Raw genomic sequence first — 72089 nt, 5'->3', positions numbered from 1 at the left:
TATTTTGAATCAGCTTCTCAACAACATTACAAACAAAAACCTGACATACCAATCATATTGGAGGAAATAGTTCGGTGATACACTCTAGCAGATGGAGATATTGTGGTATTTGAGTGTCTAAAAAGGGCCATAATGACCCTTTTGTTGATCAAATTTGTATAAACATTTCCAAACTTCCATGCGCCAGTGACTAGGATCCATCCTTTAGTTCTACAAAATGATTAAGTGAACAAGGTTCAACTGTATAATTGTCACAGTTGAAAAAGACTCCAAACTTGAAAGAAAATGGAGAAGATATGAAGGAAATATTAGAGTAACACAACACGGATAATCACAGAGTTTCTGTGAAAGTCAATGATAACTATAGTACGTGCAAAGCTAGTACAAGCAGTAATGCAAGTACTTAAAGCAGATGTAGTAGCATAGGCATTAACATTAACAAGCCTCACAGAGTAAATGATTCAAAGTGGAAAGAAATCCAGGCAATACGTGCCAAAGATGGTTTAAACATGGATAAACAAAGATAATATCATAACATCATTTGCTGACATAGGAAGATAACTGAAGAGTACAAAACTAATATCCATCTATAAATAAAAGAAAAAAAATGAAATGTCGACATCATCCATAATTATATTTCTTATCACATTACAACACTAACACTACTAAACCAGACCAACTAACAAACAAAACAAGTATACAGTCAAAAGAAATAAGTCCACTATCACTAATATCCAGACGATAAGCAGTACATTCCAATTTCCCATATTATGTCTAAGATAAGCAATGTATTCACTTCCTACCCTCGGCTCCACTCTTGGCAACATCGTTAAATGTATATCACTGGTGTTTTTATTTAGTCCAGTATCATACCTCACCCACTTTAACCATCCATGCTGCTTACATCCATAATATAGGCTTTCTGGATTCTTGATCGATCTAGAGACTAGCACCAATGCTGTTAGTCTGTAGTCCCTGCATCGTATATTTTTAAATTTGGTATGGTTGATGCTGCTGTTACTTGATGATGTCATTCGATAACAACCTAATTAGGAGAACGCCAACATAGTCTCAAATTAGATAAATTGAATCTTCAAAGGTAAAGAAAAAAGTATCATCTAATTTATTTGCAACTTATAATGATGTACCTCATTATGATAGGAAGCATGTTATACAAATTAGGTCCCTTCGGCTGCTAGTGTTCTCTTAGTTAAATGTTTACAAAATGCATCTAAAGGGAAGATTCTTTCTTTAGGTTATTGTTTGTTTAAATTTGTGCTTATGCATCAACATGTTCTCCATTTGAAGCTAAAATATAATTACATAATTGGTTGTAATGGAATAAATCTCACTTCATATTGGCACAAAGTCAAAGTGAAAATTGGCAATTGTGGATTTATCATCAAACATCACGATAGTATCACTTAAAATACATGGTTAGTTATATTATAGGAGTCAGGACCAAGAAACACCCACAATACTCATCTCCAAGTAACACAATTAACCATTGATTCCAGTTCTCTGATTCACCCTTCCATCTCCGGCCAAGGACGGCTAGCCAAGGGCACAACCAAGAGAGGGGGAGGAAGAAAGGTAGCTGGAGTTCCGGAGGGGACAGAGAAGGAACTATTAGCCACCGTCGACTTCGGGAGGGGAAGGAGATGGTGATGTTGATTTCAGCTAGAGTTTAGGTTAGGGCGTGGACTCGATCTGTAGGATCTTTGTTGAGGAAGGGCGGGACACGATTTGCATGCGGAGATAGAGCTGCAGCCCAGAGAAAGGTTTAGGGCACAGACGAGTTTAAAGAGAACTTTTTTCAAGTTGTTTCATTTTTTGCTAGAACCATCACACCTGAAAGACCAAATATCCGAAGATTCCACCGAAAGCGACTTGAACAATTCGACTAGAGATTCCACAGGACGGGGGCACGATTTGCAGGATCTTCGTTGAGGAAAGGCGGAGATGGAGCTGGAGCTCCTTGATGCCTTCAAGAGGGGACGTTGTCGACTTCGGAAGGTGATGTCAATGGCACTGCCGGCAACTTCGGAAGGTGACGTCAATGACACTGCCGGCAACTTCGGAAAGGGATGTCAATGGTGTTGTCGGTGACTTCGGAAGGGGACGTCAATGTCACTGCCAGTAACCGTTGAAAGTGTGAAGGAGAAGGCTGCAGCCCGGTGAAAGGTTTAGGGCATAAATGGGTTCAGAGAGAAATTTCAGGAGCATAAGGGGTTCGGCGAGGGATTTCTTTTGCCACTGTAATGTCACGTGTTTCTCACGAGAAATACTATTCATTTTTGTCATTACCTGTGTGGGACACTGAGACAGAGAAGTTTAGGGACAAAAGATTTGAACTCCTATCATGCAGTAGTACTACAGAGACTTTATATGATGTTCTATATCTCCATGAATCTAGAAACTTTTACTTACATTGTATTATTTGATCTACCTAGCGAATTGATAACATTCGAAATTATACAAGATTATACAATAAAGATCTTTTTTTTTTTTTACTCTCTTCAACCCTATGTCTCTTAACATAGTCTTTCCCCACTAGCAGTTTTTTTCGAAAAACTACATCTATTATGGTGTGGATGACAAGCAAGTCTATATTCCTTGATTTCAATAGAACTCCTTATCATGCAAGTACTCATCGTGGGGATGAAAATCCAACAAAACATTGTACAAAAGGTAAAACGTTCACCCTCAGCACTCTCACCAACTGATTCCATAGTTAATACAAAAGAGGTAAATCGGGAAACTACAGAAGGGGAGTCTTGGCACAACAGTAAAATTGTTACCATGTGACCAAAAGATCACGAGTTTAAATCCTAGAAACAACCTCTTGTAAAAAAAAAGAGTAAGACTGCTTATAATGAATTCTTTTCCGGGACCTCGTATAGTGGAAACTTCGTACAATGAACTATCCTTTAAAGAGTTAATTTAGGTGAAACATGCATTAATGAAGATAATAAATTATGATTAAGGGAAGAAGTGAGAGGCAAACACTGATAATAAGGCACGTGCCATGGGGCAGTAGCGGAATTGATGAACCACCAGCAACAGCATTCATGTTAATTATATGCACTTAATTATAGGCTTTTGTTGTGCATTAATTATAGGCCATTAATTAAGGATTAGTGTATAATCCAATTATTAACTTTTCGGTAAATCTGACGGGCAGAATCTAATCTGAATTTATCTAGTTTAAAATTAATTTAGTTAAAAAAATAATTAAGTTTTATTAATAAAAATTAATTAGATATCATTTTAAAATTAAATATAAAAATAAATGACAAAGAATATAATTAACTCATAAAATATAATATTATTAGGGCATCTATAACCTTGATCTTAAAAATTTTAAAAGAAAAAAGGTAATAGATAATTAATTAATTTTTCTCTCTTCCTCCGTTAGCTTACACATTACACTGAGTCGGTGCTTCTCGTTTCACTCAAAAAGTTGATTCTTTTCGGCTGCCGAACGCTTCGGTTCCTCCTCCCAATCTCCATCCATGGCGTCCGCCGACGGCATCACGTCGTCGTACGTTGGCCTCAGCCTCCGCCGGTTTCTCTTCAACCCCTCGTCCTCGTCCGAGACCTACGCCGCGGCGGCCGCCGCCGCCGACCGCAACCCCTTGATCGGCGCGACTCGCGTTCCGCAGCAGTCGCCGCCGAGAATGAAGAGAGGGATTGTGGCGTCGGCCTTCCGCGGGCTTGGATGTGCGTCGGCATCGGCATCGCGAGCTTATTCTCCGGCCGCCGCCGCCGTGAGGTCGTCGGCGGATTGGCAAGGGAGGCAGCCGTGGCAGCAGCGGCGGAAAAATAAGGACAGGAAGTGCCAGGTCGGAGGCGACGTTTGGTGCGCCCCTGGGATACCGTTCGCCGCGGAGGCGTCAGTGGACTGCGTGGTAGCTCACCAGCCGATGGTTGGAAGAGGAAAACCGGAGGCAAACGAGCGGATTAATAGAGAGGTATGCCGCTTTGGAGCGTTCTCCCTATTGATTCTTTCTAGTTCATGCCTTTTTCTGATTCTCGAAGAGTATTGAACTTCGGATCCAGAAGCTTATACATGGATTCATGGAAGCTAACAACGATTCTTCTCCTTTCTTCATATTTTTACTCTATTTTTGTTCTTCTTGATCTTAGTTTATCTTGTTCTTACTCCTAAATGAAACCTCCGATCTTTCGTTTGTTATGGCTAAAAGAAGGATCTTAGATATGTTTAGTTCAGCTAAATCTCTCGAGTCTTGTTGATTTTTTATCACAGCGAGCTTACGTTCCCAGAAGGGTCAGCCACCAAGAACAAATCTCATCCTCCATGGATTCTCCCTCAAATAATGACACATCATTCTTTGCACCTGAACTTCTGCGATCAAGGCCCCTGCACCACTTCAGAGGGCATTATCGAACTCCAGATGGACTTGAGGAGGTGATTCTGTCTGTCTTTCGATCGAACAATTAATTACTTTTCTCCATTTATTGCCTTTTTCATTCAATTGCTTAGCGGTGATAATCCAAAAACCAGTCATTTCTTCTGCAATATTGTTCCAATCATATGTTTGAGATGAGGATTATTGAATTTAGTTCTTCTTTTGGTGTGTGGAAGGCATCACTGCTAGTTTAACATTCTTGATTTTATTGGTTAATGAGTATGTTCAAAGATGACTGTTGAATTATATAGTTTGATAATTCTGATCAGTTAGAGTTGATGACATGAGGAGTAGAAGGCCAGAGAAAATGCTGTTTAACCTAATTAAAAATGATTTGAATCGAGTCAATTTACCAATTAAATTAGTGTTTATTCGTGACTCGTAACCCCAAGTAAATGCTAGGAGACTCACCTGACCAAGCACAGATGATCTTGTCTTTTTCATCTTCATTTGTTTGTCGCCTTTAGTGGTTGCTATCATTTTATAGTTTAATAAAGTTTTCGGGAGTTATGTTCTGGCTTCTAGTGTAGCTTAGTTTTTCACCTAATGACACTAGTTTGTGTCTGGACAATTTGCATTTTAAGTTTCACAATAGTATCTTGTCTCTTTGCTCTCCGTTGTCGGTTCACCCTAAGATGTAAACCGACTTTTAGTGCCTTCTTCGGGTCAGTTTGAACTTGTTTCAATAGCTCCTTCAGTTTGCCAATTTCATCTGATCATGTCTACTTCTGTTCCTATAATCTAAGATAAGTTGAACTCAAATCTTAAATTTGTGAGTTGGCATAAATATTGCTGGCAGTAGATACTACTACCTAGCCATTTCGGTTCTACTTTGTTGCGGTTTATTGTTATCGTCAAACTTATTGTCTCAACTATTTGGAGTCGGTTGCATAGTTGCATGAACTTTATCTCTTCATTGAGCCCTATGCCAATCAATATCACTAATAACATTTTAATTAAGTTATACTTTAGATAATGACTAATTTTTTTCTCTCGTCTCCTTGTGTCTTACACCTTCCACTCTAATAGATTTAACTCATCTAACTATTCAGACATTGTTTATTGAAGAAAAGGACATATAATCATCTCGAATTATGAATTCCAGTTTGTACGTCGGGTTGTCCCAACTACTAGGAGTTGATTATAGGAATTTTATCTTTCCATTAAGCTCTATGCAAAGCAATATCATTGATCTTATTTAAATAATTAAAGGCCTTAATGATATTTTTGGGTTATGTTTACTTGAGGGATTGAAATGGAATAAGAGAGAAATTTAAGTGGATTCAATTCATATTTTTCTCAAATCTGCAGATCATGATGTTCCATACCAGGGTTTTGCTAGGCGGAGGAATGGAAATGCACGACAGATTTCGCGATTGGCGGCTGGATGTCGACGATATGTCATACGAGGTGCTTAATTTTGTTTCGAGATTGATTTTCCTGGTTCTAGCACTAGTTATAACATCTTGGTTCCTTCTCCCATACAGGAACTTCTCGAGCTGGGTGACAAAATCGGCCATGTGAGCACTGGACTGAGGGAGGAGGAGATTCTACGCAGTCTCAAGAAAGGCAAGGATTCAGCCTTCGATTCTTCGGTATGGCATCACTCGACTGAAGTGGAATCAAAGTGCAGCATTTGTCAAGTAGGTGGTCGTACTCTTTTCAACTGAAGTTCTGTTTTATAAGCCCATTGCTGATTTTAGATACTACATTCTCTTTGCGATACAGGAAGAATACAGAATGAGTCGCGAGACAGGAAGGCTGGAGTGTGGCCATAGTTACCATATGCATTGTATAAAGCAATGGCTTCTGCTTAAAAATGCTTGCCCTGTCTGCAAAACTCCAGTTCTTAAAACCTAGAAGCCAAAATCCTCCCAAACCCGGTTCTTCCTTGTATAGAGGTTCAGCCGGAGGATAAACCAGTGATTTTTGTATTTGTTTTAGTTACATTTGCTAGAAGAAGATGTTGCAGGCAACTAGCCCTTGCAAAAGCATTTATTTATATCTGAAACAATTGAAATTAGCTGCTAATCAACAATATTTTCTCTCCTCTCTTGTCTTCTCCATTGCTCCCCTCTCACCACAAGTAAACAGGTCGTAACTCGGATAAAAAGTCCATTTGTTGCCTTTGTTTTTGTACTCGGATGAAATAATTTCTGGAAATGAAGGGTGTTTTTTATAAATTGTTTTTCGGTTGTGGACGATAATTAAAAACTGTAAGAACGTTTTGATTCTTTCGAATTCCTTCCCCCTTTTCCGGCGCTTTGGATCCCCCATTCCGACGCTCGATGGAGGAGCTCGCTTGAGAGTTGAGATCGACGCGTGCTTCTCGGATCTGATTCTTCCATCGAAGACGGAGTGAGGGGAGGCGTCCGCGGGTTGTCAAGATCTGGCTGTAGATCGGACGCCGGTGATCTCAGGTTAGTTGGCCCGTTTTGATCCGATGTTTAATGAGGAGAATGTTTTTTTCTTCTAGTTCGATTCAATTATTCCTCGCTTATGGTTGATTTTTTAAAATCTTTTTAGGGGGGTTTCTTCGGATTGTATTTGTATCTTGTCTTTTGATTTCTTGGCTTGGAGTAACACTCGATGATATGTAAAATTATCCAAAAGCATATCGCTAGTGGGCCTGTACTGCATCTAGCGTGTCTTTTGCTCCCAATTAAATGTATTAGAGGATTGAAATATTCTATTTGCATGAGAAGAAAAGGTCGTCAGCCTAGGTTGACAATAGTAAGTGTAAAAAGATCTTTAAAAAGTTTCATATCTGGGCTTTTTCTTGTTTTGTTGAGTGGATCTGTGAGAAATGGAGATGTAACATGTGTTGGACAACAATCCTTAACTTACGAATCCCAGTGAGATAACATTCTTAAGTTTCTCTAGTTCCTTGGAAAAGGATCCTAATGAAGGTGTTAACTTTTTCATAAAAGTGTAAGGCTTACACTCGTGATTGGATAAATTAATCACAATACGTAGTTGTGTTATACTAGGGTTGATTACCTTTTCTCTTCTTTTTCAACTTTGGCTAGCTCGGTTGGTCTGTCTCCATTTGGATGATATTGTACTTGTTTGATAAGTAGATTGAGTTTCACTTGCTTTTAGCTATATGATTTTATTGATCTCAGTTTGAGATAGCAGTGAAGTTGAGCAATCTCAAACAATTGTCATACTGCAGTGTCACTGGCTCATTTCTTATGGTGCAATAATGTATAGTCTGCTCTCTCATTATGCACAAGCTATGCTCAAGATAATATCTCATAATGTCAATATAGTTTTCATTATCATAAATAAAAAAGATAGCCTGCTAGCTTTGTGGTTATTTTTCTGTAGGTTCTGGCCTGCACATATTGTACTCTATTTGGGCCAACACATCGCCTTCTAGCTAGTCAAAGCTACACAGTGTGGTCGAGTTGATCTAAAAAGTGTGCCATATGACACCATACAGTTTAAATATGGTCCTTCATGGCTTGAAACACTTCTGATTTTGGAGCTTCAATGCGTTCCTCATTACCTGGTTCTCAAGTTAGAGTTCCTATGAGCAGTATACTACCTCATATTTAGCTAGAGGTTTTTCTTTGGGGGATGGGTATTGCACTTGGTGAACTTCCTTTTTTTTTATCTCTGGAGTGTTATGTCTTTGCTTAAAACTTTGTTTAGGTATGAATTAATGAAACATGCCATACTCGAACATCCTTCTGATTTTGTAATCTTCATAATCATAATTGGCCAGATTCCATGTCACTCTGTAATTACTGGTTACTAGCTTCAATTTCAGAAAAATATGCCAAAAGGACATGTTATTTGAAAATTACATATACTTAAAGCTTGTTAGTTTTCAATAATGAGGTCCCTTATTTGAAAATGATCCAACAGGACCTCAAACTAGTTTTTTTCCCCTTCAAATGCCACTTTCTGGACAAAACACCAAAAAAAATTCAACAAAAAATATAAATTTTGAAATTCATATGTAGTTTGTTTTATTTATTTATTTTTTTAAATAGACCTAGCTAATTTTCTATTAAAACATCTAGATTTGAGAAAAATCTAACTATGAAATCCTTAAGTTTCTGATAGAAGCCGTGGGATGTATCGCCATTGAACTGGAATATGTTTTATAATTATTCCAAACCTCAAAGAAATCTTTGGATAATGCACATGGGTAAAGGCTCTTCTAAAAGATGTAGTTACATGTCAAAAGGAAATACCATCTTAGTCTTGAGTCTCTGGTTGCTGAATAACACTCTATTTTTGAGTTTTTAATAATTCCAACTCTGAATGGGAATAAATGTTTCAGTCCACGAAGCTGAACCAACAGATCAAACCAGGGAACTATATTCTCTATTGGCTGAGACCTCAAATAAAATGGAATTTAACAACCTTCATATTTAGTTGTTTGATCACCTTGGATCCAATAGGCAATGACGATAGTGACTTTTTTGTAATATATATATATATATATATATATATATATATATTTTCTTGTTGTATATCATGAAGCTTATGTTTTCATTTCTGACCATCACGATACTGTTGGCTTAATGCTGAAACTAAAATTTACTTACAGCATTGCAGTGTCTTCCTTGCGAAGATTCTCCACCAAGATGTTTAATTTTAAAGATATATCTTAATTTGAACAGTGAATGCACCTTGTTTTTCCATCCATTGAAAAACAAGAAAAAACCTCACAAGTCTTGATTTTGCTACTAAATATTCTTGCCTGATACATGTTAATTAACTTTAGTGATTTGTCTTCCCTATTTGTTGGCTCTGTTGAATATTAAGCAACTGAGTTTTAGTATAAGAACTGTACCGACACATGAAAAGTATTGCAGCTCGCCCATCAGAAAACAAAGTAGAAACATTGGTAGAGCTTAGCAGCGTTTTCTCCTCTTATTTGAAACCAATTAAGCTCTGGCTTTTTGGGCGGTTTTGATGACTTCTTGACAATGTTACTACTAGTGTCGGTTAGTGTTATTCAACTGTCGATGTGTGTTCATTGCCTAGTAGTTTCAGGCCTGAATAATAATCAAATAGCTATTGTTTTGATTGCTATATTTCTGTTTATTGCTCACTTTTTGTGATGGTTGCAATTTTAGGGTCCTAACCAACTCTTTGATCTCGACGGTGCTGGTATAGTGTATCGACATTTTGGAATCTCATTTCGGAAGTTGTTTTTAGCAACCATGACAGTTAAGCAATAATCAAGAGCCACGTTCAGGTTACATTATTTATTCTTTTCGAAATCAATTACTGTTTGGATCCAAGAACATACCGAAATGTAGTGTCTGACTTTATCTTTGCCAATCTTTTCGGAAGATAATTTAGTGTTTTTGCTACTTTTTTCAGGCAATTTTCGTCATCTCCTTCAACTAAGAACCATTCGAATAGCTGGAGAATAAGCTAATATCGATCCCTGGTTTCCAACCTTAACATAATTCAGCATCGACCATCTCTGAGGTAATGGTCAGTTGATCCCCATTTATTGCAATCTCCATTACTTAAAAATTCAATCTTTTCCATACTTTCATGGTCAGAAACCTCAAGAAACAGCAAGATTTGGAACTGACGAGCATGGGTAAAGCACCAAAATTGAAATACAAGTCCGAGTCTAGCTAATGATTGCATTAGAAAGCAATGATTTTCACTTTAATAACATGATTTATAGTGTATGAATAGCGTGATTAATGTGCTGAAATGTGCTGTTCTACACTCCATTAACTGCTCCTTTATTGTTGTTAGTATTCTTCTTGAGATCGCCGACGTCGTCGTCGTCGTCATCGTCCATGAAGCGTTTCCAAAACCAGTGCTGCTTCCAGACGCGGTCGGCCATCTCCTCGATGGGGACGTTCTTGGTCTCGGGAAGGAAGAAGAGGACGAAGATGGACATGATGAGGACCCAGGCGGAGAAGAAGGCGAAGATGCCGTACTTGAGGTGGCAGAGCATGGAGAGGAAGGCCTGCGCGATGACGAAGGTGAAGAGGAGGTTGACGCAGACGGTGACGCTCTGCCCCGCCGACCGCGTCTCCAGCGGGAAGGTCTCGCTGGGGATGAGCCAGCCCAGGGGCCCCCAGGACCATGCGAAGGAGGAGACGAAGGTGCAGACCATGATGACGACGAAGATGGCCCAGCCGCGGCCGAGCTCGTCGGAGCTGTCCGTCACCTTCAGCCCAAGCACCACCGCGATCACCACCTGGGCGACGAACATCTGCGCGCCCGCCTCCAGCAGCAGCGCCCTCCGCCCCACCCGGTCCACCGCGTAGATGGACACCACCGTCGACAGCACGTTGACCGCCCCCGTGATGACCGCCGAGTACAGCGACGCGTCGCTCTTGAATCCCAGCGTGTTGAACAGAACCGGCGCGTAGAACATGATGGCGTTGATCCCCGTGAACTGCTGGAATATCTGGAGGAGGACGGCGATGACGAGCTGCGGGCGGCTCCGGCGGCGGAGGAGGTTGCGGAAGGGGTGCTTGACCTGGTTGGCGGCGCGGCTGGCCGCGAGGATCTCCTCGAACTCCGGGTCCACGTTGCTGGTGCCGCGAATCTTCCGGAGCACTGCCTTCCCTTCCTCCAGCCGCCCACGCTCAATCAAGCTGTTGGGCGTCTCCACCACCAGCAGCGCGCCGACCGTCAGCAGCGCCGCCGGGATGCCCGCCAACGATAACGACAGACGCCATCCCCACGGATGAATCCTGATCAACGCATCTAGTTAGCTGCTGCACACACGGAGAGACAGACAGAAAGAGAGAGAGAGAGATATGGCCGCCGGTGGCTTACTTGTCGGTTCCGTAGTTGACGAGATTGGCGAAGAGGATTCCGATGGTGATATTGAGCTGGAACAAGATGTTGAGGCCGCCGCGGATTCTGGTGGGTGCGATCTCTGAGAGAAACAGAGGAACGGCCTGGTTGGCGAAGCCAACGCCGCAGCCGAGCAGAATCCTACCGACGATCAGCATCGGCAAGTCCTGCGCCGCACCGTTGAAGACGACGCCGACGATGAAAAAGAAGCCGGCGATGAGCATGGTCGGCCGGCGCCCGAAGTTGCGCGTCGTGTAGGAGGCGAAGAAGGTGGCCGTGAGCCCGGCCAGGTACAGAGAGGAAGTGAACAGCTGCAGGCCCTGGTTGTCGTACTTGCAGTAGTTGCTATCCGTCGTCTCGTGCTTCCGACGATACACCGCCGGGAAGAACTTCTCCAGGAAGTCGTCCATCGACGTCACTCCACCTGTAAGAGAAATTAGTCAGCAACAGTTTTGCATTGAAATTTTCTTGTCATAATTAACACGCGCTTTCATTTCTCACCGGAAATTCCAACGTCGTATCCAAACATCAAACCGCCGGTGGCGGCCATGACGCAAGAAAGGATGACTACGGGCGTGATCTTGGCCTCGAAGTGGCTCCCTGCTGCCGCCCCCGACGACACCGAGAACCCCGCCGCCGGCATCCTCTCTGTCTGGGAACGACAACCGATCGACTCAAGAAGCGCGTCACCTGCTTCCTCCGGCCAGACGACGCAGTCGATTGCTCAGCTGAGAAATGAATGAAGACAGTGAGCCCGTGGAGTTGCTTGGATTTATAAAGACATGGGTTTGAATTTTCCACGGGAGTTGGGAGGGCTGCGATTCGGCCACGTGGTGAGATCAGATGACGGTCAACGGACGAGTCTGTGTCGGCTGCCCAACACTCCAGCTCCTGACGCGTGGACCCCTTGCAGCAATTTTTTATATTTTAATTTAATTATGTAAGGCGTTTTCGGATAAAATATTGGGATTTAGAACGGCAAATGAGGACACGAGCAATTAGCTTTTGGCATTAATTTCTCGTGGTCGACGTTGTACAGGGTGTTGACTGTAGTGAATTTATTTATTTATAGGGCACGTGGATTTGAAATCGATTGGATGTCATTTAAAATTTAGATTAGTATTCGTCCATGTGAAAATGATATTACTTTAAAGTATAATTATGTCATATATCACTAAATTTCTCGTGAGAATCTTTGACTAAGGTGTATATATATTAAAATTCAACTTTTGAATTTTTGAGCATAAGATATAAAATATTAGATAATTTTTAATTCAAAATTGAAATGACAATATTAATCCCATCCTAATTTAGATTTTAAAATCTATCTATTTTTTACACTCTGCATAAAAACTCAATTTTCTGCTCAATCCATACGTTAAAAAAATATTCTCACTTCTTATATGTATTTTTTTTTACTTTAGCTCTCTAATATACACCGATTATTTAATTATCTTTATTTTTTTAGATAAAAAAATTAAAATAAGATATAATTTTTCTTAAATTTAATATATTTAAATTAAAATTTAATATTTTTTAGCAAATTGAGTCCGACTCTTTTTTATAATCAACCGATTGATATATTCGATTTAGTTAAATTATAATGTATTTAGGAGAAATTATATGATTATTTTTAGACCATAATCTCTCATTATTTATATGTACAAAGAATTTATAATGAGATATAATTCTTTTTAAATTCAGTATTATTCAATTAAAATCAAATATATAAATTGATTAATTAGATAAAAAATAATTATGTTCGATTTGATAAAAAAATATACTATATTTTAATTTAAATATATTATACTTAGAAAGAATTACATCTCATTTTAAATTCATATATATATATATATATAATTTTAAAATTAAGAAAAAATTAATTTTAATGGATTCTAACCATTTAACAATCTCCAGTGTAAAATTGTTGACCGCTTGGGGCATCAGCACGGGGTGAGCGCATAAAAGGAAGAGTAGGTAGACGCAGAAGTGACCAACGCATACAAGTTACCTTCTTCCCCTGCACGTGTTCGTTTGCCACTGAGCAATGACTACATGTCATCCTTAGCCTGGAAAAATTGGACAAAAGAATAAATTTATCCTTATTCTATCAATTAACTATTCAGTTGGATGAGAACAAAAAAAGTTAAGATAAATTAAGTATATTTCTACTTGCTACATTAATTATAAGTTATTCGATTTCAATGTCAAACATGTGATGCACATAATTCATGATATATATATATATATTAATGATCCTTAAGGTGCGTTTATTTAAAAGAAGAAAATAAATTTTTAATAATATATTATTTTCATTAAATAAATAATTATTTTTTAGTTGGAACTTGGAATCAGGACGGTGGCGTTTTTTGTTCATGTTTGTTTTTTTAATAAAAAATTATAGTCACAATGATAACTCCCTTCTAATCTAATAAAAAATTTGATATACAATGGGAATGAAAGAGAATATAGAAGGGAAGGATTCTCAGTATCTCATTCGAATACTTAATTACATGTGTGCGTGACCCGCATGGATTTTAATTTTGATATCCTAAACGACGTGTGTGCGTGATCCGCATGGGTGTCTCTATGCATAAGAGGCACCTTTCATACAAAGAGACGTCCACACATTTCGCCCAAAGTAAAAAATCCTCTCTCTCTATGTGTGTGTGTGGGGGAACGACGATGGATGACATCCGATATGGATGATCTGGTGTAATTAATTTTTTTTAATTTCTCTCATATGCATGTAACAATTGTCTTCTCTCTTATTTGATTGTATGTAAAATACTGTTCGTTTCTACAAATCAGCACTAAAGTGGTGCTGACACCACCCACCTTGGTGCTGGCACCACCAAATCAGCATCATCCACCTTGGTGCTAGTTTATAGAAACCATGACCAAGTGCTGGTCTTTAAAGATGAGCACCAAACATTAGAGTTGGTACTAGTCTTTACAAATCGACACGTTGGAGTTGTTCAGCACCATGTTGGTGCTGGTTTCTACAAACAAACATTAAGGTGGTGCTGATTTCTACAAACCAACACCAAGGTGGTGCTGATTTGTAGAAACCAGCACAAGGTCTAATTTTTACAAACCAGTACCAAGGTGAATAATACTAGTTTGGTGGTGTTGGTTTGGCGATGTCAACACCACCTTGTATGCAATCAAAAGGAGAAAGAAGAGAGTTGTTGCATGCAGATGAGAGAAGGATTAAAAAATTTAGATTTTGGTCACGTTAGGTGTCCACGTCAGACGTTACCCACAGGAGCTCATATAAAGGTATGCGAACCGTATTCAACATAGTTGTGTTTTATTTAATCACATTGTAGCAGTTACGAGTCCGTAGTTGCTACAACATAGACTTAATGTCGTAGCAACTACAAACTCGTAGCTACTACAATGTGATTGAACAAATCACAACATAAACTTAATGTTGTAGGTGCTACAGACTCGTGACTGCTACAATATGATTGAACAAATCATTACCACATTGTAGATGTTATGGTTCCATAGTTGCTACAACAAACTTAGCATTATAACAACTAAGGACTCGTAGCTGCTACAATATGATTGAACAAAATCATGACCGCATTATAGCAGCTATGAGTTTGTAGCTGCTACAACATTAGCAGCTACAGACTCCTAGATGCTACAATGTGATTAAATAAATCACGACCATACATGTTGTGGTAGTTATAGTTTCATAGTTATTACAACACAAATTTAATATCTATCCCTACTACAGTAGAGAAATAATAAAAAAAAATCTACAACTGTGAAAATCACGCAGTGAGAGTTACACAACATATTAGCGCTCTCTCTTTCTCTATATATAACATTCATGTTTTAATAGTATGGTTTTATAGTTGTTATAATTCGCATTGTAGTGGTTATGAAATCATAACTGTCACAGTACAGACTTAACCTGTTCATTTAACATTAACGTTGTAATAATTATGAACATTAACATTAACGTTGTAACATTAACGTTGTAATAATAATTATAGTAACTTATTTTGTTCAATAATATTCATATTATAATAGTTATGAATTGTAACTATTGCAATACGAACGTATCATATTCATGCATCTGGTCCATCAATTCAGGATTAAACTTAAAATCACCATAAAGTTAAAATCGATCGAACAATGCACTTAAAAGTACCTATATAATTTTATAAGGAACTAGTGGGATAAGACATGCTTTTGATTTTTTTTTTTCAAATAGGAGTTCCCTCATAGTCGGCTTAAGGCATAAGTCATTAAGACCTATATCTAGGGCTCTATTATATTGAGGCCCACCAATATCTAAACTCATATATTTCGAAATTAATATTCATATTTTGATTATATATATATATAAGGGGTTGTTATCCTACACACCCCATTGTGTTGGGACTGAAATGTAGCTAGAGGGGGGGGGGGGGGTGAATAGGGATGGCAATGGGGCGGGGCGGGGGCGGGTTTGCCATCCCCACCCTATTCTTATTTTTTCGGGTTCGGGGATTCCCCGAACCCGAACCCACGGGTTCGGGGATTCCCCATCCCCGCCCCATTTCCAAATTGACTCAAACAAACCACAGACACCAGAAACAGTAGAATATTAACTCAAACAAATCACAGACACAGAAACATCAAAATGGTAGCCACTGTATCATCAATTGCAATCTATGGAGGTGAAAGTTTAACTGTCATGTATTAATACCAATATTATCATCAATATTAATATTAATATTAATACATGTAATTTGACCTGGCAATCTGGCATGAGGTATTCTAGTGTCTGTGGTTTGTTTGGGTCAATTGATAATATTAATATTAATATTAATATCAATATTAATAATATTATTATTAATAATATTTTCAAAAATTTTAATATTAATACTATTATTAATACTTTTTAAAAAAATCATATTATTATTTATTAGTATTAATAATAATAATATTCGGGGCGGGTTCGGGGATGGGGATAGTATTTCCATACCCGCCCCAAACCTGCCCCATCCCCGAAAAATCGGGGATCCCCATCCCCATTTCGGGTTTTCCTCGCGGGGCCCCAAACCCGCGGGGAAAATTGCCATCCCTAGGGGTGAATAGCTCGGCGCAATCTCGTGCTCGTCGTTGCTTGTTTATTGTGATGAAATGCAGCGGAAAATACAAAGAAACAAATACACAACGCTAACACTAGAGATTTACTTGGTATCCACCTCAAGAAGAGGCAACTAGTCCAAGGATCCACACACTCACGCACCCTCCATTATGAAAACGCTCCTTTTCGATCACTACCGAAGGCGGAGAAGCCCTACAAGCTCACAGTACAAGAAAAAAGAGAAGGGAAATACAATACAAGCAAAAGCTTATAAGATATGCACAAGAAACCCTAACCCTAGCTTCTTCCTCGCCTCTTGACTTGGATGTGCACCAGCACAAGCCTCCAAGAACCTTCAAGATCTGGCGTGAGAGCTATGGAGAAGTCGATGTGGTTGTTGTTTTTGCTGGAGAAGAAAGCCGAGAGAGTTCTATCGAGAGAAACGCTCACCAACAGCTATATCCTGCGCCAATGGTCAAATCCCAATCGATTGGATTGCTCCCAATCGATCGGGGAGGCTTTGGATCGATCGACCGATCGATCCAGAGCGCCTATGTGCTCTTGGAAATCGGCTGATCGATTCAAGGCTTATCGCGCAAAATCATAGCTCCCAATCGATCAACCGATCGATTGGAGGCTCCCAATCGATCGGCGATTCTCCCCAATCGATCCACTGATCAATTGGGAGGTTCTCCTTCCACGGGACTCACCCAATTGATCAACCGATCGATTGGGCATGAGCCAATCGATCGGTTGATCGATCCAGCCCATGTGAGACTTGCCAAATCAAGTCCAAACATCCCTCAAACCAACATCCGATCCTCCATGACCTGTTGGTACATCATGTCTAGCATTTGGTCACCCTTGACCTGCTAGGACTCCCTTACCAAGTGTCCAGTCAATCCCTTTGACTCACTTGAACTTTTCTCCTCGTGCCAAGTGTCCGGTCATACTTGACCCACTTGGACTCATCTCCACCAGATGTCCGATCAATCTTGATCCACCTGGATTTCCTGTGCCAAGTATCCGGTCAATTCCTTTGACCTACTTGGACTTCCTAACACCAGATGTCTGATCAACGTTGATCCATCTGAATTTTCCTTGCCTAGCTTCATCACCAGGATTTTCCACAACTGCCTAGCTTCACTCACTAGGACTTTCTATCTGCCTAGCTCCACTCACTAGGACTTTCCTTCTGCCTAGCTTCACTCACTAATTCTTTCACCTGGCTTCACTCACCAGGATTTTCTTCTGCCTAGCTTCACTCACTAGGTCTTTCACCTGACTTCACTTACCAGGATTTTCTGATCAAGTATCCAGTCAACCTTAACCTACTTGACTCTCCTTCACAATCTCTCCACATGAACAATCGCACATGCAATTTCCATGTGTTGTCTACATGTATTGTCAAACATCGAAACCCAAACATCAAGACTCGAGCTTGATCCAATTCAAACTCAGTCAACCATGTCAACCTTGACCTAGGGAATATTGCACCAATACATTAGTGGGTGACTGTTAGACTACTCTCATTAAGTTCGAGCCCCTAGGTAGGGTCTGAGAATCTAGACTCAGTGAGAGCCCATGATCGACCACAAACGGAGTGTGCAAGGTAACACACACATGTGTGTATATATATATAAATTTAGAAATATATGAGTTAAAATATTAAATATTTAAAATTATAGTTAAAATAAGTTTTACTCTAGATTTATTTTTATCAGTTTACTAGTCAAATTAAATTTTATAATTTTTTAGATTTGATCAATAATTTTTAATATTTTATAGATTAAAGTTGTTTTATTTGATTGTTTTTATTTTTTTACTTGTCCAAATTAGATTTGATAGATAATTTTAATTTTTTATTGTTAATGTTAGATTTGGTTGGTAATTTATTTTTCTTTTTATTAAAATTTGATCCATAATTTTTTAATTTTTATTAATAAAAATTTAATTTACTAATTAAAATTAAATTTAGTTAATAGATTAAAAATATTTTTTGGTTATACTTATCATTAGTAATTAATATATTTTTTATAAAAATATTTTTAAAAGTCAAAGGATATTTAATATTGATTTTTTTTCAGTTTCTTTCTTTCTCTCTAAATTTTATTTTTTTTAGTTTCTATCTTCTCCTTTATTATCATTTTTATACCCTTATTATTGTGTTATTGCTCATCCACGAGTTATTATGCACATATTTTTGTGTCATTGCTCTTCTACAAGTAATTATGGACACTTTTTTTTTTTAATAATTTGTCGTTAATGTTGTAAGTACTCCAAGGTAGTTTTAATGTGATCAACCAAGTTAGGTTATGTCCTATTAGTATTTAATCCTTGTGTCTAAGTATGTAGGAACTTAGGAGCACAGGAAGTCGAGCGAAAGATGCAGCTAGTGAGAAGGACGACATGGGAGAGAGCCGACGGGCTTGGTATGTTCGAGGGATGAGGTGCTGTGGAAGAGTACGCGAGCGGACGAGAAGGAGGCGCAGTGTTTCCGAGGGACGAGAAGCCGGAGTGGAAGATTGCTCGAAAGCCAGAAGTTGGGTTCGGGTAAGCTCTATTCCGGATGACCGAGATCGCCCAAGCGAGCGGAAGACCCTGACCAATGAGAGAGGAACTAGAGAAGAAGGTCGGGACGAAAAGTCAATAGAATATTGACTTTCTGAATTTGGGTGCCCAGAGCAAGATTTTATCCGTAACACGATGGGGATAAAAGTTTATCCCCTTAGGCGCCTAGAACCCTTCCAGGCGCCCCGACCAGGGCTATAAATATAGCCCCGATCCCAATGGTTCAGAACAACACTTGTTATTGATTCTTCTTTAGCTTTATTCTATAAGTGAGTGCTCTAATGAAGCTGTAAAAATTCGAGGAAGGTTCATTTTTCTTTACTGGTCTATTCACCCCCTCTAGTTAGCTACTAAGGGTCTGACAAGTGGTATCGAAGCAGGTTCGCTTCAGGAGGACTAACCGCCGAACGGAGAACACTAGATGGTCAGATCGAGCATCAATCCATCGAACTTCAAGGGGGAATTCGCGAGCTGGAAGAAAAAGATGGTGGTATTTTTAAAAATAGATTTTGAATTATTAATAATTATGAAATATGATTTTGTGACCCTGAAAGACAAAGAAGAATATCAGTAGATGAAAAAGGAACAAGCTGATTTCATAGCAAATGTCAAAGCAGAGTTTCATCTGCTTAGTATTTTACCACCTCAAGAAGTCAACCGTATCGGAGCCTACTGTTGGAACCCCAAGGTTGTTTTGGTGTGATCAACAAGTTAAGTTAGGTCTTGTGTTGTTCTAACCTTGTGTCTAAGTGTGCAGGAGTTTAGGAACACAGGTAGTCAAGCGGAAGACGCAGCTAGCGAGAAGGACGACAGTCCGAGGGACGAGGTGCTGCGGAAGAGTACACCGGCAGACGAGAAGGAAGCGCGCGGTGGTTCCGAGGGACGAAAGTCGGTGCGGAAGATTGCTCGGGGAGCAAGAGATGCAGCTAGCGAGAAGGACGACACGCGGTGCGTCCGAGAGACGAAGACTGCGGATGAGTACGCCGACGGACGAGAAGGGAACACGCGGCGATTTCGAGGGACGAGAAGCCGGAGGGAAGCCCGCTCGAGAAGACCGGAAGTTGGGTTCGGGTGAGCCCTATTCCGGATGGCAAAGATCACCCAAGCGAGTGGAGCCGGAGTTGAAGATCCGGACCAAGGCGAAAGAAGTCAACCGGAGTTGACTTAGGGTCCGGGGCGCTCGGAACTGTCCGGGGCGCCCGGAACTGCCCAGGGCTCCCGGAGCAGTCCGGGGCTCTCGGAGCAGTCCGGGGCACCCTGAGCAGCCCGGGGCGCACGGAACTTGAATTTTGACCAAAACGCGTCTAATGCATTCTGAACGTTGGAGGATAAAGTTTTATCCCCCCTAGGGCGCCCGGAACCCTTCCAGGCGCCCCCGACCAAGGCTATAAATATAGCCTTGGTCCAGAAGCTTTTCAACGAACTCTGAATTGTAATTCCAACGCTTGTAAGCATTAGTCTAGAGTTGAGCTTCTGTTTTCTGCACTTCAACGTTGTACGAGGCTTCTTCGCTTGAAGGAGTTTTTAAATGAGCTTAATCTTCCTTGGATTAACAACCACATCGGTTGTAACCAAGTAAACCTTTTGTGTCTCATCTTTTTAATGCTTTATTTATTTGCTCTGCTTTATTTATGCAAGTGTTCTGTTGAAAGTTCGAGAAGGGTCTTTATTGTTTTATTTTGCAGGACTAACCAAAAACCCCCTTCTAGCCGGCCCAACGGTCCTACAAGTGGTATCAGAGCCGAGACGCTTCAAGAAGGACTAACCGTCATCTGAAGCAACAAAACGATGGTCGGAGCTAGCGACTACCCACCTGCATTCGAGGAGGAGTTTTTCGTTTGGAAACAAAAAATGGAGGTATACCTTAACTCAGATTTTGGTATTTCTTTAATAATGAAATTTGGTTATGAAGAACCGAAGAACGCATACGGAGAAGAAATCGATAAACGTCTCTGGACTCACAAGCAACGTGAGGAGTTTATGGCAAACGCGTGAGCTAAATTTCACATTCTAACCGTAATACCAAAAGAAGATCTCGACAGAATCGCAGAATACAAGAACGCAAAAGAACTTTGGGAAAAGTTTTTGAAGATCTACGAAGAACCAGCTGAAGCCGAATCCGACTCCTTGATGGACAGCGAGCCGCCGACAGAACAGTCCGAGAATGAGGAAACTGCCGAGATAGTCGATCTTCATCCCGAGGACACAGAAAGCTCATCCCAGGTGAGCATCAATGAAGGGGGAGAGATATTGGAAGAAAGCAACTCAACAGGGGGAGAATCAACCGCTGACAATGTAAGTCAGGTATGGTCTTCACCTTATGAGAAATTGGATAAATTTATTGAAAAATTGCCTGAAAATGAAAAGTTGATTGGAAATTTTTACGAGTTAAAAATCGAATCATTGAAAGAGTTTTTTGGTTTACCAATAACCTTGAAAGAATTCTGCAAATTAAAAATATTATCAAAAGAATTCTTCGAACTGCAAAATGTTTCGATGAAAGATTCTTACGAATTACAAAATATTTTGATAAAAGAGTTTTGCAAGTTAGAAATTTTGTCGAAAGACTTTTGTAAATTGCAAAATATTTTTTCGAAAGAATTATACAAATTAGAAATGTTGTCGAAAACTTTCTTCGAATATTTTTTCAAATTACAAATTACTTTCTCAAAAAAGTTTTGCGAATTAGAAATTGAGTCATCGAAAAAGTTTTTTGGATTAAGAAATATGTTATTAATAGATTCCTGTAAATTAGAATTTTTGTTAAAAAATCCTTGCAAATTACAAAATATTTCTTCAAACGAATTTTGCACAAAATATTTATTGAAATATTTTTGTGAAGTAAAAAAATCAAAAAATAACAGAAAATGACATGTTAAAAGATCGAATAAAATTTTTAGCATGTTTAATATTTGTTGCCTTAAATATGAAAAAATTGTGATTTAAGAAGTTATGATAAATTAAAATGGAAATTTAAAACTTTATGATAAAATTATGAGAATTAAAAATTAAATAAATGCATAATTTTTTTTAAAATTTTTCTAAATATTCTCAAAAATTGTTTTAAATTTTTTTTGCATAAAATTTTCGGCTTAGAAAGTTTTTTCTTGATAACGAATGCTTAGAAATTTTTGAAAAGTTAATTTTGACTTAGAAATTCTTGACTTAGATATTTTCCAGAAAATCATTGAAATAGATTCTTATAAAATTTCTAAGTGTCAACCCTTAGATTTTTCTTACAACCCCAATTTTTTATGTGATCAAAGGGGGAGAAGAAAAAGTATAAATCTAGGGGAGGTAGAAAATTGGAAATTGCAAATTTTTGAAATTTAATGTTTCTACCTTTTTGCACTAAATTGCAAATAAAGTTAGTTTTATTTTACGTCTATTTTGACCATAGCTTAACTTGGGTTGATCATATCAAAAAGGGGGAGATTGTTGGAACCCCAAGGATGTTTTGGTGTGATCAACAAGTTAAGTTAGGTCCTGTGTTGTTTTAACTTTGTGTCTAAGTGTGCAGGAGCTTAGGAACACAGGTAGTCAAGCGGAAGACGCAGCTAGCGAGAAGGACGGCAGTCCGAGGGACGAGGTGCTGCGGAAGAGTACACCGGCAGACGAGAAGGAAGCGTGTGGTGGTTCCGAGGGACGAAAGTCAGTGCGGAAGATTACTCGGGGAGCAAGAGACGTAGCTAGCGAGAAGGACGGCACGCGGTGCGTCCGAGGGACGAAGACTGCGGATGATTACGCCGGCAGATGAGAAGGGAACACGCGGTGATTCCGAGGGATGAGAATCCGGAGGGAAGCCCGCTCGAGAAGACCGGAAGTTGGGTTCGGGTGAGCCCTATTCCGTATGGCAGAGATCACCCAAGTGAACGGAATCGGAGTTGAAGACCCGGTCCGAGGTGAAAGAAGTCAACCAGAGTTGACTTAGGGTCTGGGGCGCCCGGACCAGCCCAGGGCGCCCGGAGCAGTCCGGGGCGCCCTGAGCAGCCCGGAGCGCCCGGAACCCTTTCGAGCGCCCGGAACTTGAATTTTGACCAGAACGCGTCTAATACGTTCTGAACGTTGGGGGATAAAGTTGTATCCCCCCAGGGCGCCCGGAACCCTTCCAGGCGCCCCGACCAAGGCTATAAATATAGCCTTGGTTCAGAAGCTTTTCAACGAACTCTGAATTGTAATTCCAACGCTTGTAAGCTTTAGTCTAGAGTTGAGCTTCTGTTTTCTGCACTTCAACGCTGTACGAGGCTTCTCCGCCTGAAGGAGTTTTTGAGTGAGCTTAATCTTCCATGGATTAACAACCACATCGGTTGTAACCAAGTAAACCTTTTGTGTCTCATCTTTTTAATGCTTTATTTATTTGTTCTGCTTTATTTATGCAAGTGTTCTGTTGAAAGTTCGAGAAGGGTCTTTGTTGTTTTATTTTGCAGGACTAACCAACAACTCCCTTCTAGCCGGTCCAACGGTCCTACACCTACGAGTCAGCCAAGAAGCTCTAGGAGAAATTCCTAGTACTACACGAAGGGACCTCGGAGGCAAAACTAGCGAGATGAGACATGTTCTAGAACTAGATCATCAACCTCCGGTTAGAAGAAGGCGAAGCCGTCATATACCTCCACTCAAGAATCAAGGAACTCATCACCGGACTCATGAATCTCGGAGAAAAGATAATCAATTGAGATTCGCTAAGGTACGTGGTTAACGCATTTCCTAGGATTTTAGTATATGCTTATTATATATCTAAGGATCTTGAATCAAGTACTTTAGAAGAAATGTTTTCAATTTTTGAAGTCCATGAAACGAGATGTGTAGATCTGAAGAAGGAGCCAAGACACAATATTGCCTTAAAGGCAAAGATAGACGAACGAAATTCTGAATCTTCTTTTGAGAACGATGAAACGACATTCATGATAAGAAAATTTTAAAAAAAAAATATTTAAATCAAATAAATTTAATTAAGTGCAAGGTACAATAAGAAAAAGAAAGGTAATGTGCTACCACTACAATGAAGAAGGGCACGTGAACGATAACTATCCAAAATTAAAGAACAAGGACAAGGATAAAGAAAAGATCCAAGAAGGCAGCCCAGAACAAGTATAAAACTCTAAAGGAGACATGGGACTAAATGTCGTCCGAATCAAAGATCGAAGCAATCGTTGAACTTGTGCTAGTGGCAAGTCACCAAGAAGACGAAGACGAAACAAGCTCATCCAAAATGAGCATCGAGAGCATCGATAAAGGGGGAGAGACATCGGAAGAAAGCAACACTTCAGACGGAGCTTCAGATTGCGGGATCGACAATGTAAGTCGGGTACGGTCTCTTCCTCCTAAATAAGTCATTTCAGCTTATAAAACTATTATCGAAAAATTACTATAAGTTAGAAAAAGAAAATAAATAGTTAAAATCAACCTTAGCTATTTCTTATTGATTAGAAAATCTCGACAAGATTAAAACTGAAAATGAAAAACTGAAAATAGAGGGTCTTGAAAAAAATTAAAAATTAAGAATGCAAATTTAAAGGATCAAATAGAACATTTTAAAAATTCTACATGTTTAAATTTGTCTCCTTCAAATTCAGAAACTATAAAGGATTAAATTGACAATTTAGATATTACAAGGAGAAAATTAGAAAATTATCTAGAAAATATATTCCTCGAAAATTTTTAATTAACTCAGTAAGAAGGAATCTATATTGGATTCCAAAAATATGCTTAAATTAATTATTTTTTTTTAGCTTCTAGAGAGAAAGTTAAATATCTAATTTTTTAAAAGGTTTTGTCTAGAAAGTGGTTGTTGTTCCAATATCCAAGAAGACCTAGTGCCTCTCCACAGTTTGGAAGTCAATTATTGAAATAAAATATTTAATTAACTAACTGTGAAATATTTAATCATTTTAACTAATGCTTTAAATAGTTTATCAAAATTTCTGTTAGAAGAATTTTGATCATTAAAATTTATTTAATAAAAATGACGTTGGTTAGAATTGTTTTAGCAAATTTATTTTTTACTATACTTTATCTAAATAATTAGTTAGAAAAATTTCAAATTAGTTATTCAAATACAAATTTTTAAAAATCTGTTTAAAATTCAATTTTTGTGATTTTTGTATTTTTTCTCATACTTTAATTTTAGATTTTCCAAAGTCCTTTTAAAAGTACCATATTTAATGTGATCAAAGGAAGAGAAGGAAAGATTAAGTGAAGGTGGAGGGTAATCTAATTTTTTGCATTATTGAGTTGAAAACTTATTACATTTTTTTGTTACTTCTTTATGTTTGTTTACCCTAACTTAACTTAGGTTGCTCATATCAAAAAGGGGGAGATTGTCAGTATCCCAAGATAGTTTTGATGTGATCAACCGAGTTAGGTTAAGTTATGTTGGTATTTAACCCCTGTGTCTAAGTGTGCATGAACTTAGGAGTACAGGAAGTCGAGCGAAAGACGCAGCTAGCGAGAAGGACGGTACAGGAGAGAGCCGACGAGCTCGGTGTGTCTGAGGGACGAGCTGTTGCGGAAGAGTACGCTGGTGAACGAGAATGAGGCGTACGACATTTCCGAAGGACGAGAAGCTGAAGCGGAAGATTACTCGAATGTTGGAAGTTGGGTTCGGTTGAGCCCTATTCTGGATGGTCGAGATCACCCAAGCGAGTGGAGCCGGAGCAAAAGACCCGAATCAATGCGAGCGGAACCAATGTGGAAGGTCGAGACAGAAAATCACCAGAATGTTGGCTTTCCAAATTCGGGCGCTCGGAGCAGGATTTTATTCGAAACGTGACGTGGCTCATTCTGTTGCGACAGGGAAAAAAGTTTATCCCCTAGGCCTCTAGAACCTTTCCAGGCACCCCGACTAGGGCTATAAATACAACCCTGATCTCAATGGTTCAGAACAATACTTTTGATTGATTCTTCTTTAACTTTGTTCTGTAAGTGAGTGTTTTAATTGCTGTAAAGAGGCTTCTCCATCTGAAGGAGAGTTTAGTGAGCTTTCAATTTCCTTGGATTAATAGCCTCTATGGTTGTAATCAAGTAAACTCTTTCGTGTCTCTTCTTTCAGTCTCTTATTTTGTTTATGCAAGTGTTAGTCTAATTAAGTTGTAAAAGTTCGAGGAATGTTTGTTTTTCTTTGCAGGGCAATTCATCCCCTCTAATCAGTCGCCAAAAGTCCGACAAATGTGTATTAACTAAATATTTTTGGCTAAATAAATTTGATTGATAATTTATCAAAATTAAAATTTATAAAAAGATAGTATGGTGCAATATCTTGGGAAAGAGTCTATTGTATACGATGACTATATTTGATATTCAAACTTATTACCTCTAAGTCACATGATAATAATTTTATTATTACGTTAAAATTTTTCTTCATCAAAATTTAAATTGATAGATAATTTTTTTAAATAACAATTAAAATATATATTAATAGTATTATAATAATTTACTATTAGTTATCAAATTAGTTAATATTTTTAATATATTATTGATAGAATTTAATTTTATTTATTTAATTAAAGATATTCATTAGAAAAATATATTATTTTTTAATAAATTATATTGGACAGTTTGACATAAAATAATTTTTATTTTTTAAATCATACTAATAAAGAAGTGAGGTTTGATAATTGATTACTCTTTTTAATTAAAAAATAATCTTTTACTAGATATGAAATTAATCTTTTAAATTTTATTAATAAAATTAAATGTATTTAATAATATTTTTAATATTTATTTTTAAAAAAATATATATTAAGATTTTAAATTTATTTTCTGTCTAGGGCAGAATTGTTGAGACGGCCTGGCTCTCTGACGACCCTTTCAAAGATGCGTCGTCTAGAAGAAACCATAGGACTTAGACGAGTAAAACTTTTATGCCTACGAATGATCGAGATTCAATTCATTGAATATATAAAAGAAAAATTAAAACAAATATAAACTTGTGGACTGGACCACACTCTCTCTCTCTCTCTCTATCTCTCTCTCTCTCTCTCCATCTTTAAACACCAACCGTGAGCATTTTTCGAGTTCACATTAAGAAAAAAAAATCCAAAATCGGTCGCAATCAAGGGTTGAGGAATATTTTCGATGTTATGAGAGAATAATTTAAAGGCAACTTTTTGGAAAACGTCCGAGTTAAAGGGAAGTCTATTGGACGCTAACGAAGAGTCTGATAAGGAACTCTTTGTGGTTTTGGTTTTGGTTTTGAAGAGTCATGGAACTTAAAAGGAGTCGTTTTAGAGTTTTCTAACAAAAGGGAGATTTGGAGTTATCTAGCGATTGTCAAGACAAAGCATTTTATGCATTTAGATTGATGTAGATGAATCAGATACTGATGCTTTTAGTAGGTGTAATGACATATGGTGTCTATTATTAAAATGTTTGTTTCAAATATTTGTAGATATCTGTGTTGAATGAAGGACCGGCCTTGAGGCATGTCATCGGGAGCGACGGTCAAGAGCCTCCGATTTTTAAGGGTCTCTAAATTTGATATGCATATATAATATATATTATATATAATTAGATTGCTTTAATAAAAACCTACAAAAATATATTTTATTGGATTATTTTAATAAAGGTCCATAAATATATATATGGTTGAATTATTTTAATTAAGGCAAAATATATATATATATATATATATATATAAACATAAAAAAAGAAAAAAAAAAAAGAAGGAATGTAAACAATTCTGTTGTAGATTTTATTTCTTGTACAACTCTTTTTTCATTAATTTGTTTACAAAAGTCATAAGACTGAAGAGTAAAGTATGAATCCTGAATATTAATTTCCTCCCTTCTTCTCATTTAAATCTTTTCTAATTAAATCAGAAAAGTTTATTCTCCAATTGAAATTTTAGTTTTATGGATATCATCATTTATCAATATATAAACTTACAACGTAAGTTACCTACTTATTTATATTTTTCTTATTGTCAATATTCAATATTGATTTTTTATATTGTATTAGAATCAATATTTTATAATTTTTCTTACAGATGTGAAAGAATTTAAATAAATCATCCCAATTTTAATCATCATAAAATAAATTATATCGATTGCTTTAAGCACAAACCAAGCTTGATTGTTCTTTGACTATTATTTTCACTTCTTGTGTTTGTTTCATTATTAACGTTGTTGTTGGTTTTTGGGTGTTTTATTTTTACACTTGAAATTTGTAGTATAAACATGTTTCCAAAGAAATATCAATCTTGGAGTCAAAAAAGAAAAAAAAAAAGAAAAAGAGTGGAACAAATTATTAAAATTCACAAAGATATTCTTCATAAGTTTTTTAAAGCTAACTCTTCAATTGAAGATTCAATTGATGAATTACAAAAAGAAAGTTAAGAAGAACTAAATGATCATACAACAAATGAGCAACAATCAATTAACCAAGAAGAACTAAATAATCATTCAATTAATGAGCTGGAAGAATTGAGAGAAAATGATGATCATAATCAGGAAGAATTGAGAGAAAATGATGATAATTATTTGAATATAAATGACTTGACAATTTTTTTGTATAAAAAATGAGGTGTTAGAAAAATTTAATTTTGAAGACTTTATTGATGATTTTACTTTTTAAAATGTTATAGATTTTTTCAATGATTTTTTCATACTTATTTTTTTTTTATTTGTATGTATTATATTTTTTGAAGAAATTTAAGAAAGTGCTGCACTTTTTGATGAATTTTGATAAATATATTTTATATGAAGTTTATCATATTTTAAAAGAAATATATTAATTTTTAAAATTTTCTATTAAATAATATTCAAATTATATGTTAAAAAAAAAAAACTTTCCTATAGAAGTCTCGTTTTTCTTTTCGCCCCAGGCCCCCAAAAGTCAGGGCCGGCCTGGTTGAATGTCATTGTAAAAGCACAAGCAAATAACCAGCATACTATAATTTGAAACTGTATCAACAACTCTGACAAAAGGAGGGCGTATATAGCACACAATTTCAGATTTAAATTCACGACCATATTGTTTTCCAACTTAGACTTTGATGATCAAACTGAGTTTTAGGTTACCCCAGACATGGGCCAGAGTTCTTGTTGCACTCACCAGGTTTTTATTCCCCCCACAACAGAAAGGAAAGACAGAAAGACAATGGAAACAGAGAGAGAGCCAAGAGAGAGCCAAGAATGAATTGCCTTCGCGAGTTGAGATTATAAACAGTACCCTTTTAAGTGAAACCCCTGCCTCCAATTGCACTCCTATTTATCTGCTGCTACATCGATGGATCGACATAAAGTTATGTAGACCATGCTTTAGTTCTCAGTGCAATTCTTCTGGCACAGGTATCCATCCGACGGCGGTTATCACTGAATGGTGACGGCCCAGTTTGGAGGTTGGTTCATCAGGATGCCAACGTGCTGCTGTCGTAAGCAATCCTCAACTTCAGTTTTCTCACCCGGTTTGAGATGATATGCAAATTGGGATCCAGACTTCTCTTGGTAGATATCTTTGGTGCTGGTGATCATTTTCAATTCAGGTGTTGCTTCCTGGATGCTACTTGGTGGATTTGTGTTACCAGAACCATCGGACGTCAGGGAGTTGGAAGACATAATTGGCCGTGTTGGAGTCTGTGTCTCAGTTTTAGCAGTTCCTTCATCGGTCTTCTTGGTGTTCAGGAAACGACCTCCGCAACCCCTGGCTCTCCTCACCGCATGTAAGTGGCGTGACTCATGAAGATATGGCTGCCAATTCAAAAATCACAGTTTCTAAAAATAATTTTCCTTGCATTTTAATGAGTTGCAGAATATAAACATCTGAAGTTTTCACAAATAACATAAATTAAAAGTACTTCGCAAATGAAGAGCTCACAGGTTCCTCTGACCATATATAAATCAAACAATCTTACCGAACCCTATTTTAGTTGTCGAAAAACCTCAACAAGAACCAGAATCTATGTTTATATAAGAGCATTTGTGAGCAGGTAAAGAATGTATCCTTGCAAATAGATAGTCTCAACAAGCTCAAAAGTATTAGATGAGGGTATGTAACTAGGGCAGCAATAGATGATGTAGAACTAATATATAATGAATTCTAGGAGAAAGATTAAGTTTGGCACGGACTAACATAGCCAGGACTTGCTTGTTTTTGTTTTATGCTTAACCTTAAATCAATAGAGGATCAATGCCAGGAGTATGATACAGAGATAACTCACCATCAGTTTTATGAAGAGCAAGAACTAGATCACGAAAATAAATTAAGAGTTTATCAACTGGTAGAATCAATCATATGAGATGATTCCAAAAATGCATAATATAACTCTCCTTTTCAGCATCATGAAAAGGATCAGATGAAATACTTGACTGTATAGATGGAAGGGTGAAACCATCTTGAAGGCTGATTTCCCTTTACTTTTTAGCAAGTACAGTTCAAAGTCAATGGTATATCAGGTTGAGGATCTGATGAATGAAATGGGTGGCAGCATGACTGCACAGAATGAGATCACAGAATTCAACGTATTTTGTGCCAGACTCAGTTTCAGGTTCAGTATGGTAGTGACTATAAAAATATTTGGAGGTGGACTGCAAATGAGGTATTCAGTGACAAAATAGTCTATACTTTCCTCAAGTTCAGGCTTGTTATCGAGTACAAACCTAAACGGGTCTGGAAATCCTTTGCACCCAGTTGGGAGAAAGTTTTCAGAAAGCTGTTTGGAAGGAACATAACAGTATTATTTAGATCTCACCAGCACATTTGCAGCATGGCACAAGTGTGGATTTGGACATCTTATTCAAAAGAAACAGAATTATATTCAGATCAAATAAATGGCAAAGTCCATCAATCCCAACTGATATACCCATCTGCAAATTGGACAAAAAGGCTCGATGGAAGGAGAAGGATTATTGCAGGATGTCTCATCCTAAAAATGGATCAAGCAGCAACAAACATGGATTGGAATTGAGAACACAGAAGATGCTAATCAAGCCTGCCAATTTTCAAATTCACTGAGCAAGCAACGCTGAGGTTTTTTTTTTGGCTCTTGTTTTGATCTCAGCAGATACTTTTTAAGTTACGACAGATTTCAGTTATGCCCTGTCCTTGTTTCGGTAATTCTGTCAGTAACCAAGCTTAATATTAGACAATGTTGTCTGTCTTTTCAAGTGTTCTGTCTTTCGGGTATTCTTGGTGGATTAGGAATGCGCCATAAATATTTGAATCATAGTTCATAATTATGCTAGAAGGACTTAACAATATGGCTAGGCATGCAGGATAAGCATTGTGGGATAAAATAAAGTCCCCAAAATATATTAAAAATAGACTAGAAATGATAAATAAATATAAATGTCCAATCAACTTACTATTCTGTTAGAACTAATTTATTTACTCAAGACCCTTACTATTACCTTTCTAGCTTTAGTAGCTTTTTTCTCGAGTTCAGCCTTCGCTCGAGATTGTCTTCGCCTAAGAATTCCATGGTACTGCTTGGCATTAACATAAACTGGCTCCTCTGCCATTTCAAGAGGTAAAGCCATGCGAGAGTGTGGTATTCCAATAATTTGAGGATGAACCTGTAAAATACAATCAATCAACAATTAAGAGCATACTAAATTAAAAATGTAGGGCAATAGAAGAAATGTTACAAACTTGGCATTTTTACCCACAGTGCTCTGTCCAACTATACAAGGCAAAGTTATTACCCAAGCGTCAACAACAGAAATAGTAATCTAAATAACTATTGATACCTACTGCTATCTGCCTTTGTTAGCCAAACAAGCACATATAATGAGCTAAGGAAAAAATGGACAAAAAAGGTTCAATGTGAAACAAATCTGACAACAATATGCAAAGCTAATAGAACATACAAAAAGAGTTGTACAGCTACTTTTGCCTACTTCCCTTCAACGCCTTGTTTTTCTTATATATATATATTCATGATTTTAGGATAATCCCAAATAGTTCAAAAAAAGAAAAGAAATGTGAAAAGACTCTTTGGTCCTTAAAAAGGTATCAAGATTGGCTAAGGCAACAAAAAAGTATTCTAAACCAACATCAGCTAATTGCAAAATAATAGTAAATATTCAATAACAATTATTATGTGAATCAACATCATTAGTCATTGCTCAGTTATCTTACAAACTTACTAGGGATTGGGCTCCATAAGTAGCCACTAGACCAGCAAAATAAGGGTCATTATATGGATAAGTAGCGCAAGCCTGTAAAAGCACATCAGAAGATCTATTCATTATTGCAACGAGACAATGACGATTAATAAAATACTGATATCAGCTAACCATTCACAGATAAGTGAATGATGCTTCAATTCAGATGAAATGTGACTATTCAAGAGCAATAAGAAAAAAAGAAGTAAAATAAGTAAGGAAAACACACGAGGGATTGTCCAAGTTCAAGTTGAGGTGCAATAATCTCAGGCATAACAGGAGCCATAGCTGAAGAAGTAGGCTGCAAACTCTGGTCCTTATCTCCAAGATTCCCATCTGACAATAAAATAACTTTGTAAGATGTAAGAAGCTAATCAGCTTAACTGTAGCGCATCCGTTAATCAGTCATTTATACTAGTCTATGATCTAGTAAGGGACTTGGGTATTCTACAAGATTTAGCAGTGTAAGAAGGAGAACTATATGTCTAGGCAGATCAGTGAGATCTATTACAACATCTTGGTTAAGCACTAATACCAGCCCATATCTGTGAATACTTCCGTTGAAGTATGTGGTCAGCAGTCAACAATTTCACCAATATATGCCGCCACGGGTTGGCATAGTTGGTAAGTACATGGGTGGCTGCTCCAATAAATCTTAGAGTCAATTCTAAGTGGGTGGAAAATGCCCCATTGCATGTCTAACCTCCCCTATGCAAAGGACCGATGTGCTAGGGCAAAAGCTGGGGGGGGGGGGGGGGGAGGGGTGATACTAGATCGTGTGGGATGACTGTTATCACCTTTTGCTCCAACAGTTTCACCAATTGAATATCTCCAAAGGAGATATACAGAAAACCTTTCAAGCATAAAAATTCCCTATGGTGCAATCCCAAATAAGTTGAAATTCTAGTTACAGGGATCTACAACAAAAACTCTTAAATTTTGCAATATAAAATAAAACCCCCTCAAGTACATATCAAAATTTCCCCTGTTTTAAACTGATAATGGATATCCACCTCCAGAAAGGGAAAAAAACACTTCGGGTTTTAGTTTCATTGTGCTACCCTCTGATGTAGCAATCTTTGGTAATGAATCTTGGTTGTAAAAGGAAAGGAAACATAAACTACAATGTTGCAAAACATTCAACACGAGCTACTATAAAATCCTAACACTACTAGGTAAGCGTCATAACAAATGGGAACACTGTTCCTGGATGAATGTTCAAGCTGAGCTAATCCATTTTTTTTTCTCAGTAGATCAAGCTTAGATAATACTGCTGGCGAAATACCTATAAAACATCATAGTATAAGATAAATGGTCAGTAAATAATTAAGCTGCTCTTGTGCCAATATTCTACTCTTTATTTGCATCACCTGTGCCATCGACTCCATTGATGTTATGCACCTCAGCTACCTCATCTCCTGCCAAAGCTGGCTTAGAAGCGGGTCCAGCAGCAAAAAGAGGAGTACACCACCATGGCTGTGCACTGACTACGGCAGGTAGGGCAGTTTGATTGCTCAGATCTATTGGATTTGTACCATTTGGACGTGATTCCATCCCACTATGTTTGACCATTCAAATCAAACTTTTCTTGCAAATTCTAAGAAGAAATGAAAATTAATTAGCTAAACATTGTCCAAAGGCAGGACACAAGACAAGGAAGAATCACTCATCCTACGATGATTACTAAAAAGAAAAATTAAATTACCCTATCCAAAGAACTAACTAAAACATATATCCGCAAGAGACTCTAAGATCCCATATAAAGAAGAAGGACAACAGAAAAATCCACTCTAACAAGATCATCTAAACCCCCGAGCTTTCAGATATCCCAGGTATGTACCAAATTCCATTAAGATGTAAGCGTATTCCGGCGAAAAAAAATCAAATCAAGATTCATGCTACAAAGACTATTAAGAGGCAGTATCAGGAAAACAAAAAAAATCCCATCTTGGCGGCCAAACCAAACCAACATGAACACAAACATCTAATTATATCAGGAACACCGAAGATACGAAGTATAGTAGCATCCAACTCCACTGACCACAAAACCCCCAAAATTGTCAGACAGTAGGAAGTCGGAGTCAAAAAGAACAAGCAATCAATGAAACAAAACAAAAATAGAAACATCGCGCCCAATTCCGGAAACTCAATCTAGTAATCCACGAGCTATCTAAGCGACAAAGCTACACACACATAATATATACAAAGAGAAAACAAAGCGAACCGACAGAAGTCGCCGCGATCTACGACTCCTCCAATCGAATAGCGGCAGTTCTGAGCAAATGTCAAAGGGAGCCAATCAGATTCAGCAAGGCGTAAACCTTTCAACTCATGGCTTTCCCCACATCAAAAGCTTAAAAAAATATACAAACCCTAGGAATCGCCCTGCTCCGACCATTGATTTCTGCGTAGGTCCATCACGGGCGACGAATCAAAGCCAAGACCAGAGTGAAGAATTTTCGCGTAGTTGATGATTTATTAATAACTCTTTCAATCGCTCGTGTTCCAGAAGTTTCCAAGCTCGCAGTGAGTGAAATGACGTTTCTGTCCCAGTTTTTGTTGGCTTTATTGGAAGGGTATGGAGCCCTGAAAAAGGTCAAATTGGTCATTTTGGGTTGTATGCAATTCTTCTCCTCGGACTTAACCAGTTGAGGTAAAAAGGAAATTCATAAAATATAAATTCGCCTATCAGTTCCGGCTTTTTTTGGTTTATGTTACGGCACTCGTCCTACCCGTCCGGTGATTGGCAAGTTTCGCGTGGGGCCCACAAGAGGCACCCTCGGGTACGACGAAGAAACGTAGGTTCCGGACGACTACCATTCGCGATCCGCTTCCCTGCCGGCTGGACCCGCTCCCCTGCCGGCTGGACCCGCTCTAGCGCGCACGCGTCGGAAGCCGACTGCTTGGCTGATCGGGTCCCGCTGGACACGTGGAGGTATCGCGGATCGCTGCGCACGCGGGGTCGACCTGGCGGAGCGAGTATAATTTAGTTTATCGAGAAAGTTTAAAATTAAATCGAAATATTTAATTTGAAGAAAATCCAAAACTAAATCCTTTGATTTTTGTTCCAAAAGGAAAAAAAAAGTATTAATTAAAAATTATAACGATAAATTGCTTTATTGTATAGATGGCCAACGACAGCATGACACGTGGGGTGGAAGTGCAGCTGCGGATGCCGGTCTCGTCGCGTAGCGGCGCGGATATCGCCAGAATCTTCGATTAGATTTTGCTTAATTGAATTCACGGATTCGATAATTTGAGGGTAGTTTAGTCATTTCAATCGGCACAAAAAACCTTTTTCGAATTTATTATGAAATCCGTCGGGATATTCTATGCACATAGCAATTTTTTTTATATAAACATTTGTTTTTCGCTCGATTAACTAAATATAGATGAAGACAAATCTAAAATAATTTTCAAAAATTAATCTTTTCGATTTATAATCGGATTGAGAGCATTTGTAAATCTCTCATTCGTTGGTGGCCGGAATCCACTGAAGTTTCTAGCCGATCGTGCGCCACCACAGGTGCTTTCCACTCACTCCCAATTTCTGACGTCTCTCTCTCTCTCTCCTCACTATCAGTCGCTGCCCGTCGCCGTGGGTTGGTTCGTCGAGGTAGTGAGGAGGAGGAGTGGAGTCGATGGACGGCGCCATGGGAACTGTGGACGAGAAGCTGATTCTTGAGAAGGAGAAGAAGAACGGAGGCATCGTGATGGTGAACCCGAAGCCGAAGAAAGGGTTGGTGTCGAAGACGGTTGACCTAATCGAGCGCGTGCTCGTCGCCCTGATGTACGATTCCAAGGCTCCCCTTCACTACCTTTCCGGCAACTTCGCTCCCGCCCGCGATGAGACCCCGCCCGCCCGCGACCTGCCCGTCCGCGGATCCCTGCCCGTGAGTCCGTTTCCAAAAACCTCTCTCTCGATTGCAGTTATTTTAGGAGCGGATTCGTAAATGCTCGATTCGGGTGTAGTTATGTTCATTTTTCAATGGGTACCGTGATTTTTTTCTTTATTTCTATGAGAGTTATAGTATTCCTTCGTAGATTTTTTTTTTTTTATCAAATAAAAAATTCTCCGGGTCTTTATGTAAAGGGATTGTAGATTCCAATCTTTAGAGCTTTCTTATAAGCTGAAACTGTGTCCTCGTGAGTTACAGGTAATTGAAAATCTATCTGAGTTCTCCGAGACTAGATTCTCTTAGAGAAGATTCTAACCTGTTCATGTCTTGGTCTGCAGGGATGTTTGAATGGGGAATTTGTCAGGGTAGGACCTAATCCCAAGTTTGTTCCTGTGGCTGGCTATCACTGGTACTTTCTGCCAAATGCTAACCGTTTTGATTTTCCAAATTGTTTTTGTTTCTTACATCTTTGATCGTGTTATTGAATATGAACGCCACCTATTTATTGTACCTAGTCTAGAACGGCTTTTGTAGATTTTATTCTCTTTTGCTTGTTAAATTGGACAAGCAACTTTTTGATCAGTTTACTTGTAACATAACTACTACTTTGTTGCTGACTATTTTTTATGGAAATTCGTTGGGTAGAGTAGACCATGATTTAGAAGATGCATTTGATCACTTGACACACTGTATTGTCTTGGCTAAAGATCTTAGATTCTTGGTTCTCCCTTTTAAACACCAGTCAATATCTGGTGATAAGCGCATCAGTATCTAAATCAAGCTTCACTCTATAAATTGTAAATTCAGAATCATTTCAATGATTTCTTAAAACTTTCCTCATTTTGATGATTTTATTTAATTTTCTTCTGCTTACTTTGTGCAGGTTTGATGGCGATGGGTATGTACTAATCATATTGTTATATGGAGCCAAGTCAGATATACCTGGTGGTGTTTGAGTCCTCGTGTAGATATGTCATGCAAATTATATCTATGTTTCATTGACTTTTTCTAGGCCTCTCTTGTCTATATAAATTTGTGACCGATTGATAAGGACATAAGATACTGTTAAAGCTTTCTTAATATTCTTGATTGATAATTTACATGTAATGTTATTCTAAGCTTAAAACTTGCTTTTCCTCTTGGTACTTGCATATCCAAAATGCAACTTATATAGTGAAGAAAAGTTTCATTTTTTTAGTTCTATCAAAGACATCACTGCCAATGCCTCCCATGTGTCTTTTACTTGCTTATGTTTAGCCTAATTTTCTTTATCCTTAAAACATAACTAACGAGAAAAAAGTCAGATGCTTATGGGAATATGCATTTGAATAGTAATAAAGAGTTAGCTTCTTATAGAAATAGGCATTTCCATAGTAATGTTCATGCTTCATTGAAGATAAACTATATGTTTCTTTAGATAAATTTAGTTTCATCCTTGCCCCTTTAAAGTTGTATTTGCTTCAATAATGCATATTATTCTTGGTATTTTGCAGAATGATTCATGGTATGCGCATCAAAGACGGAAAAGCAACTTATGTTTCACGTTATGTCAAAACATCACGTCTTAAACAAGAAGAACATTTCGGAGGAGCAAAATTTATGAAGGTATTTTGTCTATGCTTCAAGTTAATTATTGTTTATTAGCATGATTTATACACCAGTAATGAGTAATCCTTCCCCGGTCTCTGTTTCTTCTTTATTTTCATAGTGAGTTTACCATCTTCAAATCTTTACTTTAGATCTAATCTTGCTTGCTCAGCTAGAAAAAGCTAATGTCATGCTTGCACCCTTTCTTATTTCTCAAGATGATCGTAAAGTTTTCTGTGTTTTGTCCAATTCATGTTTATTAGAATAGCATTTTATTTAATTAAGTCACAACTTAAATGCATGGCTGTAGAAATTGTATAAAATAGAGTTAGAAATATTACATGTTTGATACTTTGTAATAAATAATTTAGGCTGTGTGGTATGATGCTACTTTATGGATTCCATAATAAATATATTATCATGCCACATCCACATCTGGAACCCCATTTGATTCCTAATTTATATTTTCACTATGTTATCTTTAGATTGGGGATCTCAAAGGACTGTTTGGATTGTTCATGGTCCAAATGCAACTTCTTAGAGCAAAATTGAAAGTACTAGATGTTTCATATGGCATAGGGACAGGTACTGGATTTTTTTTTTTTGTATGTAAAAGATATTCCTTTTTTGGTCAACAAGGTAATCGCACCCGTCAATTACCTGATTGAGGCTAACATTGATTGTAGTCTAGAGGATTAACCTTTATGTCATGACTTGCTTTCAGCTAATACAGCTCTAATATATCATCATGGGAAACTTTTGGCTTTGTCAGAAGGTGATAAGCCATGTAAGTAATCTTTTATCACCGAGTTTCTTTTTCTAAGATGGATATTGTACGATATTGCACCTCTTATGCTTCTTTCCCTAGAGTTAGTAACTTGGATAAATGTTAGAACATGCATATGCATAGATTTTCCTATTTGGTTACATGGTTTTTATTGTAGCATTGTAGTTGACTATGATCGATCTGGTACTTATGAAGAATCTTACTGCATACTCTAGATGTTGTTAAAGTCCTAGAAGATGGAGATCTTCAAACCCTCGGTTTGTTGGATTATGAGAAGAAGTTGAAACATTCATTTACTGCTCATCCGAAGGTTGATCCATTCACCGGTAAATATCAGCTGAAGAAAGTATCTTATATCGCACTACACCAAGTGCTTGTTAAGAGACTTTTCTCCTTTGTGCAGGTGAAATGTTTACCTTTGGCTACTCACAGACAGCACCCTATGTTACTTATCGAGTCATTACTAAAGATGGTGAAATGCTTGATCCAGTACCAATAACAATACCCGCTGCCATTATGATGCATGATTTTGCTATCACTGAAAATTACGCCATCTTTATGGATCTGCCTTTGTACTTTACACCGAAGGTATAAGACGATCGGACTTATTAGTTAGAATGTTTTGCAACTGGTAACATGAACTTCTTACGCTGAGAGAAAGCGTCAAGGAAATGCTACTGATAACTCCTGATATTTTGGATGAAATTGATTACAGGACATGGTGAAAGGAAAACTCATATTTAATTTTGATGCTACAAAGAAAGCTCATTTCGGTATACTTCCTAGATATGCAAAGGATGACCGACTGATTAGATGGTTTGAGCTTCCAAATTGCTTTATATTTCACAATGGTGAGCTTCTTATAGTCCTTCAATTGTTTGGTATTTGATGGAGCTTCACACGCATGTGGCACACACATCTGGCTCGGATCTTCATGTTTATTTATATAATACCTGATGGTACTTGTGAAATGCTTTTGTTTTCTTGATGCTTAACTGTAGAGAGCAATGAAGGACAACTTTCAAGAGATTGGAAGTTCAAAAGTAATGCGAAAGAAACTGTAGAAATAATAGTTACTACAAGATCGGTATGGTACAAAATTATACCATATGTTACAAAAATGGAGGGGTTATGATTGGCTTGAAGAGCAAAAACTGCTTCATATGAAACATGCCTAACTTATTAAGAAAACAAATAAATGATATATCATTTAATAACCGCAAGACAAATATGCAAATCAAACGAGAAAGAGGAAGACCAAAAAAATTGAGTCGAATGACGTAGAAGGATCCGTATAGCCAACCTCATATAGTAGGATAAGTCTTGGTTTTTATTGTATATAATGACCGTAATAAAGAGTTTGCATTTGTGTTATTCCGAGAATTCTAAATTTCTCAACATGCAATTGTGAAGATAGTTTGAACCTCAGTATTTCTCTAACCATCCTAAAGGTCAAGATCTAGATAATGTAAAGAACAAAAAAATTGAAGAAAACATCAGTTATTGTTTATATACAAACATATAACATGACTTAGAAATCAACCAAAATAGGACCACCCTTGTGACATTTTTTTTTGCCTCTCTTTGATCATCAGCTAAAAAATATTTGTTTTTTTTCCCGTTAAATTGGTGAATAAAATCAAAATGAGCACCATATTTAATGGTTTTCATGGATACATTTGGTCAGCAAATGCTTGGGAGGAAGGCGATGAGGTTGTTTTAATAACCTGCCGCCTTCAGAATCCTGATTTGGACCAGGTAAATGGACCTGTCAAAGATCATCTTGAGAATTTCACAAATGAGCTGTATGTATCTGTTAGTTATTGGAAAATATTGTCTTGATTGCACTATTTTTCCATTTTAAACACTGTTCTAAATGTCAGGTATGAGATGAGATTTAATATGAAAAATGGTGCCGCATCACAGAAGAGACTTTCTGTCTCTGCGGTTGATTTTCCAAGGATCAACGAGAACTACACTGGAAGGTACTTTTTTTTCTTTTTTCTTTACAATATTAGGCTGTATATTCAACTTTGAATTGCTCAGTAAGGTTTAATGATGCTTACAAGATTTGGCGCATTCGGTTGTTAAGCAACTCTTCATGTGATGGTAGCACACGCACTATAGCACAACTTCACTTGGGATATTATGTATTCCAAAACTTAGATAACTATTTCCGTGTTCGTACAAGTTTACCTATGAGATCTGAAGAGTTCATACAAAAATAGTACTGTATCCTGAGATTTGACATTGGGATGTGTCGAGGAGCATGTGGCACAAGTTCACAGATGGATCTGAAGGATTCCTTCAAAATAGTGTTGTACTTGGAATTTTCACATCAAGTTTGGTCAATCAGCATGCTGCAAGGTCGCACTGATTTAGGGATTCCATGAACAACATGGGAATAATAATGAAGTGGAATTTTCTTTGTAAACAAGAATGTCACTGGCTACAGGAGATTTAAAACTAGGATAATCTTACCAGACTTCTCAATGCTAAAAAAAACGAATTCTGTGCTAACAAGATGGAAATACAAAAGGCAAGAAGCCGAGAATTCACTGCTTAGAAATAATTGCTTGAATGCTTTGTGAATGCTTTTGGTTTATTTACCGTGATTTCAGAATCCTGTCAAAACAAAAGGTTGATTTCTAATTATTGTTTTTATTTGCCAGTCCACAGCAACAGCAGAAAGCTTCTGTGTGTTTTTGAGAATGAATTTGGATACTCAAGTCAAATTCATCTATTACTATTTTTTTGTATTTCAGGAAACAACGATATGTGTATGGCACTATACTAGACAGCATCGCAAAGGTAACGGGCATAATTAAATTTGATCTGCATCTGGAGCCAGAAACTGGTAAAAAGAAGCTTGAGATTGGAGGAAATATTAAAGGAATATTTGATCTTGGACCGGGACGATATGGCTCCGAGGCAGTATTTGTGCCACGCCAATCTGGGATTACATCAGAAGAGGACGATGGCTACTTAATCTTCTTCGTTCATGATGAGAACACAGGGTACACTCTTCCTCTCTATTTCAAGCACACATCGCTTAAAACTGATTTAGTGACACATCAACCTAAAAGCTAACAGGGCTTCTAATATCGGCTGTTTTGTTAAGAACTTCCTAACCGGGTGAAGGATAACCTAGGGAAGTTGCATATGAAGATAAAATCACTCAATCTTTTTAATGAACTATTTTTTGTAAAACAACATTTTGACTGAAGGTTCTGTTGTTTTTCTTTTTTCACACTTGAAGGAAATCAGCAGTCAATGTAATAGACGCGAAGACGATGTCCGCAGAGCCGGTGGCAATTGTTGAACTTCCACACAGGGTGCCCTATGGGTTTCATGCCTTCTTTGTAACAGAGGTTAGTAATCCTGAGCTACTTTGGCTTTTCTGATAATGTACAGTATGGAATCTAGTTAATTCGAACGACTCGATCAAACTGTTATAGTGTTCGCAGAGAAATTTCATGAAGCTTTTTTGGATATGTGATTTTTTCCCTAACAAAACTCTATGCATTATATAAAGTTCCTTCTTTGTTCTTGCTTCTATTCTCTTAAATATTCACTTGGTTTTCTGATTCCCTCACAGGATCAACTTCAACGCCAAACTGAGTCATGAAAGGTTTCATTCCTTTCCCAATAAGAGAGGTTTAGCAGAGGTAGAGGCTTAGAAGCTTCAGCCGCTTGATCTGATAACTACTGATCATCAACCACTTGTACTACTTAATTCGATCAAATTAGACAATATTATCTTATACATATTGTGAATATATAAACTGAAGTGAGCATGGATTAATAAGGGACTGAGTTAATTCAAAAATGCTTGCTTCATTAAATTGGCACCAACAGTCGGAATGGGATCCTCTAGACTATCTTTCCTGATCCAATTTTGGATCAAGAAAGGTGGATTGATGGAAGATAATGACCCCACATCTTAAATAGATGGGGGTCATTGTCTTCCACTAATGTAAATACTGGACCAAGGATCAGAGAATCCTTTCCCCCAACAATCAGAAGCGTCACGCCAGCAATGCTCCTCGACTGATGCGTTTGACTCGTGGACAGACTATTGATGCGCCGAAGGACTTGCCTCGACCGCCATCCTAGAGGAAAAAGAGGGGGACTCAAGCGAGCGGATGAAAAGGACCCATCATCATCATTCAAACAATACAAAATATTATAAAATTTGATACAAACAACACCCTATCCCAATACCCAACTAGTTTTAAAATCGTGATTGTATATAAAACTAAATTCCTAACTAATCCGTAAATTTCACATGTTATCTGAAAATTTTGATTTATTCTATTAATTTGATTTTTATCGAATTAATTAATATCTTATTGGTTAAATTTATTTGATTTTTATTAGAAAATTTGATTGATTTAATTAAGTTAAAAAAATAAATTTATTAATTCTGTTTAATTTGATTTTAATCAGATAGACTAGGCACTTAGGTTAGTGCAATGTTTGGTAACTGCTTAGCATTAATATGGAAATAGTTTTTGTATTTCCAAATTCTGTTGCAAAATGGCTTCTACTGGTGGCAGCTAGTCCGGACATATTGACACATCAGAAGATTCGAGACCGCTTCGAGAACTGTTTCGCTAACTGTTGCTCATGATATTTTCTTTCCTACTTCAAAAAAGTATAAATTTGATCATAAACATAAATAAAGAGCATAATGAAAGCAGAACAAAGTATGAAGACCTGCAGTAAAATAAATGAAGAGAACAAAAAACAAAAGTACCAAGCTTGAAGTTAATTGCTCAACAATGGGGAGAATGGGGCCACGTCCCAAAGTGTAAATCACGGCACTATCAGCATATATATATATATATATATATATATATATATATATATATATATATATATATCACATAAATTTTATAAAAAAAACATAAATTTATTAAGTGGGCAAAGTTATTGGTCTATTGGAGACTTCTTTCTAAAATGTATCACTGCCGGCGCTGGTGCATGGAAATTTAATAAAGTTGCTGTTTTGGATAATAAATAATCAATTATCTTATTGATAACTGGACTTATGTATAAATAATTAATTATCTTGTTAATAATTAGGGTTTACATTCTATATATAAATAATTAATTATCTTTTTAATAATTAAGATTTAAAATAATAGAGGTGGCCTATATTGAATGTACTTACATTCTCTATGTATGACTCAATTTTCTCTAATTCACTCTGAAATTCTTGTCGTTATTTTCATCATCGATTGTTAAAATTCAAAATAGATTATATATTTGAAGATTTCATATCTAAATTTTCTATTTTCTATTGATAGCTTGATATCAAAATTTTGAAATACTATTGTGACTTTAAAATGATCCGTCGGCCCCTATTTTACATTGGAGTAGCACACGAACTTGTTTGTTGTCGTCGAACATGGTGTAATATGGGATGATGATTTTTAGAAAGTTTTGAGTTTGTTTCCCATCCTAAATGGAGAATCCAGAGGTTATTTGAAAGTGAGTAAATTTCTAAATTGATTTGTGATTTTTTAATTTGATTTTCATATTAATAATTGATATTTATTGTATCTTTAATGTATGTGTTGACTTTGCATCAATTTGAAGTATCCAACGAATTTCTAGATATATTTGGGTATTTTTAAAAAATTCAACTTGTTTAACTGGAGATACATCAATTAGTATGCGGTTCCAACCTAAAATTCCATCTCTACTTAACATGCAACACAATTTGAAGATCTGTATACTTCAATATATCATATTATTATCATACAAAATTTAAATATATTTTAATAGTAGGTCTTAAGAATCAGTATATGAAATTTTATTAAATTTGAAAGAAATGGTATTAAAAAGTAATATACATGGAATTCAAAACACATCCATGGGTGTCAAGTGGCTAATAACTCAAGATATCATTTCACCACCCTCCATCAAAAATACTTACACAATATTTGAAAAAGTAAATTAACTAGCCAATTATTCTAAAAGTTTTATGCTGCGAAGAAATGCACTAATCTCTACATTTGTAACTTATTCGATAACAACATATTCACAGCATATATAAAAAAGTCTCGGACAAGTTACACTATGCTTAGCACGTGATTTTTAAGAAACTCACATTCATCAATCATTTCAAGGCAAAATAACAAGAATGTTAGTCATGAAATATCTAATCTTAATTGCAAGTCTAGAGAAAAAATTTCAATACCTCTGGTCACAAATTGCGCAATAAAATACAAATCATTCAAAGGTAAGAATAATGGGGGTGTTGATATGGTATACCGAACTTCAAATTTATATACTATATATCGTATCGAAAATTTCGATATAAAAAATTTATATCGATATCATATTGAATTTTAGGTATACTAAATTTTCAGTATGATATTAAATTTCAGATTATTATAATAAAAAATATTAAATCTCATATTAATTCTAAATTGAAAAATTCAGTATAATATAATACTATATCAAAATTTTTAGTATGCCGATAATATCAATTATTTCAATATAGTATACCAAAAATTTTATATTTTTCTCCCCCCTATAGCCTGAGGTCTTATTGTAAAAAAAATATCAAATTAAAAGATTGCTACAAGCATAGAAATATGAGAATAAGTAATCCAAAAAATTCTCAAATTACCTTCTCAAAAATAGATTGAACGATTATTTCCTGAACTTATGTGAAGTGTGATGCCTTGATGGTAGTTGATTGAGTAATTTTAGTTGTAGCATCGGCAGCATATTCATATGTTGAATAAGAATATAAGTTTAAAGTGTAATTTAGCAAGTTTACAACGCTACATAATATTGTTTTATGATAAATATGACTACCTTCATAAAAAAAACAATTCAATTAACCTTTCCAAAATGCATTTAATAGATTCTCAAGACAAAAAAAAACATTATGAAATTTTTGATGATTTATAATTTGCAATGAACAAATCCAAATTCTAGTGACTTAGTGTTTAAAATGATATACATCCACAAGAAATCCACATTGGCAACCTGCTATGTGGAATGAAATTCGAAATGGAATCCTTCATTTATGGGTACCATTTTTGGGGATGTTTGGATGAGACTTTTTGGATTAGAATGTTCATTAAGATTGTAATTAGTGAAACTAAATCACATGGCATAGAAAATTGAAACTACATCAAATTCTAAGAGATTATATTAAAAACAATCATTGATTAGAATGAGAAAGTGAGTAGAATGACACTCTACGTATCCTTTATTATTATTTTCCCACAGTAATATATATATATATATATATATATATATGTGTGTGTGTGTGTGTATGTGTGTGTGTTTAGAAGAAGAGACACTAATAGGATACAATTGAGGCGTTGACATTGAAAAATAATCAAATTTTACCAAAATATTTCCATAAATTAATCATGACATTCACAGTCTTCCCTATAATAATTTTTTTTACATGTTTTCACAAGTAATTCTGATTTAACAGTGGATGGTGAATAAATGAGGATAGTTTTGGAATTGCTATTAATTATAATTTCATTCTATAAACAAAAATATGTTAATCCTGAAAAATTCATAAACCATTTAATAAATATGTTTTCATTCTATTTTAGTATTTCCAGTATCCATTCAAACATGCAAAAAACACTCTTAATCAGATACAATCATGTTAAAGCAAGACTGTACTCAGTTAATTCACTTATTCATCACTGATGAGTAGTCTCATTCGGTATCAACACAAGTAAATTTATCAAAAAATTAGATTTTAAAAAAAGAGATTAAAATTATGTGAGGATTAAAATTTGTGCATATATTAAAAGTACTAGTCATCCAAATGAACAAGCTTGCACGTTCCCTTGAAAATGCAATGATTAAGAACCGAACAAGACTAGGAACTAAAACTTAAGACAATAAGTTAGTTATATATGACTTTGTTAATAATTGATCAATTTTTTTTTGTTCAAATTTGCAAGTGCATCTATCAAACAATGATAGTATCGTAACAAGAAAAAGGCCTAAACTAAGGAGGGAAAAAAAACCAAACAAGCTAGATCAAGACCACTGAAATTAGAACATTTCTATGCAAAGCACCCAAATCTACATCTTCTGAAATTGACATCTCATGAGGAATTTCATGAGCAACCAAATCTACATCTCCTGAAATTGTAGCGAAATCTACATCTTCTGAAATTGACATCTCACGAGGAATTTCATGAGTAGCCAAATCTACATTTTCTGAAATTGACATCTCACGAGGAATTTCATGAGCAGCCAAATCTACATCTTCTGAAATTGACATTTCACGAGGAACTTCATTTAGAATTAGAAATTGCTTTTCGAGATTGGACAATGGAACATTAGATTAAATGGCTCATCCTTCCTGCCCTACTAATTCACAAAATCAGGTCTGAAAAGGCTATTGTTACTATATAAATCTCTATGAGATCTTACGAATGAAAAGAGTGCTGAACAAACAAGCCTATTTGTTGCAACAAATATGAAGACATCTTTTCATTTTTTGCATTAATCTAACTCAAAGTAGTTGCATAAAGGTGATTACGCAAGAGAAAAAAAAAACATAATAACAAGTTGCATAATAACAAATTGCACATTTTCACTCTAACTACTAAAAGGGATTCAAAGTCAAACCTGCTTAAATTGCTATTGAATCTTTTGTTCATAATTTTTCTCATTGTGTTCACGTCTTGAATACACTGAAATTATAAATGTCATGATGTTTAACTTAAAATGTTAGTATCGGTATATTATATATGATATCGAAATACTAAATTTCATACCGATACTGAAAAAGTAAGTATGGTATAATACCGTACCGATATTTTTGGTATACCAAAATATTGATATATTTCAATATATTTTAGTACAGTAAATAAGGTATATCAAATATTTAGCATTTTTTTCCACCTCTAGTCCTAAGACATCCTATGGAAACAATAGAAAGCATCCGATACTGGTGAACTTATTCATCAAAATTATAGAAATGATGTGCATGCTCTGAAAATTTACTAAAGGAGATCGAGTTACCAGATACATAGATATAGACACTTAAGTAGTGTAAGTGCCAAATGTCAAACCAAAATGACTAGCATTTGATATTCAGAGAAAAAAGTTGGTTTGTATAGATGGAGTAAATATGTTTTCTCCACTACAATAAGCTAATGGTTGGATTTAAGAGAAGTTTTTATGCATCAAAATTTTATGTTATATAATACTAACTCTGATTTTGTTCTTGTCACTGACATTACTTACTCTCCTATAAGTTGAGAAAATTATTCTGTCATAAGATTGCCCTATGTGCTTCTAAGGAAAATGAATGATTAGACATTTTATTTATTCATATGCGCAATATGAAAATTAGAAGCAAACTGTAGCTGTCTAAAATTTCTCAGTTGACAGTAGGTTTTGTTGTTGACCTAATTTCATTGTGTGACAGAGCACGTTATGCAGCAATGAAGTACGCAATATAGAAAAAAGTTGATTGACGGAAGACATCTTTGAATGATGAAGATAAGAAGAGGTTTTATGAGAGATTTAAAGTCACAATGTTAGATTTTAAGATAAATTTTAAAAATAGATATTATTAAATAAATCAAAAATTTAAGTACGCATCTTTTAGAAACTTAGTTGATTGTTAAAATATAGAAAAAAATATATTATTTTGTCCAAATTAATTGAATATACATAAGAATATAACATCTATATAATGATTTTAAGTTTTTGAGAATCCACAATAAGTTTTTTTTTTAAAGAGCGTATGTGTTTCCGAAAAAAAACCTCCTTTCATCCCTTAGTTAATTTTGTAGTGGCTGATTTCATAATTTATTTCTTTCACATAATCTAATAATAGATGGTAAAAAATATACAAGAAATCTTATGTATATTCAGTTATTTTAAATAAAATAATATCTTTTTCTATATTTTGACCATAACTAAGTTTCTAAAAAGATACGAACTTATTTTTTTGATTTATTTTGATTAAATAATATTTATTTTTCAAATTTATCTCAGTTTAATATTGTAATATTAAAACTCACATAAAATCTCTTCTTAAAAAATGAGATGACATCAAATTTGAATGATCGGTCTGGTCCCATAAAAATTTCCTACCGACCATCAGGATAAATCGAAAAGTGCTCGCAGCGGGCAGCCCAGGAGCCCAATATCTTTCAGTTGCGTACCCCATTTGAATGAAAATTTTTTACAAATTCACCATAGCTGAGACTCGAACTGCAAATACCTAAATGATAACCTGAATACCCTACCGCTATATCATAGTCCCGAGACACATAAAACCTCTTCTTAGATTCATCTTTGAGAGGTGTCTTCCATTAATCAATTATTTTCTCCACTGCATGATTTTCACTATGAGCATACAGAGTTATCTAACGATGAAATAATCTTCTCAACTTGCACGGTAACCTCAGGGGCCTCCTTTTATGATTATAAGCTCGATTTCTTAATTGTCATAATAGGATGTAATTTATAATTAAACCGTTGCTTGTAAGAAGAGTTTGGACATTGCTTAAAATTCTAATGGTCATATCATTTGACAATCTCATATGTCAGGCATTATATTTTGTCATATATTATAATTTTCATTATTTAAAGAAAATAATTTTATTTTTGTTATGTAAATTGTTATTGTTTTAATAAAAATGTTTTCTCCAAATATTGTATTAATTTAAATTAATTAGGGATTATTTGAATATATAGTAATATTATGAAAAATTTGTTTATATAAATTTATAATTATTCCAGTAACATTTGTGTAAACAAATTTTAATAGATAAACAAATATTAATAAATTTATTTTGAATTTATTTTTTAATTAATTCTAGTACATATGATATTAAAATCATATCATTTCAATTCAGCCGGGCCGGTACATATTGAAATTTTAAACTATAGTCCAGAATATTACATTTTGATATTAAGAAATATAGCTGGAGAATTTATTCATAAAAACAAAATATAAAAATATGTTCAAAATCTATTATTGATTTCTTCATCGATCTATAATATGGGATCAGATTTTCTAGATCATTTTTTATGATTCAAGGGATGATCTTTTTACATGCATTGTTAGGGATGAATGATCCGTACCTACTGTATAAGTGGGGTCATTCATCCCACCAATACATGCAAAGGATTATCTTTTGAATTGTAAAAAACGGTCCAGAGGATTGCACTCCTATAATACTGTATCAAAAATTTCTTCATGCGTCTTTAATGTAATTGTAAATGAAAGGTGTGTTCTAGTTAATTGTTAATTTTAACTCATTGATGGATTAATTTTTTAAATGAAGGGTTGATTAAAGAATGTTGTACAGATAAATTATTCATTGTGAGTATATTTCGATTTAGTCGGATAGTCAATAGAAAATTTTTATAGAGTGATCATCTTATAATTAATCGGCATAAGTTAGATATATAATACCAATTATAAAAAAATAAAATTATTTTCATTGCAAAATATATTTTTTCAAATAAAAAATAAAAATAATATGCAGCAAAATGTGTTTTGAAAGGTACTAAAAGCTCGGTTAAGAAACAATGGACGAAAGACCGTGGTGGAATTTATCTACAGGGATGATCTGCGTAATAAATTAAATTAAATTAATATGTCTATTTTTTTACTAAGAACAGGAGTGTTGATGTAATTATAAAATTATTATTTTGTGATAAAAAAATTATGAGTTTGAATCTTGAAAATATCCTTTTATAAAAAATAGGATAAAATTACGTATAATAAATCCTTTTCAAAACTCTGTATAATGAGAAATTCGTAAACCGAGAAATACGCTACTTTCTTTGTTCTGTAAAATATAGTCTTTTGGAGATTGTAGTTTCGGCAGCGGTATGAATTATGTTCTGTGCATCGGGAAGTACGCTACTTCCTTTGTTTAATTAGGTTAGTCAAGCATGCTTTTTATTTTAAAAAAAAATCATTTTTTTTGTTATGTAAATTTTTAATATTTTAATTAAAATGTTTTTTTAAACATTATATTAATTTAAATTAATTAGTGATTATTTAAATAGTAAATCTGTGATTAGAAATTCATAATTATTCTGTCATAATCATTTGTATAAAAACAATTAAAAATAAAATCATAAATCGTAAGTATTTCAAAGCAATGCCACTCTGATAATTTATAAGGGTAGTATTAAATTAATTATTAGCCCTATGTGAATAAACGTTAAACTCTAATTATTTTTCTTAATTACTTAATATTTTAATAAAATTAATTTTGATTTTATTAAATTAGGAAACACTCACTATAGCAAAAAGATGAATACGCTCACCCTCAACGTCCCCGTCAATCTGTCCCAAGGTCAAAAATTAGGAAGCACTCACGACAGATAATGCAAAAGCTCAGCATCTCATGATTACACACCTTATTTAAAGAAAAAATTAATATAAATACATCTTAATTGGGAATTAATGACAACATACACTCTTTCATACAACACTTAAAAAATCATTCAAGATTATGTTGTCCCCTTTCAAAAGTTATTATTATTATTATTATCACATATCTCATAAAATTTATATAAAAATAAGAAATTTAATTGACATTCAATATTAGTATACATGGATTCCATGAATTTTATCATCGATCATCAGAATAAATTAAAAAATTTACTGGGCAGCCTATAAACTAATATTCTTAGATCAGCTGTTAAATTAAGGAAAAATTTAGTTATTAATTTATTAAAACTAAGAGTCGATTCTTAAATACCTAATTTACTCGTCCACGGAGTTGCTCAGGTATATAGGACAAGTGAGACATCATTTTCTTTCTTCTTTACCATTTTGATGAACGTTCCAGCCTCCCTTTTAATTTGTGCAGGTCGCAATTGGGAATGAGTTTGGAACTCTAAGATCTTTACCAACCTAGTAGCAAGCACCTTCATCACAAAAGTACTCCTAGCTGAGAATCATCTAGCATAACTTGAACAAAGCATACTCCCTCTCAATATTTAAATGGACCTTAAATAGCTCATTTTGATTTTGTAAATATCAATCTGCACTAGTATAATTGTTCTATATATGGACTGTACATGGTCGTATTCAGGAATTAAAAATAGACTGAGCTTTGAGTATGAGACAGATGGACGGTGGATTGGATTTTAAGCGTGGAAGGGTTTAATATGTTAGGGTCGATTGATCTTAGAAGGAGGTGAATAATTCATCGTGCTTCGATTGCTTGTTTTGATGATGTTGTTGTAGCGGAAAACACTTAAGCAATTCTCACTACGCTAACACAAGGGATTTACTTGATATCCATCTCAAAAAGAGGTGACTAATCTAAGGATCCGACCCTCACTCACTCATCTACTATGAAATAACTCCTTCTCGGTAACTACCAGAGGCGGAGAAACTTCGTACAAGCTCACACACATAGATATACAAGAGGAATGAAATACAAGCTATGATACAATATCAAATCTAACAAGATCTGTGAAACCCTAGCTTGCTTCTCCTTCTTATATGGAACGACTCTTGATCTTGAAAGTGCAGCAACACTTTACTCCAAAAAACTTCAAGAACTGTGAGAAGAAAAATAATGGAGAGATAGGGTTATCGAATTGCTGCATGAAAGAAGGATTTTGAGCATTTCCTTCACAACGATCATATCTCAATCAATTGGAGAGGCTTGAATCGATTGGATGATCGATTCAGAGTACCTCTGTGCTCTGTTGGAGAAGGCTTGAATCGATTAGTTGATCGATTCAGCCTTTCTTGTGACCCACGCGATTTTCAGCCCACAATCGATCGACTGATTGATTGATGATGCCCAATCAATCAGTTGATCGATTGGAAAGTCCTCTGTGGTCGCAATTTCGTTTCCCAATCGATCAGCTGATCGATTGGTCCAGCCTTCATTCGTGCACACAACCAATCGATCGACTAATCAATTGGACTACGGTCCAATCGATTGGTTGATCGATTGGCCTCCCTTTGACTTGCTTAAATCAAGTCTAGGATCCCCAATTTTAATATCCGATCAACTATGACCTATTGGAACTCCTTATGTCTAGCATTCAGTCAATCTTGACCTACTGGGACTTCTTCACCAAGTGTGTCACGCCCCGGGGGAGTCCCTGTCCGAAGAAAATTTCGGCAGCACCTCCCCTGTACGGCTAACAATCTGAAGCATTTCTACAGACACAATATACATCAGCCACATACGGCTGGAATATATACACAACCACGCAGTTAATAATCTCAGCCTACACGGCTGGACAAATATAACAACAACCATGCAGTTATATATATTTTTATCAGCCCACTAAGTGTGTCACACCCCGGGGGAGTCCCTGACCGAAGAAAATTTCGGCAGCACCTCCCCTATACAGCTAACAATCTGAAGCATTTCTACAGACACAATATACATCAGTCACATGCGGCTGGAATATATACACAACCACGCAGTTAATAATCTCAGCCTACACGACTGGACAAATATAACAACAACCATGCAGTTATATATATTTTTATCAGCCCACTCGGCTGAAATCAAAACCAACACAGCGGAAAAACATAAATACAAGCCCATACAAAATAAAACAAAACAAAACACTGCTAGCCGGCTAGGCTTACACCATACAACAACATAACACTCCGGAAACAAAACCGGAACACAAAGTCAAATACACACATTCATCTACCAAAATACAAATAAACAAAAACGGAGACAGGTCTTCTGATGTGACGTGGGGACCGGCAGGTAGGATACTCCAAGCGACTCCATAAACAACCTGGTACCTGAAAAAGATAGTGTCCATGGGGGGTGAGTTCAACAACTCAGCGAATACCAATAGACATGTCTAGTAAGATATATCTAACAGCAATAAACATGGAATACAGCTTCCTAATCATATATAGGAAAATTGCAAAACTGAAAGATAACTGAGGAAGCTGTACTCACCAGGAACTCCTATCCAGAACAAAAGGGTCGTCAAACCGAGAGTGTCATAAATCCTGTATGCATGTCAAACATATGCATCCAACCAAATGCAGCAAGCACAAGCAATAAATGCATCAATGCGTATGATGCCAATGACATGGTCACCTCTGACGCCAGTCAGCCATCCCACACACAATGGTGAGACCTAGTGGGTAAGACTGTGACAACCGTGCACTCTGACGTTACTACTCCTGATAAGTGACCGAGTGGACGGGATGCTGTCGGAGTACACCTGTCCTCCTACCCCAAATCATAAGTGGGGGAGCGCAATGCTCTCATCTCCCGGTACACCATGACGGGGAGAGATCCCTGACGTACTACCACACTGCGTCACACTACTCATGAGCGGACCAACGGAGCACCGACAGAGCCAAACTGATGTGCTACCACGCTGCGTCACGCTACCCATGAGCGGACCAACGGAGCACCGACAGTGATGTAACTGGTGATGTGCTCAATAATAATGGAGCAGACTATCGCGCAGCATGCAATCATGTGAATGGTGTATGATACTAAGCATGACAATATCCTGAATCAATCCATATATATATATAAATGTGTACCCTAGTACTAGTAAGTCAAATCCACAAATCTAGGATATACAGATCCTCTATGGTATAACAACCTAGGTCTTGAACATATCCACCTCCATAAAATATGTACCAATTGTTGGTGCAATATCCCTCAGGTCAAGGTTGACCTGGGTAACCAAGCTGAGTCTTGGTTTGGGTTTAGATGTTTGACAATAAGATATTGATTGAAGAAGAGTCAAGTAGGTCAAGGTTGACTGGATACTTGACTGGGAAGTCCTAACTGGGATGTTAGGCAAAATGAAAGACCTAGTGAGTGAAGCTAGGCAGTATGAAAGTCCTGGTGAGTGAAGCCAGGCAGAAGAAAAGTCCTGGTGAGTGAAGCCAGGCTGAAGGAAGTCCTAGTGAGTGAAGCTAGGCAGATGGAAATCCTGGTGAGTGAAGCCAGGTGAAAGTCCTAGTGAGTGAAGCTAGGCAGATGGAAGTCCTGGTGAGTGAAGCCAGGTGAAAGTCCTAGTGAGTGAAGCTAGGCAGATGGAAAACCCTAGTGAGTGAAGCTAGGTGAAAGTCCTGGTGAGTGAAGCCAGGCAAGGGAAAATCCAGATGGATCAAGGATGATCGGACATCTGGTGCTGGGAAGTCCAAGTAGGTCAAAGGATTGACTGGATACTTGGCATGAAAGAAAAGTCCAAGTAGGTCAAAGGGATTGACCGGATACTTGGCACAGAGAAAAGTCCAAGTGGGTCAAAGGGATTGACCGGACACTTAGGAAGGGAGTCCTAGCAGGTCAAGGGAGTGACTAGATGCTAGGCATGACATACCAACAGGTCAAGGTTGACCGGATGTTGGTTTGGGAGGTTTGGGACTTGGTTTTGGACAAAAATCAAGTGCTGGATCGATCAGTGGATCGATCCAGACCTGTCCCAGCGAACAGAGAGCCTCTGGATCGATCCATGGATCGATCCAGAGGTCCCAATCGATCAGTGGATCGATTGGGACGCGGCTGCTTCGCGCGATAAGCGCTGGATCGATCCAGGCATTTTCCCAGAGCACAGAGGCGCTCTGGATCGATCCGTGGATCGATCCAAAGCCTCCCCGATCGATTGGGAACATTCGAATCGATCGGGATCCGACCGTTGGCGTCGATAAAGGCCGCAGCGTTCATTTCCTTCGGCATCTCTTCTCCGATTCACTCCAGATCTTCGCCAGCTCCTCCACAGCACTCTCAAAGCTCGTGATCGCCAGTTCTTGAAGGTTCTTGGAAGCTCTCCGAGTCAAGAGGCGGATCAAAGACAAGAAGAGAAGCTAGGGTTAGGGTTTTCTGCATTCATTGTAAGCTTTGCGCTTGTATTTTGTTTCCCTTTCCTTCTTCTTGTACCGAGAGTCTTGTAGGGCTTCTCCGCCCTTGGTAGTTACCATAAAGGAGAGTTTTATTTAGTGGAGGGTGTGTGTGTTGGTGTGGATCCTTGGATTAGTCACCTCTTGTGAGGTGGATACCAAGTAAACCAACCGTGTTAGCGTTGTTGTATTTGTTTCTGTATTTTCCGCTGCATATTCTTGAAGAAACAAGCAACGCCGAGCAACGAGCGAACGCGACGAGCTATTCACCCCCCCCCCCTCTAGCTACTTTTGGTCCTAACACCAATAATATACATGGATCAAAGCAAAAGAGTCTAGGTACACAGATCAGATATGATATAAAAATATAGGTACACATGCCAGATAATAAAAATCCAGAATCTAGTCCTAAACTCAGTAAAGCATGGTATGTCACTTACTCTAGGAACTAAGGTACTCATGGCAATAATCACGAGGTATAAACATGGATACATAACAAGCGACAAAACAGAACATGCTAGGGGTATCAAACCGTGACATACCAAAGATAAACATGATCATTGCTTGTAGCTATAAAATACTATGCATATCCAATTGACAATATCATAAAAGATAAGTCAAGAGGTACCCACCTCCAATAGAGGATCGTATCCGGTCTAATCCAATGTCGAGATGCTCGTCTCGCATCAAAGTCCTGTAATACATGGTATATCGATTTAGCTAATTACATATAAATTAATTAGTTAAATCAAATCTCCGAGAAGCTAACCTAAATCCAAATCTAATTATAAATCTTAATTGGAGCATCTAACTCCTCAATCAAACCCCCACATCTGATAATCATTTCTATGATCTGAATAACAATCATTAAATCATATAACCATCATGTATCATCTACCTACACAATACAATAAGATATGGTTTCATTCTATAGAAGAAAAAAAAATCAGATGCTAACTCCTTACACATCCCCTTCTCCTCATCAAATCAGAACAATTAACTACTGAATGTCATCACTCTACATTAACCCGAAAGCTGAATAAAACTCACCTCAATCTGGATGATCAGCCGGTGCTCCACAGCTGGAGCTACAATGAAGTTATTGCTGAGAACAAAACCGGAATTGCTGTTGCGAAAACCAGAACCACCATTCCCAAATTAGCATAACCTTCCACTCCAACACAGTGATCCTCATGGCAGAATTGGACAAAATAGAGCACAAAATCGAGATCCAATCCCTTACCTCTCAGTCACACCGCCAGATCTCCATAGCTCTTTGTCGCCTATTCGGGCTCTCAGCTTCCAGCGATCTAGGGCACAGGTGCGCCAGCAACGATCTAGGGTTCGGCTGCCCGCCGATAGGGCAGAGGGAAGGAGAGGAAAGGCGGCGCCAGTAGGTGCTGGACGGTGCTTGGGTATGGAAGCTAGGGCAACGAGCACAGAGAGGGGAGAAGGCGTCGGGAGAGGCTTGGCAGAGAGGGATAGCAGAGATATGGAAGAGGAAACGACTTCGACGCCGCGCAGAGGCCAGGAGGAGACTTCGGGGCAGAGACGAAGAGAAGAATCGAGACTCCTTGGTTGCCCCTTTTGTCCGCGAGAGAGGAGAGGAAGAAGAAGCGCTGGCGTCGAGGACGGCTTGGGCATGCGAGGAGGGGAAGAGGATCGGGCTCGGGAAGAAGAAGGCTCGACGCGATGGGAAGAGGAACGGGCGGAGAAGGAAGTTAGGGCACGATAAGAAATAGAGGAAAAGAAGAAGAAAAATAAATAAATAAATAAAAATATTAAAACATTTCCTCGTTTAAATGGGGTAACCTAAACAAGCTTTCCCGGACCCCGTTTTTATCCCCGTAACCTGAGCCATACGATCTCCGAAAAATTCCAGAAAAATTTCTAAAAATTCTGGAAAATTCCCTTATCATTATTCACCATTTTTCGGTATTTTACAAAGTGTCCAGTCAATTGTTTGACCCACTTGGACTTTTTTCCTCGTGCCAAGTGTCCAGTCAACCTTGACCCACTTGGACTTACCGTCTCGTGTTAAGTGTCCGGTCCTCCATGATCCACTTGGACTTCCACTAGATGTCCGATCACCCTTGACCCATCTAGATTTCCTTGTGTCAAGTATCCGGTCAATCCTTTGACCTACTTGGGCTTCCCAACACCAGGTGTCCGGTCAACCTTGACCCACCTAGATCTCCACGTGTCTGACTTCACTTGCCAGGTATTTCCATCGGTCTAGCTTCACTCACTAGGACTTTTCATCTGCCTGACTTCATTCACCAGGACTTTCCATCTGTCTGGCTTCACTCACCAGGACTTTCCATCTGTCTAGCTTCACTCACCAGGACTTTCACCTAACTTCACTTATTAGGATTTTTCCATTGCCTAGCTTCACTCACTAGGTCTTTCACCTGACTTCACTTATTAGGATTTCCAACTGGCTGGCTTCATTCACCAAGACATTCCCTTACCTAACCTCCAGTTAGGAATTTCCCAGTCAAGTATCCAGTCAACCATTTGACCTACTTGACTCTTCTTCACATCAGACTGGTCAAACCTTGACTAGAGGGGAATTACTCCAACAATCTCCCCAACGGACGATTGCTCCTATAATCTCCATATATTGTCAAACATCGAAACCTAAGTATCAAGACTCAAGCTTGAGCCAACTCAAGCTCAGTCAACCTGATCAACCTTAACCCAGGGATATTGCACCAACAATCTCTCCCTTTTTGATATATGATAATACCTTTAAGTTAGACTAATCTCATAGCCTCAACTTTTTCTTGCCAATGCATGAATGAGTGTTTCTTTTATTCTCTCCCTTTCCTAGAGGGTAAACTCCCCTGTTGGATAATGAAGGTTTCTTTCATTCCTCAACTTTCTTAGATGGGCGGTGAAGGCCTAACTTAAATCCTACATTCCCTCCTATTGGTACACAACTCTCCCCCTGAAGAGTTACTCAACGTTGTTCACAACCTATCATGTTGGTCACAACATCACAATGAAGGTCTCATACCCTTCATTGTATCCAATGTTCACCCTTGAACATTAAACCTCTTCACCCTTGAGCATTCATCATTCCAACAATGAAGGTCTCATATCCTTCATTGTAGCCAATGCTCACCCTTGAGCATTAATCTACTTCATAATGCTCATCCTTGAGCATTCACAACTTAACAACGAAGATATTCATTCTCTATTGTGTTTCAATGTTCAACTTTGAGCATTTATTCTAAAGAAGGTTAACTACCTTCCAAGTGTTTGAAAAATAATTTTCATGTCCTTAAAGAGTAACTCCTCCTAAAAATATGCTCCAAACTTCTTTTATTACACCAACAATGGCTTACAATCCCTAAACCTTTAAGAAACCCAAAAACTTGATGTTTGGAGGTTTAACAGATTCAATATTGAAACCAACCTCATCCTAAACTTCAATATAGTGTTCCTTAACCATTTCTCCTTGTTTTCATCATGAAAATTACTCTTAAATGTATATAAATATATTCCAAGGAATTGGGAGTGGTTAATGAGGCTAAAAAGGCTTAAAGTGCTAAAATCAGGCTTTCCCAGCCAAAATCAGCCTTTTTAATCGATTGGGTTGGAACTCAATCTATTGGCACCAATTTAATTGATCGCTCGATCGATTGAAGCTGTTTTAATCGATCCACTGATCGATTCTGAAATGTTTTGTTCGCATAAAATATCTTTGAATTGATCGATTGATCGATCCAGCCAGAGTTGAATCGATTGGTTGATCGATTTAGCGAGCTTCTGCTCGCGAAAATCCCCTTTCTCAATCGATTGACTGATCGATTGAACCTGCCCAATCGATCGGCTGATCAATTGGGGTTCTGAGTTTCTGAAATCTAATTTCAACAAAAATTCAGAAATACCCTAAAAATTCTATAAAATTCTAAAAATCATGAAACTTCTTGTAGACACTATTTAGGATATATATTATCATGGAAAAATAGTTCTCTAAGAAAATACACTTTATTTTCAAAGATTGACACAAGCTTAAAAACTTGTAAAAACTTCAATGTTTCTTCTAAGTTTGTATCTAACTTTTCAATGATGATTGCTATCAAAAAATAGCCTTCACCAAAGTTTTCCAAAGTATATTTAAAATGTTTTTCAAAATCAATTTCCAACCATGTTTGATCCTGTCCGAAAGTCGAGGAGGTGGATGCTGGGGATGTGACACTCTTACTGACCCCAAGGGACTTTGCTCCTGCCTCCGAGGGACTTTGCTCCTGCCTCCGAGGGTCTTTGCTCCTGTCTGCAACACAAGCAGCGTTAGTGCCGAGCCAGGGAAGGGATTCCCGACGATGGCCCTCCGACGCTCAAGTCAGTATCCGGCGAGGCAAGAAACAGAGGAAAACTATAGCGCAACTGTAGAGATGGTGAGAAAAGCATACCTCCGTCGATGCCTGGACCCCCTTTATATAGGGTTCATGTAGTGTGTGCACATGCTTCTTAAAGCGGGTGCACTTTCCCAAACCTTCCGTGAATAGTCATGTCGGTAAAGTGTCCCTGATACAGTACCTTAACGAGCCGGATATATCTCTGAAATGATAGTGGAAGCTTCCGTTGTACGATCTTCTGCCTGGCCATGCCGCCCGTCAGCGACACTAACTCCCAAAAGGATGTTGAAGGATATCCCTTGGTGTATGTTGCTCAGCCGAACGGGTTGACCGCTCGGCTGAGAGTTCCTTGTCCGTGTTGTTCATTGCGGAGCCGAGCGGGGTGGCCGCTCGGTTGGAGTCTCTGTTGCCTGGCTGATTAATCTACTACTTGGCCGAGTGGGATAGTCGCTCGACCGATACTTCCATTGTTTGGTTGCTAAATGTGTCCAGACCGAACGGGATAATGGCTCGGCTATAGTAGCATTGTCCGCGTGTGGTTCGCTTAGCCATGACTCTACTCTGCTGATTTGGTCACTGATGTAGGGCTGAGCGGGGGCAGTCGCTCGGCCTGCTTCTGCAGACACTTGGCGTTTATTCCTGTTCTGAGCGTCTTAGCTCAGCTGGTGGCCGAGCTAGTGATGATGTCGGATCGGGTCTTTCATATTTCGTTCGGGCGAACCACTCGTTCGCCCGGCCTATGAAAGGGGGTGTTGACTGCCTTGACTTTGACCCCCACGGTGGCGAAGACCTTTCCCAAGGTGGGCCCCTCCTTATCAACGCATCACATGCCTCCCCTTCAAGTCTAGTCGAATGAGGTCATAGTCCGACTGACTGGACTATTGCATGATCAGGTTCCATCCTAATTGACCTTCAAGTCTACAGTTGCGCTATAGTTTTCCTCTATTTCTTGCCTCGTCGGAGACTGATTTGAGCGTACGAGTGTCATTGCCGGGGATCCCTTCCCTGGCTCGGCACTGACACTGCTTGTGTTGCAAGCAGGAGCAAAGTCCCTAGGAGGCAAGAGCAAAGTCCCTCGAAGGTCAGCAAGAGTGCCACGTCCCCAGCATCCACCTCCTCGACTTTCGGACAAGATTAATGTTCTTTGGGCTTAATGCACATGATTTGTACATTGGCTTTTCCAATGATTGGAGTACGCATAACTATGTGTTTAGATGAAATCAAAACTCAAATAGATGCACTAAATCAATATCTTGAGTCTTGTTCATCATCCTAGCATCTCACTTGTATCTAATGTGCACTCAAACACATACAAGTCATCTTATGGTCTTTGTGAGATGTAGGTTTTGGTTTTGCCCTAAACTAGTGATCATGTATATCAATCTAGACATTTTAGGAATTAAGAACATCCACCTACAATGTCACTTGTTAGTAAATGTCACTGTCCTTAATTACAAGGAAGTTAAAATAATGCATGATGAGTTATGACATACATCGAAAAGAAATAATTCTCAAAAGAAAATATACTATTACTGCATGATGTATGTATGTCATGACATGATATTTTTGTTTGTTTTTCATAATGAGCATGAATGCAACATATGATGTCATGACATATGATGAGCAAACAAAGCATGACAAATTAGTATAAATAAAATATACCTAAATAACCTATCTAAGTATCCTTAATTCCTTAGCTAAATTAAAATTAATCCTAGATTGCCCATATTTTCTCAACAAAATGTCAAAATCCAACTTGACATTTTTTTTTACCTTTCTCTATTTGTGCCAATTAAAATTAAGTCTAATTCCTCAAATTTTGGCATATTTTCTTCATCCAAAGAGTAATCGATTTATCCTTTTCATTTTTAAAGGTTAATAAAAACCTTGAAAATATCTCCAAGTGTCAATTTTATCAAGGTTAGGTTAACCACTCTACCCATTTAGAGTTGACATTCTCTAAACTCATCTAGGGTGTAGAGAATATACTCCTTGGAATCCAAAACCTATTGGTACTCCTTGGATGCTCTAGGTACTCACTAGGAATAACTTCCATAGTTACCTTCCCAATGACCTTTCCAGGCTTCTCAGGAGCCTTGGTCACTTTCTCTAGGTCAACTCTAGGGATTGCTTCCCTTGTGACCTTCTTAGTGACTTTCTTGGACTTTCTTAGAAGTCTTAGTCACGTTGACCGCTAGACTTAGGTTTGGCTCCATAACTATATGGAACCCTATGGTATAAAGTCACATCCTTCTTAGCCTTAGATTTGTATCCCAAACCTCTATGACCATAGGATGACTCTTGTTTATATAAACCTAGGTTTTGCTCATTTCGATCCTTAAAAATATTTTTCATTTTCTTTAGGGTCTTTTCTAATTTATCAAGTCTTGACCACAAGGCTTAGTTTTCCAACATTAAATCCTTAGATTTTGATTTTACTTGATCCCTATGAGCATTTATATTTTTAGGCCTATAAATAAAATCCTTAGAGTTATTACCTAATTTGTCTACCTTCCTAGCCTTATGTGTAATAGTCTTAGCATGATGGACCACATGATTTTCCTTAATTATATCATGCTTTATATTTTCATGATAAATAGCATGAAAATGATATAAACCAGACCTAGCATGCTTTTTTATCATGACTTAAAGGGATAGGCTCAACAAATGATACATTGGGTTTGCTTTTAAGAGCTCTCCCTTGACTTGAGCTTCCTTCTTGGGCTTTGGCCGGTTTCTTCACCTTAGGACATTAACTCCTATAATGCCCTCTTTAATTGCAAGAGAAGCACACAATGTGCTCCTTGCCCTTGCGTTCCATGGGACCAACTCTCTTGGGCTTCTCCTTGCCCTTGGGTGCCACTTGGCCCTTTTTCTTGGCCAATTTTGGACACTTACGCTTATAGTGTCCTCTTTCCCTACACTCAAAGCAAATAATGTGATTTTTATTATTTAAACTTGAAATTGTTATAACTTTGCTTGTAGGGGGCACACATGATCCTCCATTTGATTTTTCTTGATTTGTGGAGGTGACACCATCTTCTTCTTCATTTGACTCGGAGGTAGATACTTCTTCTTACCTCGGTGTTAATGAATGACGCTCCCCCTCGATCCTAGAAGTGGAGGCCTCTTCATTTTCATCCTCTTGCACATGAAACAAAGAGTATGCTCCCTCTTTGATCTTTTGGTTGCGCTCCTTTAAGGATGAAGCTTCTTGGACTTCTTCTTCAGAAGTTGAGCATCTCTCAACTTCAGAGTCCTCTTCCTCTTGGTCTTGATCCATGAGTTGCTCTCTTTGAATTTCTCTTGATTTGATACAGTGGAGGGAACCTCATGAATCTTCGCCAATTTGCTTCAAAGCTCGTTGGCATTCTTGTATTCTCCAATTTGAGTCAAAATATTACTTGGCAATAAATTAACCAATAGTTTGATCACCTTGTCGTTTGCCTCACTTCTTTGAATTTGCTCTTGACTCCATTTATTCTTCTTGAGAAGCTTGCCCTTTGAATTTGTTGAAGCTTCAAAGCCTTCCATTAGAGCAAGTCATTGCTTTATCTCCATCATGAAGAAGTTTTCAATTCTTGATTTCCAAGAATCGAAGCTTGTCGATATGTATTTTGGAGGCACCCTTGTGTCGAATCCAAGTCCATCTTGGAATTCCATTTAAAGTCGAGTCTTTTGATGAAGTCTTTGACTTTTGAAATTTGCTTCAACTTCTTCTCCTTCTAGCTCGTTGCCCTTTTCGACGATGATTCCGGTGAAGAGCGACTTTACTCGGATATCACTTGTTAGGATCGATTGATGCTAGAGAGGGGGGGGGGGGGGGGGGAATAGCTCGTCACGCTTCGGTTGCTTATTTTGATGATGTTGTTGCAGCGGAAAATACTCAAGCAACTCTCACAACGCTGACACAAGAGATTACTTGGTATCCACCTCAAGAAGAGGTGACTAATTCAAGGATCCGACCCTTACTCACTCATCCACTATGAAATAACTCCTTTTCGATAACTACCAGAGGCGGAGAAGCCTCGTACAAGCTCACACACACAGATATACAAGAGGAACGAAATACAAGCTAATACAATATCAAATCTTACAAGATCTGTAAAACCCTAGCATGCTTCTCCTTCTTGTATGGAACGTCTCTTGACTTTGGAAGTGCAGCAACACTTTGCTCCAAGAAAGCTTCAAGAACGGACGTGAACCTGTGAGAATCGTGAGAAGAAAAACAGTGGAGAGATAGGGTTATCGAACCGCTGTGAGGAAGAAGGCTTTTGAGCGTTTCCTTCGCAACGGTCATATCCCAATCGATTGACCAATCGATTGGGGAGGCTTGAATCGATTGGATGATCGATTCAGAGCGCCTCTGTGCTTTGCTGGAGAAGGCTTGAATCGATCAATTAATCGATTCAGCCTTTATCGCGACCCGCGCAATTTCCAGCCCCTAATCGATCGACAGATTGATTGGCGGTGCCCAATCGATCAGTTGATCGATTGGAAGCTCCTCTGTGGTTGCGATTTCGCTTCTCAATCGATCAGCTAATCGATTGGTCCAGCCTTCATTCGTGCACACAACCAATCGATCGACTAATCGATTGGACTACGGTCCAATCGATTGGTTGATAGATTGGCCTCCCTTTGACTTGCTTAAATCAAGTCTAGGATTCCCAATTTTAATATCCGGTCAACTATGACGTGTTAGAACTCCTCATGCTTAACATCCAGTCAATCTTGACCTACTGGGACTTCTTCACCAAGTGTCCGGTCAATCGTTTGACCCACTTGGACTTTTTTCCTGGTGCCAAGTGTCCAGTCAACCTTGACCCACTTGGACTTACCGTCTCGTGTCAAGTATCCAGTTCTTCATGATCCACTTGGACTTCCACCAGATGTCCGATCACCCTTGACCTACTTAACTCTTCTTCACATTAGACTGGTCAAATCTTGACCAGAGGGGAATTCTCCAACAATTTCCTTAATCGGACGATTGCTCCTGCAATCTCCATATATTATCAAACATCGAAACCTAAACATCAAGACTCAAACTTAAACCAATTTAAACTCAATTAACCATTTAACCTGATCAACCTTCACCAGGAATATTGCACCAACATAATATTCACTGCAGTGTACATAGATGGATCCAGGAATTATAAATATTATAATTGAATATAATTTATATAATCGATTAATTTAATTTTAAATTTCATCTTTATTCTCGGCATAAACCAGTACATTATTGAATATTAATTAATATTGGACGAAGTCAAACATATGATTCCGTACGTTGACGATAAAAAGTGTTAAAAAAAAATAACACTCTAATATATTTCAGTATTTATTAAAATTTATTAAGTTATGAGTTTTTAATACACAACACTCTAATGAATATTTTTTTTCAATTGACTAAATATAAGAATCAAATAAATAAAAAATTGATAATTACTTATAGCATAGTAGTTTTTTGTTAAATGGATAAAATTAGTTGTCAATTAGTTAAACACAACATGAGATATATTTACCCTCTACCAAAAAATTTCATGTCAATAGAAATATTTTACATCATGTTAAATCATTTTAGACTTTATTTTTGGATTCTACCCAAAAAAAAATTATGCCAATAAAGATATCTTACATTCTTAATTTCATGAGTTTTTTTAAATATTTATAATATGAGACTTTAATTAAATCTCAATAATAATTTTTATCTATAATTATAATTACAACATAAAACATAATCATTTTGTGTTTAGAACTTCTTGAATATTGTCGTTCATATGATGGTCATATTATCTCATGTAATATTTATTATAGTAATTTCTATGCTTTGTGTATTTTTTTGTGAAATTATAGGCATGTACATTGGAATAAAAAGGAATATTAAAGTAAAAAACGAACGGAAAGAAAATTAAATAACGATGCCTTAAAACGTCAAAGTCTTAATTAAACTTTAACATAATAAAAATTGTATGACATAAACTAAAATTGCACTAATTTAAATCTAAGAAATTTAAAACCTAAATGAAAATCTTAAAAACAATATACAGATCTAGAATCGATGACGAAATTCAAAACTTTTCAGTCAAATATATCCAATATCAGAAGAAGCAAAAACTCAAAACAAATTAAAAATAAGTATTTCCTCAAGGAACTTATATATAAGAAATGGAGCTAGGTCCTTCAACGCGTTATATTTCTAAGGTCTAGAATTTCTAATATATGGCATTGATAGAAACAACAGAAAATGTAAATAAAAGATTTAAGTACGTAGTTACCAAAAGATTACTGACTCCATAAGAAGGAGAGAGCAACAGCTCGTCCTAAGACAAGTTCGTCCAAGGGAAACAATGGGAACTTGATATAGAAAGAATGTGGAGATCAGGCCCGGACCTTTAATAGAAGTTGTGAGGCAAGTGCCTCGGGCCCCCAAATTTCAGGGACACCAAAATTTAAAAAAAAAATATATATATATATAATATATATATATCTCGAGGAATATATATATATATATATATATATATATATGATATATCATGCGCGATGTGCACAGTACGTCACTGTGCACGTCGCGCAGGATATTAGTTTTAAATTTTTTTTTTTAATTATTTTTTAAAATTTTGAATTAAAAAAATAATTAAAATATTTTTTTAAGATTTTATTTTAGGGTTGAGGCTTTTCTATTGGGTTATAATTTGTAAGTTATTTTTATTTTTAAGATTTTAATTCTAGGGTTCAGACTTTCCAGTTGAGTTATAGTATTTTGTAAAAAAAAAAAAATTTAAAAAAAAAATTTAAGTATTTATGGAGTATTGTAATGTATTTAGGGGATATATTCATGGCTTAGGGATATATAAAAGAAAATATTGGTTTTTTTTTAAATTCAAAGTCTAAAAAAAAATAGTAGATTTTGTCTGTTATTATTTTTTTTTAAAAAAATTGAATTAAAAAAATTAATTAAAATATTTTTTTAAAATTTTATTTTAGGGGTGATGTTTCTCAATTGGGTTATAATTTTTAAGCTGTTTTTTTTTTAAGATTTTATTTCTAGGGTTTAGACTTTCTAGTTGGATTATAGTATTTAGTAAAAAGAAAAATTGAAAATGAAATAAATTTAAATATTTATGGAGTATTGTAATATGTTTAGGGGATATATTTATGTATTATGGATTTATCTAATGAAGTATTAATTTTTTTAATTCAAATTCAAAAAAAAACATATCAACACTAGTCTACGAATTTTAAAAAAAAACGTCCTGTTGTTATTTTAATTTAATTTTATTTTTAATTTCCTTGCCGGCTTGTTTTAATTTAATTTTATTTTTAATTTCTTTGCCGGCTTGCCCTAAACGCTGTCGGCTGTTGCTTCTCCTCTCCGCATATCAGTTCGCCCCTTGGCCAAACGGTAGCAGAACTCCGTCGTTTTGCTATCAGCTCTACCTTTGTGACTTACGTCACTGTTCCTGTTTCCATCGGCGACTCAACGACGGCTGATTCATCTTCCGCTCACCTTGACGGCTTGTCTTCCCTGCAGTTTGCGCCAATCAAATTTAAAGATTCCAGTGATATGATCTGAGTTGCAGTTACTTAATCGCTCGCACTGTTCTTGATCATCTCTTCTCCTGCTTCTTAAGATCGGTGACTTGTGACTTGTGACTTTGAGGGCACCATTTTTTTATGCTCGTCTCAGACCCCAAAATCACAGGTCCGGCACTGGTGGAGATGAATGTAGAAGAGGGCAACTAAAGAAAAGTAAAGGGGCGAATTAACGAGCATCCAAAGTATTTTTCTTAAACATAAATATCCTAAATTTTACGTAAAAAAATTATTGTTACAGCAGCTATCTTATTCATTGATTACATGAATAGAACTTTTCTAAATTTGGACAATGAAATCTATTTCTTAAATATTAAAAATTATTTAATTTAGAATAGAGAAAAAAAAATAAGAAAAATAGATTGGATACTAAAAAATAGATATTACATAGGAAGAAAAAAATAATAAAAATAAAGATAGGATAAATTATAGGGAAATTAACTTATTGTTTAGTGAAAAATAGATATTTAAATTTAATAAAATAGTTCTATTCTAAATTTTAAATTTTTGAGAGAGTCTGATATGAATATTCTAAATCTACTGATTGTTTTCTTACATTTGCTCTTTCATTACTAGTCTGGCAACTAAAATCATGTGTGATGTATGTGAGTTTTCTGCTAAACCCTAAACCGGTTCAAATTTAAAATAAAGCTATCTACATTATTACATGCTGCGCCTGATCGTGATGCCCATTAAATATAAACTGGACAAGAAAAAATGTCAACAAAGGAGGGAAAAAGCATAACTTTAATAGCTTTGAGAGCATAATTCGCCACATGTTTTTCTGTTACTTTTTTATTTGAAAATGTGCAATTTGAGGTAAATATAGCTCTATCCACAATTATATTAGATCTAAGTTATGTGAGGAGATTCTTGATTCCCAATATTATAAATGGGCAAGGCATCAACAGATTTTGAATATATTCTTGTGACTTATTTTTATGTATATATTCTTCCACCATAATTCTTGACTTCAAAATATAATACTCTGGATCATGATTTAAAACTTTGATCCATGCAGGAGTTTAGTTCTAAATTGAAATTATAATTTCAGTATCGTATCATGATGATACAACAGGACCTTGAAGCCCTCCTCACATCTTAATTATTTATGTCTCAAAAATATAATACATTTCCAGAGCCGGCTTTAGGGGGAGGCAGCTTAGGCAGTTGCCTAGGGTCTCCTCATTTTATGGGCCTCCATATTAGATTTTAGATTTTAGATTTGTATTTAAGTTTTTTATTAAATTCGATAATGGTTTAATTTTTTGACAGACTAATTAAAATAGTCCACTTATTTTATAATTACACATGGACCATGAAAAAAAAATTCATTAACATCAATTTTTTTAAAATATCAATTATTAAGCTTTTATATTTGCATTAAAAAAATCAATTTGAGTGAAACAAAAGTCATTTCACTTTTTCCTTTTTAATTTTTGATATCTCTCATACAACTCTATCTCCATCTTACGCCTCGTTCCTACGACAAAACGCGCATTCGAGTCGCAAATTTAGAAACTCTCTAGAGAGATTGACAGTCCGACAATCTCTGATCTTCGGCTTCAATCTCGAATCTCACCAATTCAGTAGTTTGACAGTGATAATCTTGTATCTCTGATCTTCGTTTTCCAAGTTCTTATTTGAGGTGAGATTTTTTGCTTCCTTTCTTTCTATTTCCCATCCTTTTTCTACGTTTGTAGTTTGCATTGTTAGTCCGTTGCACGACCTTTGAACCTATCTTGATTATTTGAGATAGACATCACTTATTCATCTTGATTACTGAACTGTGATTATGTGAAGTTGATTTTTTTTATATAAGATTTTGTTACTTTGTATTCACATAAACCATGGCTAGTGCATTGCGCACTCAAAATAGGAGGCTACCATCTTTTATGACCTCACAACAAATAAAAATAATATTTAAATAGTTAACACCAAAAACTTGTGGATTGGTAATTTGAATTAATTTACTAATGTACATCCATATATAATTATGGTTAATCATTATTTGAGTATGCTTAATTGTAGTTAATTATTATTTTAGTATGTTCAAAGGATGGATCGATGAATCAATAATTAGTTTTCTAAAAGCAATCTGTTTATTGCAATTATTAAAGTTATAATCCAAAATGTTTTATGTATCAAAACTACTTAATGCAATTAATCCTATCATCGATTAATTTGAAAATCCTAGATATGTATTTGTTAGTATCTAAATTATATTTTATTTTATTTTTGTTAGATTTGCATTGTGAATTATGACAGGAAAAAGAAAATTTGAATATGAAATTCGAAGAGGAAAAGAATGAAAGACAAAAGATTCTTACAAAATCTCTCACTGGGTCCATGGAAAGGTACATAAATTTAAAACCTGTAGTTTCCGTAGTTGAAGATTTGACTATCATTACAAATTCGAATCAAAATTTGAATTCTGAGAATGCAATTGCTGATCAAATTTGACTGAGAATAAATTATGAATGATGGGATTCATGTAAATAATAATCATGAAGGGACTGAAATTGAAGAAAATATTAATAAGGGAATAGAAGATGCAAATGATATTGAAAATTTGAATGAAAATGTAGATATGAGTTGTGAAGACTTAGATAATTTGTTCACGGCAGAAGCTTCAATGATAGACATTACAGTCAATCTTTGTTGAATGGAGAAAAATTTAATAGATCATGGCTAGTGTACTCTCGGAAGAAGGATAAAGTATTTTGCTTTTGTTGTGTATTATTCAAAAGAGATAAAGTTATATCAAGTCCTTTGACAACAACTATTGGTTATAGTGATTGGAAAAATATTAATGCAGAGACTTAGTGTGCATGAAAGAAGCACTGATCATATAAATAGCTTAACAAACTGGATGGAGGCAGAAACAAGGTTGAGAAAAAAATTAAAAATTGATTCTTCTAATCAAAAAGTCATTGAGAAGAAAAATTTTTTTGGAGAAATGTTTTGAAGAGAATTATTAGTGTTATAAAAACTCTTGCTAACAGTAATTTGGCATTTTGTGGAAGTAATGAAAAACTTGATGACTCTAATAATGAAAATTTTTTAAGTATGATTCGTATGATTGCTGATTATGATCCAATCATGGAAGAGCATCTTCGACGCATACGAAGAAAGGAGGAACAAATTCCTGAAATATACCAATTACGTAAAATGTGGAAAACAATGTGTTTATTTTGAAAGTAGTTACCTTGGTGTGTGTTTCGCATTTGCAATATGCGAAATTTAATAGGTTTCATATTCTGCAAATGCGAAACTAATGAAAATCACAGACATGCTACGATATTTGGTATTTATATCGTGGTAATTTCAAAATGTGAAATCACATTGGACTAAAAAAACAAAGTCGGAAAATAGGAAATTCTAAACAAATGTAGAAGTTGTTTTCGGATATCTGTTAAAAAAAATCTCAAATATGAATGCTCTGTCTTAATCATGGATCAATGGAACAGTTACAGTAATTGTCACAGACTTTATCATTCCAGAGGAAATTCTTGAAATATACCTATTATTTAAAATATGGATAATGATTATTTTGAAAGGAGTTACCTGTCTATAAGTTTCTTATTTGTGAAATGTGAAATTTAATTGGTTTTGCATTTGATAAATGCAAAACTAAGAAAAAATTTGTTTTAGTTTACAGCTTTTCTATTAAAACTAACAATTTTTTTGCTTCGAAAGCATTGATTTCACATTCGTTAAATGCGAAAGTAATAGTGTCGCATTTGCTAAATGCGAAACCAATACGAAAGCAATAGTTTCGCATTTGATAAATGCAAAACCAATGCTTTTGCGGTAAACCAAAAAATTCTTAGGGTAGATGTTTTCGCATTTGCTGCTTTCTGCTCCAAAACTAAGGATTTCTTTTTTTTTATTTGCTAAATGCGAAACCAATGCTGTTGCGACAAACAATAAAATTCTTATTGTAAATGCTTTCGCATTTGCTATTTTATGCTCCAAGAACTAAGGATTTTCTTTTTTTTTGTTTGCGAACTGCGAAACCAATGCTTTTGCGGCAAACCAACTTGTTCACCCAAATTCTCAGAGAAAAATACGGGCTATAGCGACATCCAACTTGTTCACTTATTTAGTTCAACAAGACAAATAAAATCATTGAATTTTTACCGTGTAGCTTCGTAACCATTAGTCAACAATGCATAATAAATCGCTTACCTCAGTTGAACAATATAAGAAACAGAAATCAATACTATTATCCAACTGAAACATCTGACAATCAAGTAAAAGTACAAACCAAAAATACTAAAATCACACAAAAAAAAATAAGTTTTTTCTTTTTAAATTTTGTATGGAAATAAAGTGGCCATCCAAAGGATTTCACAACATTTTCACATATCTAGGAGCTCATGCTTGAAGATGGATCCATCATCTCATCTGAATTGTTGCTCATGAACTATCTGTTGGGAAAAACCCGTTACAATCAGTGTGATTTTGCAACTCTTCTGAGTAAACACCAAAGTCACAAGAACTTACAATCAAGTAGGTTTGAGCAGATAATCTCAAACTGTCGACTCTAGCGAGCCGAGCCACGTGCCGAGTAGATGAGTCGTGGACACCGTGAGTTGTCGAGCAGCGCCACGTTGTGCTAAGAGTTGCTGACAGGATGTCGAGAGCTGCAACACGAACTCAGAGTGGATGCCGAGTCCAGCAGAGCGCTGTCTCCTTAAAACAGATTCGGCCCCTCCGTGGTGCTCAGAGGATTAAGTGGACGTCTGTTTCCCAGGATAAAACGGCAAGATCACGAGTACAACCGAGCACTGGTTGTCGTGACGATCTGAACTAGCTCCGAAAACTATCACTATTTCTGTTGAGCAAAAGAAGTGCACAACAGAAGGGAAAGAAACATGGGGATTCAAAGTGGAAGGGAAGCACGTGTATACAAAGCTTAGTTTTCCACACGAAACTCACTGAAGCTGTTTCTTGTGCTCTCCTTCGTTTCTGTGCTCAAGGTCTTATATAGACCTTGTGCAAGCTTGGCTT

At 36.6% G+C, this 72089-nt stretch overlaps 4 protein-coding genes and 2 long non-coding RNA genes across 9 annotated transcripts in view; 3 read left to right on the top strand and 3 right to left on the bottom strand.

Annotated features, from left to right (window-relative positions):
• Positions 1–3424: 3424 nt before the first annotated feature.
• LOC122008854 lies at positions 3425–6483 on the top strand. Its single transcript, XM_042564729.1, has 5 exons — positions 3425–3974; positions 4271–4432; positions 5745–5843; positions 5921–6076; positions 6162–6483. Exons 1-5 carry the CDS (start codon positions 3516–3518, stop codon positions 6291–6293), a joined length of 1008 nt encoding a protein of 335 aa, XP_042420663.1. The 5' UTR covers positions 3425–3515; the 3' UTR covers positions 6294–6483.
• A 172-nt stretch (positions 6484–6655) lies between these two features.
• LOC122008853 lies at positions 6656–10312 on the top strand. 2 transcript variants are annotated; one of them, XR_006119410.1, is made up of 5 exons: positions 6656–6853; positions 9530–9651; positions 9780–9890; positions 9968–10008; positions 10173–10270. It is a non-coding gene; the product is annotated as an uncharacterized LOC122008853 (long non-coding RNA). The 2 variants fall into 2 exon arrangements; XR_006119411.1 differs by lacking the exon at positions 9968–10008 and having other exon boundaries at positions 10173–10312.
• On the bottom strand, positions 10023–11998 carry LOC122008852 (sugar transport protein MST4). The gene is made up of 3 exons (XM_042564728.1): positions 11733–11998; positions 11211–11655; positions 10023–11125 (listed from the first exon to the last, which is right to left on the bottom strand). The coding sequence occupies exons 1-3, from the start codon at positions 11872–11874 to the stop codon at positions 10138–10140; spliced, it is 1575 nt and encodes a 524-aa protein (XP_042420662.1). The 5' UTR covers positions 11875–11998; the 3' UTR covers positions 10023–10137.
• Positions 11999–28811: 16813 nt separating this feature from the next.
• LOC122008851 (nuclear transcription factor Y subunit A-7-like) lies at positions 28812–34513 on the bottom strand. 3 transcript variants are annotated; one of them, XM_042564726.1, is made up of 7 exons: positions 34370–34513; positions 34222–34271; positions 33368–33594; positions 32227–32333; positions 31980–32051; positions 31242–31406; positions 28812–29582 (listed from the first exon to the last, which is right to left on the bottom strand). In XM_042564726.1, exons 3-7 carry the CDS (start codon positions 33567–33569, stop codon positions 29205–29207), a joined length of 924 nt encoding a protein of 307 aa, XP_042420660.1. In that variant the 5' UTR covers positions 33570–33594; positions 34222–34271; positions 34370–34513; the 3' UTR covers positions 28812–29204. The 3 variants fall into 3 exon arrangements, with proteins under 3 accessions (XP_042420660.1, XP_042420659.1, XP_042420661.1); XM_042564725.1 differs by having other exon boundaries at positions 34226–34271; positions 34370–34483; XM_042564727.1 differs by lacking the exon at positions 34222–34271 and having other exon boundaries at positions 34370–34455.
• Positions 34514–35442: 929 nt separating this feature from the next.
• Positions 35443–42078, top strand: LOC122008850 (carotenoid 9,10(9',10')-cleavage dioxygenase-like). Its single transcript, XM_042564724.1, has 14 exons — positions 35443–35890; positions 36235–36305; positions 36780–36794; positions 37390–37501; positions 37969–38068; positions 38208–38270; positions 38486–38596; positions 38674–38858; positions 38986–39121; positions 39958–40075; positions 40154–40255; positions 41036–41287; positions 41530–41641; positions 41869–42078. The coding sequence occupies exons 1-14, from the start codon at positions 35639–35641 to the stop codon at positions 41896–41898; spliced, it is 1659 nt and encodes a 552-aa protein (XP_042420658.1). The 5' UTR covers positions 35443–35638; the 3' UTR covers positions 41899–42078.
• Positions 42079–71478: 29400 nt separating this feature from the next.
• Positions 71479–72089, bottom strand: part of LOC122008426 — a 1327-nt gene continuing 716 nt past the window's right edge. Inside the window, exon 3 of the long non-coding RNA XR_006119284.1 lies at positions 71479–71506. This is a non-coding gene — a long non-coding RNA (uncharacterized LOC122008426). The remainder of the gene's footprint in view (positions 71507–72089) is intronic.

The sequence above is a fragment of the Zingiber officinale genome, chromosome 8A, assembly GCF_018446385.1.
Source record: "Zingiber officinale cultivar Zhangliang chromosome 8A, Zo_v1.1, whole genome shotgun sequence".
NCBI lineage: Eukaryota > Viridiplantae > Streptophyta > Magnoliopsida > Zingiberales > Zingiberaceae > Zingiber > Zingiber officinale.
Note: the sequence above shows the minus strand (reverse complement) of the source record. Positions and strands in the feature narration are given on the sequence as shown.

Excerpts from the sequence above, each read along its gene's own strand:
- LOC122008852 (XM_042564728.1), bottom strand. The coding sequence starts at position 11,874 with ATGCCGGCGGCGGGGTTCTCGGTGTCGTCGGGGGCGGCAGCAGGGAGC. Across the intron at positions 11,656-11,732 it reads ATACGACGTTGGAATTTCCG|GTGGAGTGACGTCGATGGAC; the intron begins GTGAGAAATGAA and ends TTTCTCTTACAG. Across the intron at positions 11,126-11,210 it reads GTCAACTACGGAACCGACAA|GATTCATCCGTGGGGATGGC; the intron begins GTAAGCCACCGG and ends TGCGTTGATCAG.
- LOC122008854 (XM_042564729.1), top strand. The coding sequence starts at position 3,516 with ATGGCGTCCGCCGACGGCATCACGTCGTCGTACGTTGGCCTCAGCCTC. Across the intron at positions 4,433-5,744 it reads CTCCAGATGGACTTGAGGAG|ATCATGATGTTCCATACCAG; the intron begins GTGATTCTGTCT and ends TCAAATCTGCAG. Across the intron at positions 5,844-5,920 it reads TCGACGATATGTCATACGAG|GAACTTCTCGAGCTGGGTGA; the intron begins GTGCTTAATTTT and ends TCTCCCATACAG.
- LOC122008851 (XM_042564726.1), bottom strand. The coding sequence starts at position 33,569 with ATGGTCAAACATAGTGGGATGGAATCACGTCCAAATGGTACAAATCCA. Across the intron at positions 32,334-33,367 it reads CAATGGAGTCGATGGCACAG|ATGGGAATCTTGGAGATAAG; the intron begins GTGATGCAAATA and ends TTTTATTGTCAG. Across the intron at positions 31,407-31,979 it reads CTTATGGAGCCCAATCCCTA|GTTCATCCTCAAATTATTGG; the intron begins GTAAGTTTGTAA and ends TGTATTTTACAG.
- LOC122008850 (XM_042564724.1), top strand. The coding sequence starts at position 35,639 with ATGGACGGCGCCATGGGAACTGTGGACGAGAAGCTGATTCTTGAGAAG. Across the intron at positions 40,256-41,035 it reads AACGAGAACTACACTGGAAG|GAAACAACGATATGTGTATG; the intron begins GTACTTTTTTTT and ends TTTGTATTTCAG. Across the intron at positions 41,288-41,529 it reads GTTCATGATGAGAACACAGG|GAAATCAGCAGTCAATGTAA; the intron begins GTACACTCTTCC and ends TCACACTTGAAG.